Below are 57,610 nucleotides of genomic sequence, written 5' to 3' on the forward strand. Positions count from 1 at the left end.
AAAGGGGGGCACCCAGCCCACCTCCAGGTGGGGCAGCCGTTTTGTTGCGGGAGGGGGCGGCAGATCACTCTCAGAGACTGAGACTGTCTTTGCCAATAGTTTATTCAACACAGGTTCACGGCGGGAGTTACAATAACTGCTCAAGCCAGTAGCATACAGGATAATGTCTCTTTACAATAAGGCAATAAAGACATAACATAATCCAAACAAGCGACAGGTTAATTACACTGTTGTCCCACACAAGGGGAGATGACAGGAATAAAGTCCACATTTAGTCGAGGTGTACCTTTTCTGTGAGATTCTCGAGAGAGTCGGCTTAACCAGCCAGGAGCCGGCATCCAGTGCCCTGTTGCTAGGGAGTGACCCTGACACAGCTCACTTCATTCTTAAATCAAAACAACTTTTCTTCCAAAAAAAACTGTTTTTGGTCTTGGTCATAAAACAACTGGTGGATTAAAACAACTTCACTCAAGTCATAAAAAAGTGCATTTGAAATCGTATCAAACCAACACACAGCACTCTGGAGACTGGGAGAAAAGTGCAGAGGAAGGGGAATAAATGCTGAGCGGGCGGTCTCCACTGGGGCCGGAGGGATTCAGAGGGGCAGGTATCCAGGCCCTGCCCCCGGAACCCTGCTTCCATGGGTCTGGACTATGTCACAGCCCAGGGACAGCGCCTTTACACATCTCTCCAGGTGGCCCAGCAAGCAGCCAGAGGACCACTAAGTTAAAGAAGATGATGTGGGTCCATCAAAGCATAATCAGAGCAAGGCCTGTCCCACTGGCCAGAACCCCCTGGGCCTTTGGGGACGGGGAGGGGCTCAAACTTGCCGAAAGCAGTCTCACTCATGAAGCCACAGTGCTTTGTTACAGACGACCTCATTACGCGCTCTCTCTCCTACATTCTTGGAGTTGTGAGCAGAAGTAGGTTATGTCGCCCGTGGATTTCCTCTCACGTTAGCAAAGGGGACTACAGACTACTTGTTATAAACAGACACTCAGTGGATGAGAGGCTCTGAGTACTCAGAGGACACAGGACAAGGGTCTGTGGTCTGTGACAGACTCAGGGACAGCTGGGGGCAAGTGAGGGGCAGGGTGACAAGCAGAGGCAGGGTAACCAATCCGGACAAGGTTGATCTGGAGGTGTCAGTACTGAATGAGGAGCCCCTGGGGGCCAGGTAGGGCCTGAAACCCTGGATCCTCACAGGGGCCCTGTGGAGAGTGGGCCTGTCCTGCAGGATGCCATTGGCCACCAGGTGGCAGCATGGGACAGGAGAAGAGGGCCCACGGCGTAAAGGCCAGACTGCAGCACTGCTCTAGGGGCCGTCTAGTCATGGGCCCAGGTGTTGCAGCCCCCTTTCTCCATCATAGCACTGGACTGTCTCCCCCAGATCCTAGACTTCGCCAGGCTGGATGACCACAGAAGGAAGCTGAGTCAGACTGCAGCCCCTCCTCACTTCCTGCAAGTGACTGTAATCCCACCAGGTCCCAGAGACGGCCCAGCTCCTCGCCCCTCAGTCACTCTCAGGCCCACCCTCCATCCCCTGGAGGCTGCTGCCCACTTCGGGCCTCCTGTGGCCCTGGGCCCATCTCCTACCGCCCAGATCTGCAGACCCCAGGAAGTCCCCCACCCCTGCCCCAGTGGAGACCTCCAGGCTGTCTCAGGTATCAGAGCCCAGCGCTGGCCCACAAAGCATGCTGAGTGGAGGGGGGATTCCTACCCCAAAAGAAAGGCCTGGGCCTAGCCCAAGAGCCTGCCACTCTCAGCCGCAAGCCAAGCGAGGCCAGAGGCCCTCAGCATCCCCAGCCACACCACCCTTCCTTGCTGACCAGGCTCCCGTCGCCCCCTTACCTCTGTGCACTCACCCCAAACGTTTGCCAAGCACCCCTCACACAGCACCCCAGGCCCCTTGCTGCTCAGCAACCACTGCTGGGCAGGGGGAGAGGACACACCCTCGGCTGGCTGCCCCACCGCTGCTCGCACTGGCTGCGTCCTGACGGGCAGGTCGGACCCGCCCCCGGGACAGGTGCCTGTGAGGCGTAAAGCAGGCCCAGGCGGCTCCTGAGGAGCCTGCGCGTCCGCCATGAAGGGGGGCGGCGCCCTCCTTGCTCGGTACCCGTGCTGAGTCTGTGCGCTGACAGGTGCTTCCAGCACATTCGGGGGGCTGGTGTCGGGGGAAATGGGCGGGAACGTGGGAAGCTAGAAATCCAGGCACTGGGCCCCGCAGTGATTGGTGCCCACCTTCCCAGGCACCCCAACCCACCTCCATCACAGAACACAGATGTGGACAATGACCCTGTTGCCCTTGGCGACCCCAGTCCCCAGGCAACCCTACCCCAACCCCAGCCCAGCTCAACCTCTCTCCCAGCCCCTGTGTCACCACCAAGCCCAATGTCACCAACCCAGCCCAGCCCAGGCTGACCCTGACCCCGATCCAAGCTCCAGGTCAGCCAACCTCACACGGAGGGGAAATTCCACTGAGTCAGAGGCTTGGCTTTCCTTCCTCAGTGACGCTAGGGAACCCAGAGCGGAAAGAGGCCGCTGAGGTTAGGGTGACGGGAGGGGTCTGCGGGCAGGTGGAGCTGAGGGATGTTTTGGAGGAAGATCTGGGGCAGGTGAGGGGGACATTGATGGGGAAGGTCTGGAGACCGCTGAGGTTAGAGGTGGGAGGTCTGGGGGTGGAGCTGGAAGGAGTCCTGACCTGGCCTCATCTCATCCCAACACAGGACTGGCCACGGGGGAGGACAACAACGAGTTTTTCATCGACTTCCTGCAAATGCTGCTGGTGGGATCTGCAGAGGAGCTCTGTGAGAGGCCCCTGGGCAAGTACGACGTCAGTACAGATGCCAAGGCAGCGGTAACCAAGCTCAAGTCCTGCACAGATGGCCTGCAGCCCATGCACAAGGCGGAGCTGGTCAAGCTGCTGGTACCGTGGCCAGGGGGGCACCCCACTCCCTAAAGGCCTGCAGCCCTAGCAGGACCCACAGTCCTACTCCTCAGGCCCTCCACCAAATGCCATAGCCCCTCATCACCCACCCAGTGCAGCAACCCCGTACCCCAGCACCCCACAGACAGCCTGACCTGCCTCAGCCAGCAGGGGTGGACATCCCAGACCTCATTGCCTGCAGAGCAGCCCTCAGCCTCCCCCTACATGCACATACATGCATACGCACACGCTCACACCTGACACACACACAAATGCAAACACACATGAGCACACCCCGCTTCCCCAGCTGCTGGAAGGGGACCGGCTGCCATGTCCAGAGCCCACCGTCCCCCCAGAGGCTGGCCTGGGCCTGTTTGCCTGATGGAGCCGTGGCTCTCTAGTTACTCATCACCGGGCACGGGAACCCCAGGCCTCTTGGCCCACACGTGTCTGCCTCCCGGGTGCAAGTGCTGGGCAGTCAGGACGATGCCTAGTGGACCCCAGATGTGGCTCCAAGCAGCCGTAGGACCAGCCGCACAGGCAACCGTGACGACGACACCCCTTCCACGTCCCTGTGCATGAATGTATCCTCAAGCCAGCCAATCAACAAAGCCTCCTGCAGCTCAGCCTCCGCCTCCCATCTCTCCCCACCCTCAGGCACACAACTACAGGCTCACACATAGGATCATGTGAGCGGAGCACACACGTATAAGTAACCCCACACAGAGGGCAGACCCACCAACAGAAATCCAGGCAGACGCCCTTGTAGGCAGGTGGACAAAGCAAGACAGACAGATAGGCGAGACATGTAGACGCAGGGAGGCATCAGGACACAAGAAGGCCTGCGGAGGCAGAGGTCGGGGGCAGGGGCTCAGAGCGGGGAAGGGCAAAGAGCCCCCGAGAGAGGAAGTGGCCAGGGCTGAGGGAAGAGGCTGGGTGCTGGCGTCTGCACCTGAAGTTATCAGTTTGAGACAATAGATGCGCACAATACACACATGACACGGGCCCAGGGGATGAGAAGCCGCCCAAGGGAAGGGGCGGAGCCCCAGCCGGAGCTCCAAGAAGGGCATGCTAACGAGGACACGCAGGGTCCGACGGGCGGGCACAGCCAGCGTGATGCAGCAGGGAGAGCGGGGTCAGGGAAAGGGCCCTCAGCAGAGCAGCAGCTTCCGATGCCAACTCCTGCCCCCACCCCAAACCAGGGCAGCCCTACTGCACCCTGGATCCCAGCATCCCCAACAGCCAGAGCCTTCTTGTGCCTCAGTTTCCCCAGCTCAGTCCTTCCCGGGGGCAGGACTGAGGAGGTTCAGCTCTGCCCGAGGACCTTACTCCTCGGCCACTCGGACTCTGGGTCCCATGGCCTCACCGTCCTAGTCCAGGACCTAGTTGTCCCCTTCCTGCCCTCTGCGCCTCTGGCCTGCACCCTGCAACAAGGAGCAAAGACCCGGGTCCCAAGCCAGGCATGGGCGGGGGGGCGGGTTCCACGGGCTGAGGCCATTGTCTCCATCACACGGACAGTGATCTAGAACCCACCACCCCACAGAGCCACATTCTAGAGCTCAGGGGCCGGGCCCCTTCCCCAGTTCTCGAAGCCCCCAGGGGGAGAGGAGAGAGAGGGAGAGGCCTTCCTCGCCATGCTCCTTTTCTGGGACTCCCTGGCACCGAGGCCAGTGCGACGGGATTGCCTCTGAGAAGGCTCGGTCCATAGGTTGCTCTGAGCATTTCTCCTGGACTAAGGAGGTGAGGGCCCCTCCAGAGCAGACCCCTGCTCAGCCCACGGCACAGTCTCACCCCAGAAGTTCCCCACCTTTGCCCACTGCTCCTTGCCCAGTCACGTCCAGGGTCCTCTGAGCCGGAAGCACCTGCGCAGACCCCCTCAGAGCCACTGTGGGGTGGCCCGTGAGCGCTGAAAGAGACATGGGCTTGTCCACGAGGCTCTGAGGCTCCTCCCCTTGCCGGGGGACGGGTTGGTGCGGCAGAATCTCCCACTGCTCTGAAGTCTGGGCCTCAACTCAAGACCCCACTGAGGAGGCTGTGGCCTGCAGTTCTGCCCCTCAGTGGGGGCAGAGGCAGTGATGGGGGTGGAGGGCCCAGGCCTCCTAGCACCTTGTCACCCTTCCATCCGTGCACAGAGCCAGGCATGGCGGAGGAGGTATGGGTGGGCACCTGGAGGCCCCATCGCCCCCGGGGACCCATCATGGCCCTCTACAGCAGCCCCGGACCCAAGTACCTGATTCCACCCACCACAGGTAAGCGCTTGGGAGCCTGGGAGGGGGCAGGAGCCAGGTCTGCGGGGAGCCCGGGGATGGCCAGGGCTCATCCCTGACTCCCAGCCCATCAACCCCTCTGGGGTCAATGGGGGGTCTGGGGGAGAAGGGCAGGGTCTGGCTCCAAGCTGCTCAGAGCCCCTGCCCCACAGGCTTTGTGAAGCACACGCCTGACAAGCTGCGTGCACCGGCCTACAGCTTCCACGGGGCCCCCATGCTCCTGGCAGAGAACTGCTCCCCGGGGCCCCGCTACAGCGTGAACCCCAAGATACTGAGGACTGGCAAGGACATCGGCCCCGCCTACTCCATCCTGGGGCGCTACTGCACTAAGACCACGCTGACCCCCGGCCCTGGTGACGGACTCTGGCCCAGCCCCAGCCCCGCCCCGCCCAACCCTGCTGGTGGCCACTGCAGGCCTGGCAGGGCCAGGGTGTGAGGGGTACAGCCATCCTCACCCTCCTGACCCACCTTTCTCCGCATGAAGGGATACCATCAGGCCTGGAGGTGGAGCTGTGACACCACTGCAGCCTCTGAGACCCTAGTGCCCTACTCTGACCTGGGCCTTCCTTGGCCAAAGTCACCGCACCAGGCCCAAGTCAGACTCGCCCTCCTTCTCAAAGCAGCCCCTGCCTCCCCCCAGCCCCTGCAGCCAGCATTTCCATCGTGGACACCCGTGCACAATCCCGGTCGCCACTCACTGGGGCCCAGAGGCCCCAGGCCTGCGACGTCGCAGGTCTTCCTAGAACCACCCGAGCAGGGCCGGGCACCTGTTTGCATCTGCTGGATGGTCCTCCCCGTCCCAGCACCCACACCATTCCTCCCCCCACCCTCAGGCCACTACTTTCCAGAGAAATCTACCAAGCATGTGTTCGACTCGGCGCCCAGCCACTCCATTTCTGCCCGAACCAAGACCTTCCGAGTGGACAGCACCCCAGGTCCGCCACAGCCCCGATGGCCCATGGCTGACCGGGTCGAGGATCCCGGGCAGGGCGGGTGAAGGGGTCTGGCCTGATGGGGGTGGAGACTCCGGGCACAGGATTCCGTCCAGCCTGAGACTCGGCACTTGTGCCCCCGACAGGCCCCGCTGCCTACATGCTGCCCGTGGTGATGGGGCCCCACACTGTCGGCAAGGCCTCCCAGCCCGCCTTCTCCATCAAGGGCCGCAGCAAGCTGGGCAGCTTCAGCGACGACCTGCACAAGGCAAGGGTCACCCGGCTCGGGCAGAGCACTGCTTACCCCTAGAGAGACGGCCCTCGGGCCCCTTCCCCCAGAACCTAGGACCCACCAGCCTGACCCCCATCCTCCCGAAGCCCCTCAGCTCCTTCATCCTCTTGGAGCCTGCCACACGTCTGTCCCTACCCCCACGGGTTTACATCCCAGAGGTGAGGAGGGGCAGACAGTGAAGGAGGACGAAGAGGCCGAGGCTCGGCACGGAGACCGATGGTGCTGGGGAGAGACGAACACCTCAACACCCAGTGTGTGGGTGCTGCCTGAGTGGGGTGCCGCCTGAGGGGTGAGGAGCAGTGTGAGACACGGTGGCATGCAGGAAGAAGCTGAGAAGAGGAGAAAAATAAGCTGTGACATATTTGGGGGAGGAGGGTTCTGGCTGCAGAAACAGCCAGTGCAAAGGCCCTGAGGTGCTTGTGTACCCGGGAGCTTGGGGAGCCTGGGGAGACTGGCAAGGTGGCATCACAGCACCGCTGACCTCACCAGCCCAAGGCCCTTGAGTCCGCAACTAGGAAGAGTCCTCTCTCACACACACTCATGGAAGGGACAAGTCTGGGGCTGGCACAGACTGGGGTGTCATTGCCACGGCCAGGCTGAAGGGAAGGTGACATCCCACACAGAGAAGGGCCCCACAGCACTAGGGTACTGTCACATGGTGTGGCCATCGTTTGGAGACAGAAGAGTCCCCTGACACACAGTGACTTGGGGCCTGAAACCCAGTGTCTGATGCCAGCCCCTGCCCTCTGGGGTCACACGCCCTGGCAGGCCGAGCCTGTTTAAGCCTCTTTCACTTCCCAGACCCCAGGTCCCGCAGCCTACCGCCAGACCGATGTCCAGGTGACCAAGTTCAAGGCTCCACAGTACACCATGGCTGCCCGAGTGGAGCCCCCGGGGGACAAGACCCACAAGCCAGGACCAGGAGCCCACAGCCCTGAGAAGGTCTGGCAAGAGTACTGCCCCGAGGGGTGGGGTGGGGACGGGTCTGTAAGCCTACAAGGGTCACGGGGGCCAGGCACCATCAGAACACCGTGCGTTCCAGCACCAGCCTTCCCCAGCCGGCAGGCTCTGGGTCCCCAGTGTCCCCAAACACTGGTGACGGTGAGCGCTGCCGAGTGTCACCACACACCAGGCTCTGAGAGGGGCTTCCTGCTGGTCACCTTGGCCGGCGGTTTAGGGGGTACAGCAGCCCCAGCCCCAGTGAGGGCAGAGCCTGCAGGGTGGGGGCAGGGGTGCCGGCCCCTCACAGCCTCTCCTCTCCCAGGTGACAGTGACCAAGCCCCGCGCCCCGATCGTCACCTTTGGCATCAAGCATTCTGACTACATGACACCCCTGGTCGTGGACGTGGACTAGCCCTGGCCCCGCCCCACCCGTCACGCTAACTAAGCCTCTGCACATCATGTCCCCCCAACAACAGATTCCCTGAGCTGAGGGCTTTGGGCGGCTCCTCTACCAGCTGGGCTGCAGCCGGCCTGGCCCTGCAGGGCAGAGCATGCTTGCTCAGACAGTTGTGACCAGCTGTTTTTTCTATGCTTTCCCATTTGCTAAACGTGTTTCCTGCTGTGCCCAGATATACAATAAATCACGGATTCCGTTAGCGATGGTTTGCCTTGAGGGAGGATTAACATTTTCCAGAAAGGGGCCCCCACGGGCGATCATGCCAGCCCATGTCAGGTCCCACCCTAGCTTCCAGGGCCTGGGGTCTGAGCAGAGAGGAGGGCTCAGGAGCATCAGACGCTGCTATGCCTGCCCTTCTGATTCTGCCTTGAGCGCTGCCCTCCGCACCTTGCTGTATCCTCCAAAGACGGTCACACCTGCATTCGTCCCTTCCCGTGTGGTCCTCTCCCTGTGTGACTGCCTCTCCCCTGCTGAGATGGGGTCTGTGTCCCTCCCCTGGAATCTAGAGCCTGTGACCGTCCTGAATAAAGTGACGCTACGTGACTTCTGAAGCCAGGCCATGCAACATACAAAGAAAACAGCTTCTGCCTGGACGTCCCTCTTCTCTTTGCTCACTGTCACACCAGCCACCGTGTTGTAAGGAAGCTCAACACATGGCAACACAGTGAACCCAGCTGGGCCCCCAGCTCACACCAGCAATGACCTATAGATGTGTGTGAGCCTTCAGCAAGTGGCAGTGCCAGTCTCTTGTCTCCAAACGGAGACCTTAACATCACAGAGACAACTATCTCCGCTCTGCCTGTCTCAAACTCCAGCAGTAACCATGAGACATAAAGTATTACTGCAACTTTAAGTGACTACATTTGAAGGTGATCTGTTAAACATCAAAGATAATTCGGGAAGCATAAGATCTGTGCAGGGAAGGGGGTGTCTGAGCTGTGATGAAGAGGGGCATTTCCAGAGGATGCCCTGGAGTCCAAGGCCAGCCTTGAGGAATGAAGTCTAACCTTCACCCTAGCCCTGGGCAGGCAGCCCTGTCACCCCCGTGGGACTGTGGGCTGCAGCTGCACTAAGCATAGTACAGCTGCTGACCCTCACTCAGCTGTATCCGTGTCAGGCGACTTGTTCTAAACACCTCACCTGCATCCCTTTAATCCTGAAGAGGTAATGCTATCATCTGAGTCACAGAAACTTGCGCAAAGGAAGGTCCAGCAACAGGAAGTGGCAAGCTCACGTCTGCCCGCCTGAGGGGATGAGTGAGGAGGGGAGAAGGGACCCAGGAGAAGGAAAGCAGCAGAGTCCAGACCATTGGTGCCCACGGCCAGTTTATGGAGCAGAGTCAGTTCCAGACCAAGCTATCTGAAGCCCCCAAGGAAATGAAAACACCAAAGGCTTGGGGTTTACTCCATCACGAAGCTTTTTATTCCAAATTTTGATTGCTAATGTGTTGTCCGTGAATTATGGGACAGAACCTGGCAGTTCATCCTCACCTGGCACAGAGGGAGGCTCCAAGTCCTTCTGTCTTATGGTCTCCGGGATCAACCTCGGCAAACCCCACTTACCCACAGGATTAGGTGCTCAGTGTACAGGGCTGAGCAGGGAAGGCCCCACAGGAAACCCTGCCGACACAGCGGCAGCAGGGGTGCCCTGCTCCCTTCAGGAATTCACCTAACACAATGAGAGTAGGAAGCAAGAAAGTAAACCAGAAAGAAACTAGAACCCAGACCCCCAAATAGGTGGAAGGGCTGCAAAGAGCCGTGGAGGTGGAGAGGTGGGGAGGCACAGACGGAGACCTGAGGAGAGAACACAGCAGCCGGTGTGCCACCCTGAAGGCAAACCCTAAATTCCTGGTCTGCCTTGGCAAGACAAGGGGGCACACCACATAAAAGCATCTGCGGGGGGAAGGCTGCCATGGCTGAGCCACGTTCTCAGGAAGCAAGGTTAGCAGGCCCAGACAAGGTGGGGGCCACGGAGCTCAGGTCTCGGTGTATCTGCAGGGCCTGCGGCAACCAGATGGAGACACTGCACAGGCAGCAGCTGTTGAGCTTGGTGACCAGAGGACGAAGCCCCGCGACAAGGTTCAGTGTGAGATGAGAAGCAGGCGAAGCCAAAGCCGCAGCGCACAGGGCGCTGGGGGTCAAGGCAGGACCAGAGACCTGCGAAGGAACGTCCAGGAGGACAGGGCAACAGCCAAGCCCCAGAGACACGGAGACAAGCAAGGCAGTCTCACCGGGGGAGACACAAGCACACACTGGACGAGATGGCGCACTCAGGTCGCAGGTACAGCGGAAGAGAGGGCACCAAGGCAAGCGTGCGAGGTGAAGCCAGCCTGCTGGGCGGAGGACAAGGGGAGGCGCAGCAGCGGCACCAGAGGCGCGGTGCCCGGGGCCAGACACCAGCAACGTGGGGCAGCAGATGCGGCTGGCGCAGGTGACCGCGCGTGGCACGAGCGTGCGGGGAGGCGGACGGTGAGCCAGTAGCCCTCAGGGAGTAAGGGGGGCTGACTAGGAAACCAGAAGGTCGAACAAGGGCAGGGAAGGACACAGCCAGTGACTCGTTTCTTATAAGCGTTTTTTGTGAAGACAAGGATACTGAGGTCTCAGTGGGGTAAGAAGCCACTAGTCTGGCTCGGCCTGTGGTTCAGTTCGAGGTTCGAGTGAGCAGGGGACTGACTGAGTGGGCGCTGAGGGCCCAGGGAGAGATGGGCAAACACCGCAGTGGAAGGGCCAGGCTTGGTGGAAACTGCCCGCTGACCCTCAGAAACTAACCTCTAGGTCCTATGAAGAGTCCTTACTTGGAAGCCTCCTGTCTATACCCACGAGAGTCCCTCCTCACACCCTGCCTGACTCTGAAATGCCAGATAGACTTGTTTCCAGAGATCTGGTCTCCTGGAAATAGATCTCTGGTGCTCTGGGTAGATCTTGAATCGTGAGAAAGTATCACTTTCTGCACCTGGATACGTGGCCGGGAGATCACCAGAATGTGAGCCCCATGCTTTCAGCGAAGGCTGCAGTTCCCAACTCCATCCACAACCCCTGCCCTTCCCTGAGGGTCGGGCTTCAGCTGTGGGACTGGAAGGCAGGAAGAGGCCTCTCGGCAGGACCCTTGACTTCCACTGGTCCACGGATGCCCAGCAGCTCTGGGCAGGAGCAACTGCCATCTCTGGGTTGAGAACACTCGGCTGAAGGTGACAGCGATGATTTGAGGTTCACCGCCACACCCCCTTCCTATGTCAGCTCCAAGCATCTCAAATACCAGACGTGGCCTTATCCAGACAAGAACAGCGTAGAAGAGCCTGGAGATGTTCAGAAACTCGAGGGCCAGGGGAAGAGCTGCTGTTCACAGGTGACCGTGTCCAGGATTCCCAGCTGCTCTGCTTGGACCTGACTCTGCTGGGGCTTCTAGCACCCAAGGTGGCAGAGGAAGTGGGCCTTGGCTACCCCATGAAGATGGGCCCCTTGCACACATGGGACCAGCTAACACAAGCTCACTGGGTCAGAGCCTCCCAGCCACACAGGAACAAGATTCCTAAGCCACAATCATCGTTTCAAAGGAGTATTTTGTCGTTAAGTTCTCTGGCCCAGGACGCCAGGCAGAGGCGGACCATGCTTGCCCGAGGCACCCGCAGAAGCCAGCTCCCACTGGCTCACGTCCTTGGCCTCGACAGGAGGTAGGAGAGGATGAAGAAGACCACGATCAGGCCCACGGCCATACCACACAGAAGCTTCCGGTTGTCTCGCCCAGACCGTGCCATTGTGGAAAAGCGCTTCACGCTCCCCGTGAGGAGGCCCGTCACACTCGTGAAATCTGTGTCCTGAGGAAGGAATCCCATCATCATCACACAGGGGCGGTGACCCCACAACACACACACATGTGGGGGCTGCACAGCACGCGGTGGGGAGCAGAGGTGACCGTGACACTCGCAAAACACGGGCCTTACCATGCCGCCCAGGCTCTGGTTCTGGTCTTCCACGTCCCTATCAATGTCCAGGGCCAGCTGGTCGGAACACAGAAGAGGCAGGGTCAGACCAGGACAAACACAGTGGACAGCACCTGACCCCCAGCAAGACCAGCAGAGGTCAGGAGATCCAAATGCCACCTGGGCCGCACACAAGTGAGTGTGCCACAGACGGGACAAGGATGATGGAACTACCTGAAACCCTTCCAGGTTTTCACCCTCCCTCCGATACCCCCTCCAGGATGCTAGGTGGAGGCAAAAGGAGAGGACCACCACTGACCGATTTGAGCCTGGTGACCTTGGAGGCCAGGCTGTCAGCCATCCGCTTGTTCTCCCGGTCTAGAATCTCCTCCACAGCGCCGGGGCTCTGAGCTGCAAGTAAAGACAGAGGTTGAGGGCATGCATCCACCCACGAGCATCCCCTGCACCTCAGCCCTTTGTGGCCTCAGGGCTCTCACTCCAATCCCATCTGGCCCAGTCGGGTGTCCGGAGGTACTGGGCCCTCCTGAGTCTACTGAGCAGGTCCCGCCCTAACCCAGGATCCAACACGTGGACTCCACACACAAGACAGACTGTAAAAACAAGTGTGCGTGAGCACACGTCCTGTGTACTCATCCAGGCTGGGATGCGTAGGCACCTCCAAAGGGCTCAGTCCAACCAGCACTTTCTGACATTCTGTGACAGAACCTGTACCATCCCTCCATGGATATCACCAGCGACGTACACAGAACTTGTTCTCAGAGAAAACCAGTGAACTCTGGTAAAGCCTTAGGAAAGCCTTAGTAACAAAGGTTGAGACTGATCCCAAGAGCAGGGCCTAGGTCTGCTCACTTCTGCACCCCACACAGGGCCTTGTATGACACCCAGAGCATGGTGTTTGCTGAGACCTGGCCCACGACAGGGGCTGGGCTTGGTGATTTAAAATTACCATCCTATCGGGTGGGTGACAACTGCCTCCCCCAAAGTTCAGAGTGCATATCTGCCTTGGCCCAGAAACCTCAATGAGACTCATCTAATAGGAGCACAGCCCTAAGAACCACGAATGTGTACAGACCCCCAAATTAGAGGCGTTAGCGTTCTACCAACTCCTTGTATCCATTAATTCCTTAAAGGTCACAACAGCCCAGCGAAACAAGCACCAGCATTCCACTTGGCAAATGAGAAGAGGGGCTCCCAGGGGGCAAGTGGGGCACCCTGAGCCCGAGTCCGTACGCGGCCTGCTTGGGCCCTCTCATCACGCGCAGCCCCCACTCCGAGGGGGCTAGCCTCCGGGACCCGTCGACCAGGCGGCCCGGCCGAGGTCCCGGACAGAACCATCTCGCAGGGGTGGGGACTGCGGGCCTCCGGACCCAGCAGCTTCACGGAGCAGCTGGGCAGGAGCGCCCACAGGGCCCCAGGGACTCCTCCACCGTGCTGCTGGCTGCAGCCCGGCCGCCCTGCCCCGTCGCCGCCCGCCCCGAGGGTCTCCCGGACGAGGCCACCCAGCGGGATGGGGGGCAGGCAAAGGCGGCTCCTGCGGGCAGCGGCGTCGGTGCCGGCGGGCCCCGCCGCCATCCGCCTCGGCTCTCCCGCACTCACCACGAGCCCAGTCCGCCATCCCGTACAGCTCCAACCCGGGGATCCGTCACCGGCTCGGCCACAACCTCCTCTGACGTGGCACACTCGCGGGAAGTGGCTTCCGGTCCCGCCCCTTCCGCATCAGGGCCTCCGACTTCCGGCCGAGGTCCAGGCCGCGGGGGTGCGGCAGTGGGAAGGGAAGGATCTGACGTTTCTTCCACAGCTTGGCTTGGGGATGGGGCGAGCCCTTTGCTTTTGGGACCCCTGGGTGGTTAGTGTCTTTAATGTCAATTAGGGTGCCGACAAACACTCCCGCAGCCATTCCCGCCTAAGGCGGCTTCAGGTCCTAACTGTGAAGAGCTCACGGGCCCTTTCCCAGGCGAGAGAGGCTCCTCGCCGCGACCCCGCCCGGGTCCTGAGGCCCGACCCGGCCCGCCCGGCTGCGGTGCGGCTAAGAAGCGGACTCGGTGCGAAGGCCGGCTCCAGTTACTGCCGGCGGAACAAAGTGGAGATCAGTGCCTAGAAAGTGCCTGGAACCAGCGAGCAGTGCAGAAGTCGCAGGGGTGAAGCACTCCGAAGAAAACAAGAAACCAGGAAGAGGAGTGGGAGCGTAAGGGGAGTGGGGACGGTAGAAGTCAGTGCTTCTTGACTTTGCACCCGGGCACTGACAAGGGGCCTGACACAAAGTAGATACTCAACAAAGCCTTCTTGCCCAGTGGATGGACTATAAGTTACCACCCAACGTAATGGAGCATTTGCTGTGTGTCATTTAGTCCGCCTGACAATCCACTGAAATGGGAACTTTTATCATCTCTGCTTTTCAAGTAGTAAACTGAGTCCAGGCCAGACCAACAGGTGTGCCTGCTTAAACAGCAAGGAAGTCACCGCACATGACCAGGCTTTGCCTTCATCCTGACCTCCCCTCCCCACTCTCCCCTTTCTCTCAGCCACAACAATGACGTTTCTATCTCCCACCACGGCCATTCCCACCTTTGTACTGGTCACTCCTTCTACCTTCCATGACCTTCTTTCAGATCCTTTCCTGGTTCACTTCTTACCAACCGGTCTCAGCAAAAATGGCACTTCTTCAGGTCTCCCTGCAGTCCATCAAGCCCCTTTTCTTATTCGATCACAACACTATGCCTAAAGTCGTCTCGTTTGCCCGTTTTTCTTGGTCTTCACCTCTGGCACATAAGCTGCACGAAGGCAGGGACCTTTGGGTCCTGTTCACCCGCATCCCGGCTCCTCGCATGCAGTAGGCACTCAAACGCCTGGTTAGAAACCAAGTGGTCCCGGGGTTGCAAAATCCTTTCCACCTCGGCTTCCTCCTGGACATCTCATTCGTTCTGTGCATCAAGAGGAGTGTTGGTGTTCGTGTGATGGAAGGGTGGGGGGCTGAGGTCCTCTCCTACAGGGAATTCCGGCCCAAGAAGCGAGGCTCGCCGCTCGGTTCAGGGGCGATTCGGGCCCAGAGGTCGGACGATCACCGAGTCGGATCTTGAAGCCCAAGTTCACTTGGCGGCAAAGCCTTCGGGTCCTAGAGGGGGGCTGTTCCAGGGCTCGCCACTTTAAGGCGCGCGCAGCCCAGATTACGCCGCGCACACCCTGTCCCGGCCTTCCCCACGCGCCTCCCAGGCTCCGCCCCGCGGCGCCGCGCACGCCTCGTCCCGACCTCCCCCGCGCGCCTCCCAGGCCCCGCCCCGCGGCGCCGCGCACGCCTCGTCCCGACCTCCCCCGCGCGCCTCCCAGGCCCCGCCCCGCGGCGCCGCGCACACCCTGTCCCGGCCTCCCCCGCGCGCCTCCCAGGCCCCGCCCCGCGGCGCCGCGCAAGCCCGGTCGTGGCCACCCCAGTGCGCCGAGCCTGGGCGGGGCAGGCAGACAGAGGCCGGGAACCGTGAAGCGAGGTGCTTCCCGCTTTCCCGGCGCCGGGTCCCGGGCCCGCCATGGAGCCCCGGGCGGTTGCGGATGCCGTGGAGACGGGGGAGGAGGACGTAGTTATGGAGGCTCTTCGCGCATACAACCGGGAGGTGAGCGGGACGTTTAGGGAGGAGGTGAGGCCGGGTGGGGTCCGCACGCGTGGCCGGCGGCGGGGGCGTGAGTGGTGAGCGTGGCGAGGGGCTGAGGGTGGAAGGGAACGCGGCGGGGAGGAGCGCCAAGTCTCTGAGGAGTTGCTGTGGGGGCTGGTGTGTGGGGCTGGGGCGCCATCTGTTCCGAGCGGTGCCTGCGGCCTCAGGTCCCTATCCACGGAGCCCGGGTTCTGCCGCGGTGGGCCTGCGCGTTCTGAGCCTCTGGGTCTCTCTGCAGAACTGCCAGAGTTTCACGTTTGATGCTGCCCAACAGGAGGACAGGAAGGTGGGTGCTCAACGAAGGGTAGAGGGGCAGGGACGGGTGGCCCAGGTAGAGGAGCCTGGTGGAACCGCTCTTCTCCCTGCCCACAGAGACTGGCGGAGCTGCTGGTCTCGGTCCTGGAGCAGGGCCTGCCACCTTCCCGCCGCATCATCTGGCTGCAGAGCATCCGCATCTTGTCTAGGGACCGCAGCTGCCTGGACTCATTCACCAGCCGCCGGAGCCTGCAGGCACTTGCCTGCTATGCTGGCATCTCCGCCTCCCAGGGCTCGGTCCCCGAACCCCTGGACATGGATGTTGTGCTTGAGTCCCTTAAGTGCCTGTGCAACCTTGTGTTAAGCAGCCCCGTGGCACAGGTGCTGGCGGCAGAGGCGGGTCTAGTGGTGAGGCTCGCAGAGCGAGTGGGGCTGTACCGCCAGAGCAGCTTCCCGCACGACGTCCAGTTCTTTGACTTGCGCCTCCTCTTCTTGCTAACGGCACTTCGCGCCGATGTGCGCCAGCAGCTGTTTCAGGAGCTGCAGGGAGTGCACCTGCTGACCGAAGCGCTGGAGCTGACGCTGGGAATGACCCCTGGAGAGAGGCCCCCTGAGCTCCTGCCTCCCCAGGAGACTGAGCGAGCCATGGAGATCCTCAAAGTGCTCTTCAACATCACCTTCGACTCCATCAAGAGGGAAGTGGACGAGGTGAGGGCTGATCTTAGCCTGTGGGTGGGGTATGACAACTTGGACGTTTCTTGGACGTGCTGCTTTGCCAGGTACCTTCAAATTTCTCCATGTCAGACCAGGAGGAACTCTTAGCCTGTCAAGAGAAGGCAGGGAGATGCCCATCCGGGACAGGGCCCTCAAGGAAGTTTTCTCAGGGCGGTGGAGAGCATAACTGGCTCTTGCAGCTTGGCAGGAGGGCTGTTTGGTGGGGGGAGGCTGTGAGAGACTCATCACCACGCCTCTGTGAGCATGGACCTAAAGCGCAGAGCAGCTCCAAAGGGATCCGTCAACGTTCTTAGTCAGGAGGGTGCCCTTCAGGTCACGTGGGAGAGGACAGCATCCAGGTGTACAGTAGAGGTGTGTAATTAGCGCGCGTGGGCTTGCGGTGGGCCAGACGGTAGAACCTCAGCTGGCAGCGATGGGGGCGAGCGGGGCTCTCTCTCACAGGAATCTTTCTCTCTTTGGTCAGGAAGACACTGCCCTTTACCGGCACCTGGGGACCCTTCTGCGGCACTGCGTGATGGCTGCTGCTGCTGGAGACCGCACAGAGGAGTTCCACGGGTGAGGGTGGTGCCTGTCGTGCGGGGGGCGTTCTGCTCGCAGGTCTCCCTGGTGGTTCCTAGCTCTAGAGTCTTCTTTCACCTGGGTGAGACGGACGTCAGTGTGTTTCCGGGGAGCTCCGGCATTTACAGTACACAGCTAGGACAAGAGCTGTGAGTCCGGGGACAGGAACGTGCCAGTGGACTTTGGGTAGCGTCACGGACAGTATGGTATCTGTAAGGCAGCACGCTTGTTCACGTCCATTGTTGCTAACCTACGCATAGGCAGGTTCTGATTTTTGACTGCGTTGCTTCGACCCAGATGTGCACTAGATCGGCCGTTCGCAGGGAGTGTTCCCCTCAGCTCTGGTACCTCGTGCTGTTGCTCAGGCCCCCAACGCTGGTTCATATCGTGGCCCCAGCAGGTGGTGGCAAGCGTTGTACCTGGGCTCGGGGATTGGATTTACCAAATGCCCCTTTCATCTGTCCCCAGCCACACGGTGAACCTCCTGGGGAACTTGCCCCTCAAATGTCTGGACGTTCTTCTCACCCTGGAACCCCACGAAGGCTCTTTGGAGTTCCTGGGAGTGAACATGGATGTGATTCGTGTTCTCCTCAGCTTCTTGGAGAAGCGTCTGCACCAGGTGGGCAGGGGGAGCTGCTGTGGCTCTGGTCCAGGCTTTCCCGAGCAGCTGTGGTCGCTGCGTTTTTGTAGTCCACGCTGGGAGGTGGAGATCAGCCCCCCAGTGTGATTCAGGTGACGCTCCAGCTCCTCCACGGTCCGGCCACGCAGGAGGCTGGACCCTTCTCCCTGAGAAGTATACGGAAACAAGTTTTCAGAGTCTAGTAAAGGACTCATTTTCTTAGATCTCCTTGTGGGTCTTTGAGTGGCCCTGAGAAGCCCGCCCACCCGTAGTCCCTGCTTGTGACCCTAAACTCAAAGTGTCACTGAACACAAGCAGCCCTTGGTGACGAGCATCGGCCATGCCTTGGCGTCCCTAAGGGGACCCATAGGGCCTTCAAGCCAGAGGCTCTCTGATTCCTGCGGCTGCACCCCAGGGCATTGGCCAGCCAGTGCTCTAACCAGCCCCCCTGGCGTTCGCAGATGTATCACGCAAGCCAAAGAGATTCTGTAGGGCCCCGGGGAATCCATGTTGCCTGCGTGCCCTGGGAGCTGGTTTGTGTTCTGGCGGTGTGCTAACAGCTTGGGACACTCTGTTTTCCCCACCATTGTGGTGTAAAGGGAGGGAAGTGAGACTCAAAGCAGTTGAGTGATTTGCCTCAAGTTGCAGGGCATGCAAATGGCCCTGAGTTAGGGTCCACGCCTGTCCTTTTCGAAGCTCACACAGACACCCACTGCCCTCTCTTAGCCCCTCAGCTGGGGCCTCTGTGGCGGGGCCTCGTCCCGAACGCCTCCTGCCAGGACCATCTGGTGCATGTGCCTAGCTCCCCTGGCCTCGAGTCAGATGGGCGCAGTCCAGTGACAGAGGCTCCTCTGCAGACGCACAGGCTGAAGGAGAGTGTGGCTCCCGTGCTGAGCGTGCTGACGGAGTGTGCCCGCATGCACCGCCCCGCCAGGAAGTTCCTGAAGGCCCAGGTACGGGGCAGAGGGGCCGCGGTCAGGCCCTGGTCAGAGACCCTGGTTGTTCCAGGCCTGGGCTCAGGGACAACTACATCCCCAGGTGCTGCCCCCGTTGCGGGATGTGAGGACCCGGCCCGAGGTGGGGGAGCTGTTGCGGAACAAGCTGGTTCGCCTCATGACGCACCTGGACACCGACGTGAAGAGGGTGGCAGCCGAGTTCCTGTTTGTCCTGTGCTCTGAGAGCGGTGAGTCGGGGGGCCAGCCCCTCGCCTGCCCCTCCCCAGCCACGTTTGCACACTGACCTGTGCCCTGCCCTTCAGTGCCCCGATTCATCAAGTACACAGGCTACGGGAATGCTGCCGGCCTCCTGGCTGCTAGGGGCCTCATGGCAGGGGGCCGGCCTGAGGGCCAGTACTCGGAGGACGAGGACACGGACACAGACGAGTACAAGGAAGCCAAGGCCAGGTGTGTGCCCCCCACATCCTCGGGCTGCCCTCACTCGGCCCCCATTCCTATTCCCACACCCATTTGGGCCCGTAGGGTGGGCAGGACAGGGTGACCAGCAGGTAAAACCTTATAGAATCAGGCTGCTGTTCCCAAGTGACACGTATTCTGACATCAGGGTGTTTTGTTGAGAACACCGGCTGAAGGGGGCCGAGTAGTGCCGGGGACCAGGTGGTCCAGACGGCAGGAGCTGGTTACCTGCTGCTCCAGGAGGGAGGGCTTTTCTGCAGTTGCCTCGCCTTCCCCGCACCCAGGAAAATGGGTTTCTTGCCATTACAAGCCCAAGCAGGAAGATAAGGAACTCCACTCACCCCACACAGCCTTCTTTTGTCCTGCAAAGTCACTGATGCGTTCCCCATGCTCCCTCTCTTGTGAAACAGCATAAACCCAGTGACTGGAAGGGTAGAGGAAAAGCCTCCCAACCCCATGGAGGGCATGACAGAGGAGCAGAAAGAGCATGAGGCCATGAAGCTGGTGAACATGTTTGACAAGCTCTCCAGGTATGTGGCCTGGCAGGAGGGGCCCAGCGCTGGGACAAAGGAGAAGGACCCACGTCCTGTCTTGCGAGCCGCAGGAAGTGGGATCAGAGTGGGGGTTAGGTTCTGGCAGGGCTGCGTTACTAATGTTTGAAATCACCTGTCTTGGAGGAAATTCTTTAGCCAGGGGTTAGGGCTGAGATCAGTATTAGGTCCATCTTTACAGCTGATGAAAACTGAGGCCCAGAGAAATTAAGGTCTCAGAGCTTAGGTAGCAGTCAGGATTTAGGCCTGACTGAAACAGTTCCCACCCAGGCTTCCCCAGTAAACAGGAGCAGCTTGGTGGAACAGAAGGTCGCAGCCAGGGGTGAGCAGGACCCCTGCCCTTCCCTTCCACGCCTTTTCCCCTCAGGCACAGAGTCATCCAGCCCATGGGGATGAGTCCCCGGGGTCAGCTCACATCCCTGCAGGATGCCATGTGCGAGACCATGGAGGGACAGCTCTCCTCGGACCCTGACTCGGACCCTGACTGAGAACGGCTGCTCTTCCGCTGCCCTTCAGAACTGGTGCTGCTTCCAGAGGAGTCCTGGGGGCCAGGACCTGGGGAAGCCACATCCCTCCCTCCAACTCGGAGACCCTTTTCTCTTTACTCCCACACTTCTATTCGTGATTTGCCTTTGGTCCATTTTCTTCTCTTTAGGGCTGCGAGGGTCTTGTCCTATGAACTCTGGGAACTCAGCCTTGCTTTCCGCAAATGAAGTGGTTTCTTTTATGTGTGCCTGAGGGCAGGGCTTAACTGAAGGCAGAAATGTACATGGGTTCGGGAGGGCGGGGGCTGAGTGAGACACGGCACACCCACAGCTGGCATGCAGGCCCAGAGCTGGTGTTGGGCAAGCACCACATTTCACAGGGGAAAGAGCCTGCTGGGCCCTATATGCTAATGCCGGAAACACACAAGGTAGGATCTGCTGTTTTTGTCCCCACTGAGTGCACAGCTGGCAGCCTCTTGCATTCTCGGTCCTGGCTCAGTGCCCAAGTTCTCTGGTTGTGACAGTTGGGTCTCAATCCTTCCCACTGGTTTCAACCATAAATACATGAAGGAAAATGTCTCTCCTGAAACCATAAGTCTAGATTTCTGTCATGCACCACAGAGCTTCACAGAAACATTATTCTGGAATAAAGAGTTCCAGGCAGGGATGTTTGTGTGTGAATACATGTGCAAGATACCAAGTAAAGGCACGTTAAGCAGAAATAGAATCATGTTTTTCTTACAATTCAGCACTTTTCCCAGGTGCGTATGCGTGTCTTGTTCTTTTTTTTTTTTTTTTTGCTGTACGCAGGCCTCTCATTGTTGTGGCCTCTCCCGTTGCGGAGCACAGGCTCCGGACGCGCAGGCTCAGCAGCCACGGCTCACGGGCCCAGCCGCTGCGCGGCATGTGGGATCTTCCCGGACCGGGGCACGAACCCGTGTCCCCTGCATCGGCAGGCGGACTCTCGACCACTTTGCCACCAGGGAAGCCCGCATGTCTTGTTCTTGAAGAGTGAGGCCACCAGGTCTCCTGAGGAGTCTGTCGGTGAGATCTGCTCCAGCCCAGGGGCCCAGTGGGGAAGACAAGATGCCAGGAAGGAGAAAGCACTGGGGGCAGGGTTGGGGCAACCCCAGAAGAGGCCTGTACAGAAGCAGCGAGACCACAGTATGTTCTGCCCAAACAGCAGTGTGGCCTGAGCACAGGTCAGGGAGCTGGGCGAGGTTTCCAAATGAGTACTGCCTTCTGTCTTAGAGGTTAATTCTAGCAGCATTACTGGAAGAAGGCCTGATGGGGGCGAGGAGAAACAGGGAGACAGGAAGCTGCTGGAATGGTCTGGAACAGATGAGTTTCTGGGGGTTGATGTGAAAGGCATCAGGGTCGAGTGAACAGGATGGGATGACCTTCATGAGGGGTGCTGGGTGCTCTGAAAGTCCCGTGGACTTGAGCTGGAAGAGGGCACTATGCCCATCTCCGAGATGAATCAGGGACAAATGTTCTCAGTCCTCGGGTTGTTTCAGTAGAGGAGAGACACGCACACACCCCCAAGCTCCCCTTTCCACGTTCATCTTCCCTTTCAGGAGACAAAAATGAAGGGATGCCCAGTTTCTCTATTAGTTTACTTCATGCCAGAAATGAAGGACAATCTCTAAAAATAAACCTACTAAAGAGGCCACCGCGCTAGAAAACCCTAGTGCATTACCTGGGACCCAGGCCCACACTTGGGGTGTGACTGGGGCTGCTCGACCCAAGTGGACAGATGCTAAACCTGCCCTTCAGATGGAGTCCAGTCTGGGGTTCCAGGTTGTCTGAGTCCAAGAGGTTGACCATCAGAAGAACGCTTGTGGCATTAAGAGCTTCAGCAAAAAGTCAGGCCAGGCAGCTCCTGCACATCTGTGGCTGGGGTGGCCCCGAGTGCACAGACTCATGACCTGGGAAGACACTCCAGGGGCAGCCTCAGGTCACATGTTCTGGTTCAGCCAAAATTTGTAAGCGTGCCCGAGCTGTTCTTCAGGCAGAGGGCTCGTCAGAAGTGGGCAGTGGCTCCCGTGTAGCCCTTTCTGGCGTGAGGAGCAGCCCTCACTCTCCTAATTTGTCCCAACCATCAAGCTGGAGCACAAAGGAGAGAGGAAACTGGTTATCTGAAAACATACCTGGGCACATCTCAGGGCCTGGAATTGAATTATTTCCTAAAACGGAAGCTTTTCTGTCCGCAAATGCTGCTGTTCAACCAAGTTAAGACGATGCCAGCAGGGCTGGGCAAAACTGGGCGGCTAAGTGGAGGGCTTCGCTTAAGTAACCAGGCGAGACGTACTCACGTACGCTCACTGTTTGGAAAAGTAATCCAGCTTAGACTTCAGCTCATCCCTTAGTGTTTATTCTTGGACAGCAACTCTTTTAAAATAAGTAAACCCCTAAAATCGTAACTTTACACAAATTTCTGTGGAACTAGAAAATAGCACAGGTCAAATCCTATAGGACTCTAATTCTAAACGTCTATAGAGGCTACTTGACTTTGTCTTGCTGTTATATGGAAGTAGGAAGTCAGCCACCCAAGGCTCCTGTGTAAGCTGCCAGGCGGATCTGACCAAGATCTCTACTCCCCTGTGAGCAAGGCATCTGCTACGGTTCCTCTCGAGGTGTAAAGTGTAAGCATCCGTATTAGCCGGACTCTGCTTCCATTAAGCGACCCAGCAACGTGACTTTAACATTTGATGGTCTTTATTTCCTCCATATAATGAGATGAGAAATGGCACCGTCCTACATCTTATCCCTAAGAGCCAAACTCTGGATTGAAAGGCACTGATGTCTAATATCATGAAAACAATATAACTGCAAAGTCTTATATCTTTAAAAAGCCTCATATTCTTCTTGCTTTGGTTCAAATTGGTAAGAAATCAGGCTGTAGCCAGAGGCTGGGGGCTTTTGCCAGTGGAGGTGAGAGGAAAGGGCTGACTCATGGCCCTGAGTCCTGAAGCAGCCACAGCCAGAAGGTGAGAGGTTTCCCGAGATGGCAAGAATATAACTTACAGCATTCTAGTGAAGTCCACTTCCAGCAGTGTTAAACCTGGCTGTCATCATAAATAATCCTCTTTGAGACAACTGGACTTAAAATGCTTAATGCTGCCCCCTGTAGAAAAGAACCCCTCACATCAAAGCTACACGTGCTAACTGATTCTCATGGGAAACTGCATCTTCTGTAACCTCACTTGTTTATAGGAGGTTTGACATCTAGAGAGATCAAGGCTCTCTGACTTTCTACGCTCAGCAGATGATACGTCAACTCCTCTCACTCTGATTATCTCCTAAAAGCATCATCCCACACAGGTTCAGAGAACTTCAGAATCACATCTTATCCTGGAGTGCTCCTTCAGTTCAGGGTACAAAGACAGCTGAAGTGTGACGACTGCAGAACGACAGCCCTGTCTGCCTAGACCCTCATCTCCACTCTGCCACTCAGCAGGAACGAAGCATCAGTTTCTTCATCTCTAAACAGAGGTGTTAAGAATCACAGCACCCGATTCCTAAGCACATAGATGGCGCCAAACAGCGCCTGGTGCAGGGCTAACAGCAATATTACCTATTACTGCTACTGTTTTAGCCAGAGGGCGCCACTCCCGGTTGGCCAGACCCCAGAGTAGAAGAGATGGCCCCTCCCGTGACTCTCAGCAGTCCCTACCTTTCCAGTTTCCCGCTGGATGAGGTCCCGCATCTCCTCCGTCCAGCCCAGAAGCTCCACCAGCCTTTTCACACCGTGAACCACGTCCCCCAGCTGGACCACATCCCTGCCCCGAGGATGCCTAGCCAAGGACCCCACCAAGTCCCGGTTGATGAGCAGTCGGGGCACCGAGCTCCTCACGGCCTCAGACAAGCTGGCGAAAGGTTCCACCTGAAAAATTGCCCAAACGTGAGGAGCACAGTGCCCGCCCTCCCAAGCCCTTGGGACCTTTCTGCCACAGCCCCTGCAGCCTCGGAGGGACAGCACAGACTGACAGTGAGACCTTGGATATGGAGAAAACCCAGCATCCGTTTCATTTCTTCAGTAGCACTCCCACCGCTGGGTCTCGATGCCCTTGTTCCCCCACCCCAGCCTGCCTCTCATCCACGCCCCCTTTCTCTTCCGACATCTCCTGGGTCCTGTGGGTCTCCCTGCTAAAGTTCATGCACACCACCTTACCTGCCCTCCTCATCCACACTCACCAGTGACATGACAGCTCGTCTATCTGGTCTCGCTCCCTGAGAGCAAGCGCCCGGCCCCTCACAGAGGGGCCACCACTGAGGGGGTCCTGACACACACACTGCAACAGGGCCTGGCACACAGCAGGCAGGTTCACTAAGAAACACACTGCTCTGGGCCTCTGACTGGCTGGGGCCCCAGGCACAGGTCTTTCTGGCCCCTCTGCCCCTTGGTGCCTGCATCCAATCAGGCGCAGCCCATTTCAGGGTCTCATCACGTCCTTTAGAAGTCTCCTGAGCTTCAAATCCGGAGGCATCTCCCAGGCCCCTCAAACACACGTGTGCAGGACTGCACTCAGCATCCCTGATCCAGATTCCCCCTCCCCAGCAAAGGCCCTGACCCCCACGAAGAGACAGACACCTCTCTCTTCGGTCCTCAAAGTGACGCCAGGCTCCGAGTCCAGCCGTTCCCTCTCTGCCGTCTCTCATAGCCCCGCAGTCTGACTGTGCTCAGCCTCCTGGACATCTGCTCACTTCAGTCCCTGTCCCCAAGTCTCTCTGATCCCGAGGATGACCAGCTACATCCCTGGTTTCACTGCCTCTACACAAGGTCGGTCTCTGTGATACGACCTGGGAGACCTGCTCCCGCCTCACGTCTCCCACACCCCTTCCCCTTGCGCACTGTGCCCACCTGCACTCTGGATACCTCCAACGCTGAGCATCCTCCCTGCTCCCCATTCTAGGCCTGGAACACCTCTGCCTCCTCGCATGTTGAATCCACTCATCTTCCAGAGGTGTGGCCCCAGAGCGTCTGTCCCACCAGCCCCACCTCCTCTGCCTCGTCCCGCCAGCCTCCTCCCCACATGTCTGTGCACCGCAAGGCCTGCTGACAAACCTCCAGAGAGGTCCCAAGGATGAGCAGCAGGTCTGCCATGGGGAAGTCAGCCAGATGCAGCAGGAACCTGTGGGGCAGCATCTCCCCAAAGAATACGATGTCGGGCTTCACAACGCCAGTGCAGACCGGGCAGCGTGGGACCGTGTCCACCATCACGTCGGCCTGGGGTGACACAGAGAGAAAGGGGGCCCAAGGAAGCTGTCACAACACACTTTAAACGGAAAAGGCAAAACCAGCTTCTTATTGAGAAACTGTCAAGCGTTCCACAGCTGAGACAGTAGTACAGTGAAGCCCCCTGTCTATAATGAACCCAGCTTCAGCAATTACTGACACTCTGCCAGTTTCATATAGCACCCCAGAGTTTGGGGAGTATTTGAAAGCAGATCATGGACACCACACGATATCCAACGCACTGAACACTACGCTCTGCACCTGGGGTGCTTATCAGAGATATGCAGGTGCTGAGGAGACACAGCTGAACTTGGAACAATACAGGGGTCAGGGGCACCAACCCTCCGCACAAATGAAAATCTATACAGAACTTAGAGTTAGTTAACCCCCTGTACAGATGGTTCCTCTGTATCTGTGGTTCAACCAACCATGGATCAAGTAGTCCTGGAGTACACATTTATTGAAAAAAATCCACATATGAGTGGACCCACACAGTTCAAACCCGTGTTCAAAGGTCAACTGTACTGATTATATAGTCCTCAGAAGTACTCTGTAGGCATTTGGCCAACAACAGGCATTATTCAATTTGTCCCTGATTTTAGCTGAAGTGATCCTGACATCATCACCTTAGCCCTGAAGACATTCAGGTCGGCTTCAACTCACTGGCTGGAGTTATGAGTCACAACATTTTCCACAGACTTCCTCCTTGCAGGCCAAGGTGAAGCAGATGTAAGCTATTATTATATCCTGCTACACTTGGATTCATGCTTGGGCTAGACATTAGAGGAGGAAACTAAGGAAAAAGACACCTGGCTTCTAAGATAAACCTTTACAGCTAATGGGATTTGTTTTTGCAGGCAGAACCCAGTAAGGAGCAGCAGAAACAACAGACAAAAGAGGTGGGCTGGTCAACGACTTCAGATATTCGCAGATACAGATTAGAAACTATATTATGGGTAAATTTTTAAAAAGACAGGCTTGAAATATCTATTGGAGATAGAAAGCTTACAAAATAATGTCGTGGATTTGAAAAAGAACCAGATAGAACTTCCAGTAATAAAAAGTAGAGTATCGAAAATTAAAGCTCAGTGGAAGGGCTTTATCCTCTATGACAGAACAGAATATTGATAAACTGGAAAGTAGATCAGGAGAACTCAGAATGCAGCACAAAGAGGAGCAGGATGGGTGTAGAAAAGAGCCGCCAAGGGCTGCGGACAGTGTGAACCAGTCTCAGAGGTGTTTCACCCAAGGTCCACACAGAGAGGACACGACATGGTGGGGCAGTCACTGTCTGAAGGGATCATGACTGAAGATTTTTCAGCAAAAATGAAAGATATCAAACCTCAGATTCAGAAAGCTCTACAATTTTTAAGCAGAATAAACAAAAGGAAATCCATACGGAGACAAACCATAGTAAAGTGCAAAACTCCAAAGAGAAAAGTTTTTTAAAATATGCAGAGAATAGATAGCAACAGACTGATTCTAAAGTTGATATGGAAAGCAAAAGACTCAGAATAGCCAACACAATCTGGAAGAAGATGATCGATGAAAGAAAAATATGGTAAGTCAGGCTTCATTAAAATTAAAGACTTCTCCTCTGTGAAAAGACAATAAGAGGATGAGACGACAAGTCACAGACGGGGAGAAAATATGCAAAAGACACATCTGATAAAGAACAATAAGAAAATGGGCAACCCAGTTAAAAACTGAGCCCAAGACCTCACCAAAGAAGATATACAGATGGTAAATGAGCATATGAAGCAAGTTCAACATCATATGCCACTAGGAAATTGCAAATTAAACAATGATATTCCACTACACACCCATTAAGAACGGCCAGAATCAGAACACTGACAACACCAAGTGCTTATGAGGATGTGGAGCAACAGGAACTCACATTCACTGCCGCTGGGAATGCAAAATGGGGCAGCCCCTTGGGAAGACACAAACTAAACACAGTCTTACCATAGCATTCAGCAATCACGCTCCTTGGTATTTACCCAGAGGAACTTATGTCCACATAAAAACCTGCACATGGATGTTTATAGCAACTTTATTCATAATTGCCAAAGCAATCAAGATGTCCTTTAGTAGGTGAATGGATAAACAAACTGTGTTACATCCAGCAAATGGAATATTAGCCTAAAAAAAAAAAAGTGCTTATCAGGCCATGAAAAGACATGGAGGAACCTTAAATACATAATGCTAAGTGAAAGAAGCCAGTGAGAAAAGGCTGCATATTGTATGATTCCAACTCTATGACATTTTGGAAAGGGCAAAACTATGGAGACAACAAAAAGATCCGTGATTGCCAACCTAAATGTCCATCAACAGAGGAATGGATAAAGAAGATGTAGTACATATACACAATGGAATATTACTCAGCCATAAAAAATAACAAAATAATGCCATTTGCAGCAACATGGATGGACCTAGAGATTACCATACTAAGTGAAGGAAGTCAGACGGAGAAAGACATATATATGATATCACTCATATGTGGAATCTAATTTTTTTTAATGATACAAATGAACTTATTTACAAAACAGAAACAGACCTCACAGATTTCAAAAACAAACTTATGGTTACCAAAGGGGAAACGTGGTAGGGAGGGATAAATTAGGAGCCTGGGATTAACATATATACACTACTATAGACCAACAAGGACCTACTGTATAACACAGGAAACTCTACTCAATATTCTGTAATAACCTATACGGGAAAAGAATCTGAAAAAGAATGAATATATGTATATGTATAACTGAATCACTTTGCTGTACACCTGAAACTAACACAACACTGTAAATCAACTACACTCCAATAGAATTTTTTTAAAAATCAGTGGTTGCTAGGGGTTGGGGGCAGGAAGGGAATAGGGTTGACTGATTAGTGGATACAGGGTTTTCCTTTGGGGTGATGAAAATATTTTGGAATTAGATAGAGGTGGCGGTTGCACAACACAGTGAATGTACTAAATACCAATAGACGGTACACTTTAAAATGGTTAATTTTATGCTATGTGAATTTCACCTCAATAAAAAATAAAAGACAGGATCCTGTGCCATGTTGATATTTCAGAATTTCATCTTTATTTAAGATTTTCCACCCTATCTTACTCTACTTTAAAAAACCCATTCTAGGGACTTCCCCAGTGGTCCAGTGGTTAAGAATCCACCTTCCGCAAGGATATACAACGGAGAAAAGACAGTCTCTTCAATAAGCGGTGCTGGGAAAACTGGACAGCTACATGTAAAAGAATGAAATTAGAACACTCCCTAACACCATACACAAAGATAAACTCATGGGGCTTCCCTGGTGGCGCAGTGGTTGAGAATCTGCCTGCCAATGCAGGGGACACGGGTTCGAGCCCTGGTCTGGGAGGATCCCATATGCCACGGAGCAACTAGGCCCGTGAGCCACAACTACTGAGCCTGCGTGTCTGGAGCCTGTGCTCCGCAACAAGAGAGGCCGCTGTAGTGAGAGGCCCGCGCACCGCGATGAAGAGTGACCCCCACTTGCCACAACTAGAGAAAGCCTTCACACAGAAACAAGACCCAACGCAGCAAAAATAAATAATTAATAAACTCCTACCCCAACATCTAAAAAAAAAAAAAAACTATTAAAAAAAACCAACTGTATATAAATAAATAAATAAACTCAAAATGGATTAAAGACCTAAATGTAAGACCGGACACTATAAAACTCTTAGAGGAAAACACAGGAAGAGCACTCTTTGACATAAATCACAGCAAGATCCTTTCTGACCCACCTCCTAGAGTAATGGAAACAAAAACAAAAATAAACAAATGGGACCTAATGAAACTTAAAAGCTTTTGCACAGCAAAGGAAACCATAAACAAGATGAAAAAACAACCCTCAGAATTGAAGAGAATATTTGCAAATGAATCAACGGACAAAGGATTAATCTCCAAAATATACAAAGAGCTCATGCAACTCAATATCAAAAAAACAAACAACCCAATCCAAAAATGGGCGGAAGACCTAACCTAAATATACATTTCTCCAAAGAAGACATACAGATGGCCAAGAGGCACGTGAAAAGATGCTCAACATCACTAATTATGAGAGAAGTGCAAATCAAAACTACAAGGAGGTATCACCTCACACTAGTCAGAATGGCCATCATGAAAAAATCTACAAACAGGGCTTCCCTGGTGGCGCAGTGGTTGAGAGTCCGCCTGCCGATGCAGGGGACACGGGTTCGTGGCCCGGTCCGGGAAGATCCCACATGCCGCGGAGCGGCTGGGCCTGTAAGCCATGGCTGCTGAGCCTGCGCGTCCGGAGCCTGTGCTCCGCAACGGGAGAGGCCACAGCAGTGAGAGGCCCGCGTACCGCAAAAAAAAAAAAAAAAAAAGAAACAAAAAAAACCCATTCTAGGATAAAGATGTGGTATATATAGATATATACAATGGAATATTACTCAGCCATTTAAAAGACTGAAATAATGCCATTTGCAGCCACATGGATGGACCTAGAGATTATCATACTAAGCAAAGTAAGTCAGAAAGAGAAAGACAAATATCATAGGATATCACTTATACGTGGAATCTAAAATACCACACAAATGAACATATCTACGAAACAGAAACAGACTCACAGAGAAAGAGAACAGACTTGTGGTTGCCAAGGGGTAGGGAGGTGTGGGAGGGATGGATTGGGAGTGTGGGATTAGCAAATGCAAACTATTATATATAGGATGGATAAACTACAAGGGCCTACAGTATAGCACAGGGAACTATATTCAATATCCTGTGATAAACCATAATGGAAAAGAATGTGAAAAAGAATATATATATGTATAACTGGTCACTCTGCTGTACAGCAGAAATTAAACACAACATTGTGAATCAACTATACTTCAATAAAATTAAAAAAAAAAAAATTCTATTCCCAAATATTCCCAGAAGTACACAGAGGTGTAAACATGGGTATCATTACTGTATTATTTTTAATAGTAAAAATCACAAACATCATAATATATCCCACAACAGGTGAATTGCTAAATGGAATGCTCTATAGTTACTAAAAACAGTAAGTAGAGCTGTAGTTATTAACACAAAATATCCATGAAATTTTGCTCAGTGACAAAGCATGTTGCACATTAATCTTAATGACCCCATTAATGAAAAAAAATTGTAACTGTGTGTGGGTGTAAGTACCCAGAAGTGTGCATGTATGTTTGTATATACATATCTTTCTTTTTTTAAGGCCTGGAACATTATACACCAAACTGTTAAAAGTGGGCTACAGGAACTGGATGAAGGCAGATTCATTTTTCCCTATATATTTCTCTATTGCCTTATTTTTTTTTTAATCTGAAAAGATCCTATGGCCCAATAAGTTTATATTTACAGGTACTGGGAGTTAGGACTTGCACATTTTTAAAAAACTGAAGTACAGCTGGTTTACGATATTGTGTTAGTTTCAGGTGTACAGCAAAGGGATTCAGTTATACATGTGTATATATATGTATGTATACATATTCTTTTTTTATTCTTTTCCCTTATAGGTTATTAAAGCTATTGAATGTATAGTTCCCTATGCTATACCGTAAATCTTTGTTGTTTGTATTGCCTTAATTTTTTACAAGTACATATTAAAAATATTTTCCTAGTATTACTGTTCTGTTGTCCTTCCGACATGATGCTTATGCAACACCGCTTCTCCAGCTTACTCCCAGTGAGAAAGGCAGAAGGGAGAGAACTGTCAGTGTGACAACTCACCCAAAAGTCCTCCCCTGGGAAGGGTCTTCGGCAGACGGTGCAGGTGGCAGAGGCAAAGGATCCATGAGCTTCAACGAGCTTTGAGGCAGGGATGCCAGACGCTGAAATTCAAACCAAAGCTAAGTGCTGCTGCCCCCAGCTTGGGCGGAAGCCCCTTAGTGTAACCTCTGGGCTGAGCAGGCCCTCCAGGAGTCACCGCCCTTGGTGGAAGCCCGACGGCCCCGCCTCTGTCACCTACAAACGACACCCACTGATCAGAATAACCTCAGGGGTGAAGCTCCAACATGGAGCCGAATCACAGTTAAAACAAAGCCTGTGAAAACACAGTAGAAAAAACATTTAAGTCCAGATAAAAGTACACCCAATACTAAGAAAAACATTTTCTATGCTACAGACACCTAGTAAAAGTGAGAAAATATTATAAATACATTTCCAAAAACCTGTAGAAAAACAGACAAAAGGTAACTTATCATGAAGTTTTTGTTATCACCGTCAGCTCTGGAAGACTGTAGGTACACAGACCTGGTCCTAGCTGCAGTGGTTTCCCACTGTCCTCACTGTACATACGCCGAAGCTCACAGCCACACACTCCCGCCTTCCCACAAGGCCTGCCCTGCTGCAACTCCAGGAGAGAGACTGTCCCCATGGGGTATTCACTGCTGCCTATGTGGTTCCAAGCTGTAGAGTCCTTCTAGCAAAGCAACATTTTCCTGGAGTCGAGATAACTCCATTTTTCGAATCACAACACACCCACAGCCTGGCTGAGCTGCCGCTGGCTTGCTGAGAGTTGCCTGTCAGCACCTGTCAGCGTCACTGCACGTAAGAAGAGGCCCTGGCAACTGCTTCTCTAGGGTGCACGGCCAGCGGTCTGTATGACAGTATGACCCATGAATCACTGGTTGTGGCCGCCACCTAGACAGTCAAGAAATCACCACACACTGAGTTTGATGAACTTAAGGAATTATGAGTGATTTCTCTGTGTGACAATATCATGGTTGTGTTTTAAAAGTCTTTATCTTCTAAAGATATCCATTGCTAGATTTATGTATTAAATTTATGATGAGAGGGATCTGCTTCAAAATAGTTGGGGGTGAGAGAGAGGTGGGGTAGGACACAGATTAAACAGGACTAGCCATGATGAGGTGATGAGGACATGAGGATTCATTACATTCTTCTCTTCATTTTTGTGTGCTCGGAAAATCCCATAATGAAAACTTTAAAAAAGAAATCATTAGGGGACTTCACTTGTGGTCCAGTGGTTAAGAATCCGCCTTCCAATGCAGAGGACATGGGTTTGATCCCCGGTCGGGGACCGAATATCCCACATGCCGCAGGGCAACTAAGCCCACGTGCCACGACTAGAGAGCCTGTGTACCGCAACTACTGAGGCCACGTGCTCTGGAGCCCGTGCGCCACAACTAGAGAGAAGCCCACGCACCGCAACAAAGATCCTGTGTGCCACAACTAAGACCTGATGCAGCCAAATAAATAAATAAATAAATATTTTAAAATATATACATATAAAAAGAAAAGAAATCAACGGATCAGAAGCTCCCAATGTCAACTTTAGTTCTATCCCAAACTCACAGCCCAGAAAATGGGTCCACCAATGAGGTCCCAACAGTGATACTTAAACACACAGAGGACATTTTTTTGGGGGACAAAGGCAAAACTTTTTGGCTCAAAATCAGTCACAAGGATGGGGAATAAGCACTGGGCCTCAGCCCCACCCAGAAACAGGCACCTGAGCCTTCCCTGCAGGAGTGAGAAGATGTGAGACAGGACAGAGGTCTCACCTCTCTCAAGCCCATCGATGTTCTGTGTGTAGAGCCGCAGAAGCAGCCCCTTGTCATGGAGCAGGCGCAGGAAGTAGTGAGTGGCATTAGGCCTATAGTTCCCAGGGTACAGCTCCTTGGCAAAAGTGAAAAACGGCTTGGGATCGCGAAAGAAAAATGAGAGCTCAAAAATGGCCTCGGGGTAGGGGATCTTGTACTGCTGGAGGTTGCTGTAGTATCCGGTCCCTGGAGATCTGCAGAGAGAAGCAAGAGGCTCTGAGCCCTTCAGGAGAGAGCCCCAGGCAGCCAGGGAGGTGCATGGGGACTGCACGGCACCTGAAGTCTGGGACGCCGCTGGGTGTGCTGATGCCGGCCCCCACCATGACCACCACCCTCTGGCAGGCTCTGGTTTTAATCAGCTCAGCAATGTCCTGCAGGAGAAACTTCTGACTGTGGCCTCCACTTCCAGAGACACTTGAGGCACCGGCAGAAAAAGATATGGGCCTTCCTCCACCTGCAACACTGACAGGAAAAGGAGAGCAGTCACGTAACCGATGATAATCCAGTTCATGCTAGCAAGAATGAGCCATGTCTCCCCTCCCCAACCCCACCACTGAGAATGACCGCACACTTCCTTCCTGCCCCCCAAACGACCACCTTTCTCACCATGGATAAAATACAAACTCAGAAATCAAGACGTATTTCAGGTTAATAGCAACTGTGCAAATAAGGAAAGTATCATTTCACAATTCCTGTTATCAAAGGCTAGTGCTGAAGGCTCAAGCTAGAGCCAAGGGCATCCCTTTGTGGGGTCTCTGGGGATACTCTCTGCAGAGCCATACACCCTAACATACCTGGGACGTGACAAATACTCAGTGACATTTAAAGAAAGTTAAACATCTCAGACTTTACACCAAATATTACCAGGATGATAAGTGGGTTCAAGAGACCATTCCAAAAACAAACATTCATATCCTAACAGTGAGCGATTCAAACTGCTGCAGAAACTTCAACGTCCGCAACTACTCAGGAGGCTGCTCATGTTACATGGCAGCCAAACAAGTCACAGAACCCAGGCAAGGCAGTGGGCAGACTGGACCTCGGGGTCTCCCCGCAAAACTCCAGAGACCAGGAGCTGAGACGCTCTCAACAAGTTTAACGGTCAGGGGTGAGGTGCTCTTCCACACACAAAAAGAGCAAGACACACAATAAACAAGTCACAGGCTTCGGAGAGGCATCAGGACTCAGTAAGTGACTCCAAACCCAGGAAAGCACCCGGAAGAAGACGAGGGCAACACAGACAGCACAGAGCCTGGAGCGACACCTGAAAAACGTTCCACTGAAGCGAGTCTGCAGCCACTGGGGGCGCGCAGGCTAGAGACGAGTGCGGGCCTGAAGGCCTTCTGGGTTTACTGATCTGCTCTCGGGGCCCTCATCTGGCAGCTGCCTGAGCTGCACAACTTCATCACCGCCTGGCATCACTCTGGCAGCTCACCCAGAGTTCAAGACGGCCAGCCCCACCACACAGGGCACCTTCCTCACACGCCAAGGGCTGGCAGCTACCACACCCATCCTCCAGGAGAAGGGCCTGATGACCCGCCTCCAGGACATCGCCCTCCACCCTGACAGGAAAAGAGATTAAACCAACTGAAAGGACAGCCCTCCCCAAATGACTGATAACTCTAAAGTGAATACAGACATAAAAACAGGAAACAGTATTTATTTTACTCATTTGTGATACAAGCAAGAAATAGGCACGCTAGAGCACATCTTTACACACAGGTCAGGACAACCCAGAGCTCATCTTCCAGGAGTGCGACCCTAACTCACTCCCTTGTTTGCTCTGTCTTTGGTTTTTCTCTTGTTCCTGAAAAATCTGCACAGACCCACCTGCTTACACACGGCTGGTGAGGTTTGCCCAGACGCCCTCTGCCAGCCAGAGCACCCTAACATCTTAGCACAACACACCCCGCCCCAGTGATGGCTTCAACCCCGCTACTCCCTCTCACAGACCCCTCCTCTCCTGGTTCTCGTATACACCCCAAACCCAGCTCCTTTGCCTGAAAAGCCCTTTTTCCACCTCAGCGTGTCCAGAGTCTCCCAGAGTCAAGGCCACCTCCTTCATGAAGCCACTGATGAACCCGGTGAGAAGTCACTTCGCCCTCCTCTGAAAGGTGACAGTGCTGGCTCCCCCTCCTCCCTTTAGGGTGCCTGTCACCCCTTCCCTTCCTGCACTCTCACACTCCACTCTGGGGTAAATGACAGTGCAACTCAGGGGCTTGCTGGCCACTCAGTCCATTTGTGATGCCTCTCCTGACACACAAAGCATCATCTTGGTTTTCCAAAGAAAGACCTCAGAAAGGTGTGTGATGAGAAAGAGGAACGTGGCAAGGAGAGGCAGGGCCGAGGGCACCAAAAGGAGAGGCACAGCCCTAGCTCACTGCCTGTCTCACCAAGTCGCTCAAGCACCCTGAGCCTCAGCTGCCGAAGCTAAAAGCAAGGGAGCCAGAGACGATTCCTACAGTCTTTTGAAAAAAATCCATAGCTGTAAACCTCCCAGCAGAAAGTACAGGAAATAGATGCAGCAGGGAAAACAATGCTTCCCCACTCCTCCCCAGGCTCTTGCAGAGAGGCCCCTAGATTCTGAAGAGAGTTCTGCTGCATCAAAGACTTGCATAAAATCACCTGTGAAGGCAGCTCTTCTGAGTGCAAAAGTCAATGAAATCTCCAAAGAGGGTTTTCCGATGAAAACCAGTCAGATGGTTAGGAAGGAAAGAGAAGGTTCTGGTTCCAACCACAGCTATTAAATGCCCCCCTGCACACAGCATCAACAACATCTATTCACCTAAGGTCCTCACCCAAACATTTACTGAGCTCCTCCTAAATGCAAATTATTATGAGAAATGCAAAAGGAATGAGAGGGAAGTTGTGATACTGTGATTTATAATAAATATATATTTTGGTCTCTGTCCCAGAACTCTCTGAATTTCCTAAGAGCAACGGGAGCATCTTTCGTTACAATATTTGGCCTTTTGGCCTCAGTTCCTAAAATCCCTTTAGAGCCGTGAAGGTGAAATGGGTGTCTTGTTATTCATAACAAGCCTCTCACAACTACACTGAGTTTATGTTAATGAGGTGACTATTGGAAATCCCCTAAGGATGGGGATATAGTTGCCAGGGGGACCGACCACAATTAGAGGGTTGGAGCCTCCATGAAAACCCAAAAGGAGGGGGTTCAGAGAGCTGCCAGGTTGGTGAACCAGAAAGCTTCCACGTGCCAGGCCCTAAACTCCACAGGGACAGAAGCTCCTGTATTGAGAACCCTTCCAAACCTCGCCCTATATACATATCTCTCCATCTGGCTGTTCATTCATATCCTTTAATATCCCTTATAATAAACCCGCGATCTAGTAAGTAAACTGGTTTCCTGAATTCTGTGAGCCGCTCTAGCAAGTGAATCCAACCAGAGGAGGGGGTCGTGGGAACCTCCGATTTGCAGTCAGTTCGTCAGAAGGACAGGTGAACCTGGACTGGCGGCTGAAGTGGTGTCAGTCTTGTGGGACTGAGCCCTTAACCTGTGGAAGCTGGTGCTATCTCCAGGCTGACAGAGGCAGAATTCAGTTAAATTTGACACCCCGTCGGTGTCTGTGGAAAAGCGGAGAGTTGCTTGCTGGTGTTGAAAAAATACCCATGTTGTAGAAGTCATTACCATTGCTGAGTGCCTACTTGCATGCAAGGTATTACTCAGGGTACTTGATGTGTATTTCTCATCTACATCAGTGAAACGTCTGTTGCTGAAAAACACCCGGCAGAATTTTGCCGAATGTCTAGAACATACTGAATGACTTAAAGTATATGCTACATGGAATGAGAGTTACTGGGAGTAGGGGTGCTCTGAGGGGCAAGCATGGGTGCTGCCTGGGAAACGGCAACAAAGGACAATTTCTTATAAGAGCCCTAAAAAGGCACAGCTTCCAACTTGCAGACAGCCTGTGCAAACGGACTGCTCCTCGCAGGCACCCTCCAGCCTTCTGCTTGATGGTGGGAGCAGCGGGTGGGGAGAGTGGGAGCAGGGTTTACTGAATGATGGCGGTCTCCTGATCAGCACCTGGTGGCCCGGGTCACTGTTTAGCCATGCCCCACCCACACAACTGCCTGCAGATTCTGAAACTGGAATAAGCTCCATGGAGGCAACAGTTTGTCTGACCCCGGCTCCATCCTAGCATCTAGAACAGTCTGGTAGATAATGAGTCCAATTAAAAGTTTCTTGGATGAAAGAAAGACTCCTCCTTGGTATTTCTTTATGAAACTTCGATATTTTTGGTAGTTGTGTAAGAAGGCATTAAATGAACGTACCATTATTTACGTAAACACTTGCCCATTAGTGGGCATTTAAGTTAGTTTCCTAACTACTCCGATTAGCAACTATGGGCCTTAAGATTTTTCCACTTGTAGGTTCAGTTCCTAGACAAGAACTCAAAATGTGCAATTATTGTGTATGAACCTGTGAAGGGGTATGAACATACGCTGGTGGGAGTATTAACTGCACCACCTTTATGTGGGGCAATAAAATGTAGACGCAGGAGTTCCACTATTAGAAATTTATCCAAAAAGTGAGGTACAAACAAGGTTATTCAACACAGCATTATCTGTAATAACTAAAGATTAGAACCCATTTCAACAAGAGACTCGTTAAAGTATGAAACATCCATATAATGGAATTCTACAGATTAGTATAAAAGGCTCAGAAAACATTTGTTTAGAATGGAAGTAACTCCAAGACATGTTAAGTAAAAAAGAACAGGTACAGAATAGAATCTAACTAAAAAGGGGGCGGGATGTCAAGAATAAACAAGTAATGTTGCTTATACACGCCCAAAATACCCCGGGAAGAAACGAGAAACCAATGCCATGGGTGTCTCCGGAACACCCTTCAGGGCCGCGTGAGCAGGGACTTGCCATTTTCAGGTCCTCCAATCGTCCCGCCGACCACGCAGGGGGAAGCCTGACACCCCCGCTCCCCGGAGCGGGTCAGTCTCCGCCCTGGGCCCCGCCCGCCACCCCCGCCGCCGCCGTCACCCGGAACAAACCAAGGCCGGCGGGTCCAGGGCCGCGCACCTCCCAGGCCCCAAAGCCTGAGGGCGGGAACAACCGAACAAGCCCACAGCGCCATGTTCCTCCAGAGCCCGCAGCGTCAGGCGCCCAGGGGTCACGTGCGCGCTCCGCCCCCGAGCACGCCCCACCCCCGAAAGTCCCTCCCCTGCAAGGCCTTATCACACCCTCGCGCTCTCTTTCCCCACCTCCAGCGCGCCCCGCCCCTCTCGGTTCACCCTCGCCGCGCCCCAGCGCGTCCTTACCGCACCCTCGCGCTCTCTTTCCCCACCTCCAGCGCGCCCCGCCCCTCTCGGTTCACCCTCGCCCCGCCCCAGCGCGTCCTTACCACACCCTCGCGCTCTCTTTCCCCGTCCCCCAGCGCCCCGCTCCCGCAAGCCCTTGCCACAGCCTCGCGCTCTCTTTCCCGGCCCCGGCAGCCCAGGTGGAGGTGGACGGAAGGTGGGGCCGGTTTCCTAGTCTGATGATCTCCCTCCTCTGGTACCCGAGACCAAACCAGGAACCTGCATTTCTCTACCCTCGCTCCCAGCTTTTTTCAATTGAGATGGCGATGATAACTAACACTTTGGGAGTGCTTTCTATGGACAGGCATCATATTTATACTTAGTCCTCGAAAGCCACTACTAAGAAGGTAGTATTGTTATCATCCCACTTGAATCGGGAACACTGGGTCACAAAGGCCGAGGCCACACAGCCAGTCGATGGCTGGTTCGACCCAGGCGCCCGTACTCTTCAACGCCAGAGTAGCACGGCCAGCTGCCAGGGGATTCCGGTACAAATCTTGAGGAGAACTCTGCCCGAAGGAAATAGGCACGGTTACCATGACAACCAGGAGCGCCCCACGTCGCGTATGGCGTTCCCGGCCTGCCCCGCGCGACGCGGCGCCGGAAGTGAGTGAGCATTTCTGGCAGCCCTACCCCGCGGCCTGGCCGTCCCCGCAGTACCGCTGTGCAGGCGTCTTCCTCCCGTCATGAAGGACGTACCCGGCTTCTTACAGCAGAGCCAGAGCTCCGGTCCCGGCCAGGCCGCCGTGTGGCACCGTCTGGAGGAGCTCTACACTAAGAAGTGAGCCCCGAGCCAAGGGGACCCGGGCGTTCTGGGATGGGAGAGCGACACGGAGTGGGTACGGGGGAGGCCCGGGACCTTGATGGACTGAGGGCGCTCAGACCCGTGTGGAGAGAGTGGGGACAGGCTAGACCGAGGAGGTGCGCTGAGGACCCCGGAAGGCAGGGCCGACGAGGGAGGGGGTGACATCCCACAAGGACCGAGGAGGAGAGCCATAGGCTGGGTTTTGGGATCTAGGGTTCACTGCCTTCCAGACCGAGGGGCTGTGACTGAGGCTTCGAAACTCCCCTTCCTTCTGGTCTTACGAAAACGGTTCAGGGCTCTGATTTTACCTCTTGATTCCAGTCAAACAAGCAAAACGCCCTTTCGGGGTCAGGCTGCCATACATTTTGTATAACAGATACCGGTGTCTTGTACTTAGCTTTGTCATAGTGGCACTGTAGCTACAGTTATGTTTCTCGGCAGTCTGGAGCAGATAAACCAGAGGCCAGTGCAGTTTATTTTTTTTCCCCCTGTTGATTCTGCCTCAGGTTACACGGTGGGGTGCAACCACTTCTCCCCTCTCCCATGGCCCATACTTTTTATTGCATTTCATGTTGGGCTTTGTGCCCCTAGAGAGGTCTCAGTTTTGCTTAGAAACGGTGAATTTCAGAACAATTAAATTATCAGTTGCTGAGCAATAACCTCTTTTTAAATGAATCGAATGAGTTGCTGGCATTGGTTTAGTGATGTTCCATAGAAAAATACACCTCTTGTAATACCTCCCTGTTAACAACCCTGGCTTTTAGCATAGTGCCTCTCACTTGGATATTCAGTATGTGTTGGTTTTTTTGTTTTTGTTTTTGTTTTTGTGGTACGCGGGCTTATCACTGTTGTGGCCTCTCCTGTTGCGGAGCACAGGCTCCGGACGCACAGGCTCAGCGGCCACGGCTCACGGGCCCAGCCGCTCCGCGGCACGTGGGATCTTCCCGGACCGGGGCACGAACCCGTGTCCCCTGCATCGTCAGGCGGACTCCCAACCACTGCACCACCGGGGAAGCCCTCAGTATGTGTTTTGATGATGTTCAGCAGCCTTCTGCTATTAGCAATTTTTGAGAGAAAATTCTTAGTTTTTGGCAAATAGTTGCATGTGTAGCACTTTGTATTTTTCAGAGCATTTTATCTGCACTCTTAGAAATTAGCCTTTGGTTTCAAGTGTGCTATGTCATTGTTCTAGAGGCTTTCTGTATTAGCTCATTCAGTCCTTCATCCCGTTTAAAGATGAGGAAGCTGAAGCTCAGTTTAAGCTCCTTCCCTGAGATACTCAGCTAATAGGTAGAAGAGCCAGGAGTTCAAATTAGGTATGTGTGATTCCAGAGTTCTTGTTTCCAGTCAAGCCTCTCAACGCTTTGAGGTAGTCTGGAAAGGTGTTCTCCATTCATAGCTGAGGAAACTGAGTCTTAGAGAGGTTAAGTGATCTCAGGGTGACATAACCACTGAGTGGCAGAGCCAGGGAAAGAACTCAGCTTTAAAACACATCCGCTTTAGCGTTCTTGTATTACACAGTAGAGACTGGTTAGTATTTGTTATTTGATAGGACCATCAAGGGTGAAGATGTCTGTGACTGACGCTAGGTTATAGGTCTTAAGAGCCCTGTGTTTTTCAGGTTGTGGCATCAGCTGACACTTCAGGTGCTTGACTTTGTGCAGGACCCGTGCTTTGCCCAAGGAGATGGTCTCATTAAGGTAAATGATTGCCATGCTAGGTCAGAGTATAGAAATGTGTTCCAGTACTTTCTAAAATACTAGGTGGGCTTGACAGTACTGATATCTATAACAGTGAGCCTGTTCAGCCACCACTTTGTGTCAGGTGCCGTTTGTTCTGAGTGCTTTACACATTTACTCATTCACCTGTAACAGCATTGGGAGATAAGTACTACTGCTGTCCTATTTCTGTCCTGTTTTTTTTTTTTATGTAGAGGCTTGCCATAGATCACAGCTAATAAGTGACAGAAGAGGATTCAAACACAGACATTCTGGCTCCTTCTAAAATCCCGACCTAAAATGCTCTCTCTTAGCATGCTCCTGAATCTTATTGTTTATAGATTTTTTTATTTTAATTTATTTGGCTGTGCTGGGTTTTAGTTGGGGCATGAGGGATCTTCGTTGCCACGTGTGAGATCTAGTTGCAGCATGCGGGCTCTTAGTTGTGGCATTCGGGATCTAGCTCCCTGACCAGTGTTCAAACCCGGGCCCCCTGCACTGGGGACGCGGAGTCTCAGCCACTGGACCACCAGGGAAGGTGGACAACTGTTATAACTGCCGTCACTCCTCTTCCCTCTCCCCCACTGACGCTGCTTGTTTGCCCGAACGCTTTGTCCTGGGCAGTGTGGAGGATGTGCTTCACTGGGGGACAGGAGGCTTGGAGGGGGAATGCTGCTTAGTATCATGCTGCCTCTGTAATAGAGCACTTCTAGAATTTTGTCAACAGAAAAATACACTCTCTGCCCCAGCCTTTCCCAGATCCCCTGACAAACCCACCCCACCCCAGATTTGTTCACTGGTAGCCTACTCTTTGAAGTCTTTCCTGACATCTCTCCTTGTTGTCTTTCTCTTGGATTCTGGATGAATCAGAGGAACTGATTCATGCATTGGAACTGCAAGCTAGTTCATAATGGTAGTTTGAATTATTTGCCCTGAATACATTACTTTAAATGTGCTCACAGTGAAGCTTACCACTTTGTTATTCCACCGTCTGGGCTTCTAAGATTTTCTTGTGGTTTATATCTACCAGTTTGACATTTTACAAGTTCAAAGGAACTTGTAACCGTCTGTAAGTCTGGAGATTTTGCTGGGCATGCTGTCTTCTGGAATATGTGGGAAAATGATAAATTAGAGCTGTCTTAATATTTGTTCCCTAAGGTTCTGTATCATCGTTATGGATAATTCATAATTGTTCGTCTCTCTTCTTTGGCTTCTTGTCTTTAAATCACTTTCTACTCATAGCAGAATATTTGCAACCTCTCTCATTGGCTGCTCCAGCTATGTGCTTTCTTCTTTGCTTTTTAACTCACAGTGTTGTCACTTATTTGTTTGCAAGTCTCTCTTCTCTACTAGGCCAGAAGCTCCTTAAAAGCTTAGTTTTTGTCTTGTACATTCTCTGTCTGTAGTGCCTAGCAAAGGGTCTGAGTAAGTGCTCAAATGTTTGCTGAATGGCTAAGCTATTTGATAATGGGGCGTAATTAGCCTGCCACCTTCTGACCTCTGTCAGGTTAGTGAACCTTTCAGACTGATAGTCTGTTTACTCAGCATACTTTGGAGGACGAATAGAGAAGTTGGTCTTCGGGAGATTCTCACGGGGTAGGGTTCTAATTCCCAAAGCCAGAAAAAAAAAAACAACAACATAGCTTTCTTCAGTAATTGATTGGTGATCATTTATGTGAACTTAATAAGCCCCAATATGGGTCTGCTGTCATTCAGCAAACATTTACGCAATGCCTGCTGCGTGCGGGCATCATGGTAGTGTCTGGAGTTTCGCTTTTGCCGAGTGAAAGACGTCCTGTAATTCCTCTCCATGTTTTGGCTCCACAGCTTTATGAAAACTTCATCAGTGAATTTGAGCACAGGTAAAACTCTTTTGTCAGTTTTTGTTTTTGAAAATGGATACGTTGATATTTGTTGACACTCAAAGATGTGGTTTTTATTTCAGGGTGAATCCTTTGTCCCTGGTAGAAATCATTCTTCATGTAGTTAGACAGATGACTGGTGAGTCTCACTTTGTTTCATAAAGGAATAGATCCTAATGGTAATTTAAATGATCTTGAAGTATAAGTTATTTGAACTTTTGCATTTCAGTAGAAAATGTAAAATTCTAAGTTTTGTATTTTACGGTCTAAACCTAAAGATTATCCCACCTAAAAATGTCCTGGTTGGTCGAAACTAATCTGTAAAGATACTCTGTTGGTGGTTCTTCTGACTTTGTTCTCTCTTTTCTAGATCCTAATGTGGCTCTTACTTTTCTGGAAAAGACTCGTGAGAAGGTAAATGTGAAGTTTGAGCCAGATCTTTTAAAATATGTTTGACTTATAGTTTGTGTCTGTGCTTACTGTTCACAACTCTAGAGACCAGTGTGTCTCTAGTCCTGCAGGTTAAATCAGTGTACAGATACCTTCCTTGTTAGTCTGCTGCCCACAGTTCTGAGGCTCCCTTGTTTCTGATTCTTTAGGTGAAAAGTAGCGATGAGGCAGTGATCCTGTGTAAAACCGCAATTGGAGCTCTAAAATTAAATATCGGGGACCTACAAGTTACAAAGGTGAGATTGCCGCAGTACAGATTATCGTTGTTTAAAGTTGTAGGGGGCAAAAATCCTATTTTTCTTCTTTATTTATTTTTAAATAATTTTAAATTACAAGAAAGTTGCAAAAATAGCAAAAGAACTCTCCTCTACCCTTACCTCAGACTCCCATTGTTGACATTTCACCACTTTGCCTTGTTGTTCTGTGTGTATGTGGTTTTTTTTTTTTTCTTTTCAAAACCACTTAAGAATAAGTTGTTGATATGATGCCTGTTGCCCTTAAACAGAGTTCTCCCCTGTGTGACCACAGCACGCCCATCCAGCAGGAGCCCACACAGCCTCCAGTGGTCCACAGCACATGGGTTCTCGCCATTCACCATTGACCCAGCCCTTTCTGCTTCCTAATTATCATTGTTGAAGATTCCTGTCTGTGTTTGTGCCTTTCTTACTTTCATTTTAGTGTAATTTTGGGGATAGGTGTGAATATGGATAGCAGACCAACTTCTGTGGTCAGTGCATCATACAGACACTCCCGACGCGCCATCCCTTCAACACGTGGCATTTTCAGCTGCTCAGCTCTTGCTGATCTGTGGAGATGAGATGGTGTCTCACTGAAAGTTTACTTTACATTTCTTGATTACTGATTACCACTCTGCTCACGTCTCCACTTCTATAAATGGCCCGTTTTATCTTTTCTTTTGCCCATTTTTTTGTGTTGCTTATCTTCTCTTGATTTTTAAGAGTTTTTTACTTAGCCTTGGTCATATTCCCCTATGGGTTGCATGTGCTTTAAATATCTTTTCATAGTCTATAGCTTGTCTTTGTTCTTTTTTCTGTGTTTTGGATGAACTGAAGTTTTCCATTTTAACGTAGTCAAATTAGTCATTTGTGGCTTTTGCTTTTCATCTTGTCATATGTTACTTGAAAAATGTTTCAAGTTACAAAGAAAGGCAATTTCACTTCCTGTGTGTAGGAAACAATTGAAGATGTTGAAGAAATGCTCAATAACCTCCCTGGGGTGACATCCGTTCACAGTCGTTTCTACGACCTCTCCAGTAAATACTATCAAACAATCGGAAACCATGCATCCTACTACAAAGATGCGCTGCGGTTTCTGGGCTGTGTTGACATCAAGGATCTGCCAGGTAACGTGGCCAGAAAGTCCATGTCACACGAGGAACTCACTCACACGTCATAGCAGCTGTGACATGCCTGAGGCAGCCAATCTCAGGAATTATTCAGATGTGTTCATTCCTTTTAGAAGAAAGTCCATGTGGTGGGAAGAGTTGTTTAAGCTTCGTTTCTGCATTGTATTTGTCTTCAGCGTTTAATTCAGGTGAAAATGAGGCTCGCACCTCGTAGCCCCTTTACTGCCCCTTCTCCAGGTCTCTGTGTTCTCTGAGTCAGAGGCCTCTGTGAGAAGGACAGTGATGCGGGTGCCTTAACCCCTCGCAGGATGGAGGGCACGGTGAGATCCCTGAACCTGGGACTCTTGTCGTAAAAACTGAAATGCTGGACCCAGGGGAATAAATTATGGAATTTTCAAGGGTTTGGGGGTGGAAAGAAAAGTGGCCAGTGACTTTTGGGAAAAGTGCAAAAGGAATATGTGTTTAGAAAAGAAATGTAGCCTATTTCAGCATATTTTAGATGTTTTCCACAATATACTGTTGAAGCTAAGGGGACCAGCAACTCCTAAAATTGTTAGTACAGTTTCAATTGCTGCATCTCAAGAAAAATATATTGGAAAAAGCAACTAATGTGTCAAGAGAATAAGGGAACAGAGTTCTAGTCAAAAGAAGCTAAATGTGATGGCTTGAAGGTAAATAAGAAGTGGTGCTGCTTCCCACGCAGGCGAGGGGATGAGGGGCACACCCGCCAGGCAGCAGACAGGCTGAAAACGTATAGTTCGGTGAAGATAAGCAATGAGTGCCTTTCCCACAAAAGCCATTTATGTGGTTCCAGGTATGATCTAAGTCAATCCAATACTTTACAAGAGATGGCTAATCATAGGGCTTTGTAATATAACCATTGCACAGAACAGTGTCTTTACATTTTATGTGAGACTCCTAAAGCCAAATGGGACTGATTCTCGTGCCTGGCGTGTAACCGGAGCTGTGTTGTTGCCGTAGTGTCTGAGCAGCAAGAGAGAGCTTTCACGCTGGGACTAGCAGGACTTCTTGGCGAGGGAGTTTTCAACTTTGGAGAGCTGGTAAGTGGGCCTGGGGTGCAGATCCCTGAACACAGGGGACACTGTGACTTTTTGTCAGCTGACCGTCTCCGTCCTCACAGCTCATGCACCCCGTGCTAGAGTCACTGAGGAACACTGACCGGCAGTGGCTGATTGACACCCTCTATGCCTTTAACAGCGGCAATGTAGAGCGATTCCAGACTCTGAAGACCGCCTGGGGCCAGCAGGTCAGTCACAGGCGGGGCTGGCGGAGTTCATCCGTGTGTCCGCTGTCTGTTGAGCGCCTTCCCTCTACACGCCACTTTGCTCTCATTGAGCAGGTGGTTCGGTCGCTGATTAGTTGCTGTGGTAACTCGGTTACTGTGGCAGTGCTCAGGGCCACAAGCAGAGAGAGCTTCCCCTGTGTTGGGTGGAGGGGGTGTGACCGAAAGCTTCCCCAAAGAAGGACTGCTCTGTGTGTGACCTTAGGAATGAGTAGGAATTAGCTAGTGACGAGTATGGAAGAGCATATGCCCAGCAGAGGGAGAGGAAGCTTTCCGCATGTTGGCAAAGTGAGACAGGGCGCGTGGGGCTAGAGCCCGTGAGTGACTAGAGAGTGGGGAGATCATGGGGTGGGGAGGGGACAGGAGCAGAGGTGCGGGGAGTGGGGGGAGAGGGGTCTGCATGGGGGAGGGGCCGGGGAGAGGGAAGGAGCCTGTGTTGAGTGGGAGTCAGTGAGGAGAGCACTTAACAAGGATTTGAAGTTTAACAGTAAGGTTATTCTTTTTAAATGAAATTATTAGAAGCAAATAATTACTAAAATGTTAATGGTGATAGGAATTATGGTTGTGTTATAGTCTTTGTACTTTTCTGGAACTTTCCATCTTCTCAAAGTTCAAGGTGAACTTGTAGGACTCACACATAAGGGCACAGAATAGATAACAATGGGCTGTGAAGAAAGCAGATGCAGCCAGCCTAACGAGGCCTGTGTGTTGGCGTCTCAGGAAGGTGTGCCACTCAGAAAGAAAGACGGCTGGCACGGAGATGTCAGGAAGAGTCGGAACTTGAGAGGTGCTTGCCAGCAGTATCTGTCCAGGCAGCAAGAGCTCGTTCAGGGGGAGGGGCCCTTTCTGAAGAGCTTGACTTGTCCATGGCTGTAGCAGAAGTGTCACTGTCAGGGCTGCCCGTGTCGGGGTCTGAGCTACTAAACGTCTGAGTCAAGGAAGCCGCTCTCCACGGTTTGGCTCTGTGCTCAGCAAATAGCCTTTAGACACAACTGCAAGGAGATTGTACAGGTTGTGCAGAAGGTGCATTCTGGTTCTCATGACAGTGCCACTTTTCGTGACAAATTAGTAACTTGCTCTTTCAGTTTAGAATAAGTCTCCAGAACTCCAGCGGTGTGTCCCTCAGAGGCCCCATTGACACCCAGCTGACTGAGCAGGCAGTGCACCCAGACCCGCTCAGGCGTCGGCTGTGCCCTCCCCGCCTTTCCTCGCGAGGAGCCCTCCTGCAGCACCTGCATACACCCTGTGGCCCTGCCCCCTGGTGTTGGTGACAGCAGCACAAATCCTACCTTGTAAACTCCTTGTCTTGGAAAATCCTTAGGCCTTCAACTAAGCACTCTTCTAATGATTTCCTGAGAAAAGTGAAGTTCAGATCCCTTGAAGCAAATGATGAGCCTCAGTGATCTAAAGTGTTTGGACCTGCCCAGTTTCTTTTTGTTCAGTTGACGGCTGTAGAAAGAATCTCAAAGCCAGGTCAGGTAACTGGTACCCTTTCGCTTTGCAGCCTGATTTAGCAGCCAGCGAGGCCCAGCTTCTGAGGAAAATCCAGTTGCTGTGTCTCATGGAGGTAAGCGAGGCCCCGCCCACTTCCAGGCCCTCGGGGCGCAGCCTGAGCTGGGCTGCTAGCTCTCCTGTCCCGCACCCTCTCCAGCACCTTTCCTCTTCCTCTGCCACCACTTGCTTTTTTAGTTTGTGTTTGGCTCTCAGCTTAGATGACGCCGCCTCCGAGAGGTATTCCCCGACCACCTGCGCTACGGGAGCTGCCACCTCATTGCACTTGCCGTTCTTTGCATGCTCATCCGGTTTCCCACACTAGAATTTAAGCTTCTTGAGAAAAGGGACTTTGTGTTTCTAGTTCCCCATGGAATCCCCAGCTCCAGGTACAGCCCTGGCACATGGCAGCCTCAAGTACTTGTTCAGGAAACGAATAGTGACTCTTGTAGAAAACTACCATAAAGCGTGCTTCACCTTCTTATCTAGGAATTGAAAGCTTAGTGAGATAAGATATATGACTAATATTAAGAAAGTTTTAGTATGTGTGGTACTGATAAGATCTGTATTTTCAGAGCAAGTATTGACAGACATATCCCTTATCAATCAGTTCTCTGACAATCTTTTTTTGGAAAAATAGTTAATAAACAAAAATTTTTTTCAGATGACTTTCACACGACCTGCCAATCACAGACAACTCACCTTTGAAGAAATTGCCGAAAGTGCTAAAGTCACCGTGAACGAGGTACAGAGTTCTTAGACTCGGGATGTGCAGCAGCAAAGCTGCTCCTCGGGGGCGGTCAGGACTCCTGTGTGAGATCACAGAAAGAAACTGCTCCTCGTTCCCCTCGTGTTTCACAGCTGGCGGGGTCCGCAGGTACGTGCGTGTTGGCACCAGGGTGTCTTACACGACCCCCTCTCTGCACAGGTGGAGTTGCTGGTGATGAAGGCCCTCTCGGTGGGGCTGGTGAAAGGCAGTATTGACGAGGTGGATAAGCGGGTTCACATGACCTGGGTGCAGCCCCGCGTGTTGGATTTGCAACAGGTGATGTGCTTGAAATACATAGTTCAGCTTTGCGGGTGTTTTGGGTTGTATCTGTGCTGCCTTTGTTTCATTTGGATGGAAGCCATTTAGGAAGAAAGCATTATTAGACAGGAGATTTCGGAGAATGAATTACTGCTCTAGGGACTAAGGGCTTTTCAAAGAACCTAACTGAATGCAAGCTTGAGATTTGAGCCCTGCATTTAAAGCGTATTGTGACAGCAGTGCTGGTTGTGCTGATGATGTCTTTTAATCTTTAATTTGGTGCTCCGATCAAATACTTTCCTGGTTCCGTGATTTGAGCTCATATCCATCTTATTTATATTTGCTGGAAATTTAATCCTGTGGCTTTCCTCTATTCTTGCCTGTTTTCTTTCATGCAAGTTTTTCCTCATGTCCTTCTGATAAGAATTGGCTGGGATAATCCCATCTCACACACCCCGCTTTCCCAGCTCTGATGTCCTTTTTATTAATGCTGCCCGAAAGGATTAGCTGGAAATTTAGGACTGCCCCGTCAGGTGCTGTGATTCCCAAGGGCCTTAACACACGTGTGTCCTGGTTTGCCCTCAGATCAAGGGGATGAAGGACCGCCTGGAGTTCTGGTGCACCGACGTGAAGAGCATGGAGATGCTGGTGGAACACCAGGCCCACGACATCCTCACCTAGTCTCCCCTGCCCTGACCTGTCTGGAGAGGTGTTTCACGGCTGATAAAACTGGCAGCTGAGAAGACCTGCCTTTAACTGGGGGTGGGGGTGGGATTCAGTTTGGAGTAGGGACTGTTGTTCTTGCTGTGAAGACTGTCACAGAGCACTGTCATCGATGGGGGTGCCCAGCCACAGGCAGACGCCTCCTTTGTGGCTGTCACCATAACCTGCAGTGGGGAGGAGCCGCCAGGCTGAGTGATGAGGTAGCAGGAGTGTGGGCCCCCCGCCCCCGGAGTCACAGGGGGTAGCCCTAGTGTGCAGGGGGCCCACTCCAGGGTTGGCCTCCATTACATCACCTGTGTGAACATGTTTTCCAGCGTGGTTTGAGAATGTTTCTATAACTAATGCCTTGCTCTGTCCTTTCCGTGGTTCTGTTTCCTTAGGCTTAGCGTCCAGGTCAAGCCTATGCCTAAAGTGATTAAAAAGCAGGAGATGGAACCTAGGGAGGGCTTGGTGGGGATTTGGCCTTGGTTTTCCTCACCCTCTGCTCTGAGGAAAGGGCATCCCTGCCCACACAGGGCACAGGGCAGAGCCAGAGCAGAGGGCGGTGGGCACAGCAGCCAAGGAAGCGAGTCCTGCCTTTATTGTTGCTCAGAGAGACGTGGTGTCTATTCCTTCTGACAGGTGTCTACCCCATTGCCACCTAGTTGGCAGCTTCTGTGGCCTCAGTGCCCGGGTGCTGACAGGAACCAGCCCGCAGACAGCCGGGTGCTGGGCGTCGGGGCGGGCGGTGCGGGGTGGAGATGCACATACACAAAGAATCACTAAGGAAACGTTAGGAGGAAGGATGGTTTAATCCGATCTTCCAGTCTGTGCCTGGAGCGGTGACCGTGAAGGCTTCATGCTATGGAGCTCTTCTTGTAGCTCTCCAGGTGGTACATGACCCAGCCCGCGGGGATCAGGAAGCCGAGGAACATCACAGAGAGCCCGATGGCCTGCTCCTGCGTTGAGAAAACGCATGAGTCCACTAGGCCCAGGCTGACTGCCTCTGAACCTGGGGCCTAACCAGAGCAGGGTGGAGAGCTAGACAGGCTGCCCTGGACCCTCGGCCCAGCCGTGTTCACGCCGTCTGCCCCAGACAGACTTACCGGGTGTCAGGTGGAGAGACCTGCGAGGTGTGAGCAGTGACCCCTGCGGTCATGAGGGAGGACAGCCTACTGGGCTCCAGTCTGTAGGGGGGGACCTCTCATCACAGCCCCAGCCCCTGCCCAAGAGCCTGGCCTGGGCCTGGGCCTTGAACTCCTTCCCACCAGGCATTACGTGCACCCTTCCGGTCACCTGCGGACTGCGTGTCAGGCATGTGTTAAGTTGCTGAGTGGCGATCCCGTTTGAAAGCCTGGGTGGGATTCCCTGTGTGTGTGTGTGCGTGTGCGCGCGTACACATGCATGCATGTGTTCAGAGGCCGTCCCACCCGCCACCCTGTGTTCTTTCTCAGTGACTGCACCCTCAGAGCCAGGCTCTGAAGCACTAGCTATATTTCACCTTCATTGTTTCTTCCTGAAACAGCCTGGACCAGTCGCCCCACCCCTCCCCCAAGTGAATCAGACACCAGGTTGGAGACCAATCCTTCCTTTAGACTTTCACTCCCAGAGGTTTCAGAGCGACGTTTCCAGAACAGGAAACGTGTTCAGTCCTAGTCCTATGACCTTGGGCAGATGACCTTCTAGACCTTGGTTTGTTTATGCTTAAAATAGAGATAGTTGTTGACTCTCCTGGAGCTCCAGGGTCACAGGTTTGCATTTTCACCTGTACTCTCACAGACCCTCAAACCAGCCCACTCTTCCCCTTTAACGGGTTGTAAACGAGATGCACTGAGCGCCCTCCAAGCCCAGCCGTCAGCACCACTGTTTGCCAGACGGCAAGTAGGGGCCTGAGAACAGAGAGCCTCCCACCCCCCAACTGACTCAGCAGGCTGCCTTGGGAGTCTGGCCTGCAGGTGATGGCTGCAGGGACCCCTTTCTTGGACTTGGGACACTGTTCCAGCCAAGGGAATGAGACCTAGCACCAGGATCCCCTCTACATGCAGGCCTGAGAGGACACCCCTCTCCCCTCTGTGTCCTGCCCCAAACCCACCTCATCCTGAGAACATCTCAGGACTGCCCACTCCCCCTGCCCAGGTCAGGCCACCCCCCCCCACCCCCGCCCCCCATGCCCCACTGCCTTGGCGGGACCTACCGTTGGAGAAGTGGGTGTTCTGGCCGGCTTGTCAGAGATGTGTGCCTTGGGGACCACCCAGCCCCCCAGGGGTGCTTTCAGCAGCCTGACGGCGGGAGCCAACCTCAGCATGCTTGCGGGGCCGAGCTCCTCCCTAGCCTAGTGAAGTCCCGGTGTGTGCTTGGCGTGGCCTCTGCTCACTTGCTTGTTGGGGCTTTTTATAGCTCAGGGAGGCAGCCTCAGCTGTCCACTCCTGTCACAGGGCTTGGCAGAAGGAGACCTGCTTGGAACTGGGAGAGAAGGGGCCTCAGACCAGCAGCCTCCAGGCCCAATCCCTGCTGTGGCCCCTCTCCACCCGATGCTGGTGCCTGAGCCTGGGAGCCCTTCCCTCATGTTTTCATGTGTTTTCAGGTCATGCAGGCCCTGATCAAACGATGTCTCCTCAGACGTGTCTTGTTTTAGCTGCCGTGTCAGCCCCACAAGGTCGGGGACTGGTGTGTTCACCACGGAGTCTTTGGGGCCTAGATCCGGTTTTCAATGTTGGATGGATGGATGGATGGACGGATGGACAGGTGGGCAGCTAGGAGGCTGAGTGAGCCGGGGCTCTATGCCAGGCATTGGGTTAGACTGGAGGAATGCAGAGTTGAATCAGACATGACAGGGGACTGCGGGATCACACTCCACCGTCAGAATGACTAAGAGGTTATCGGTGAGAGTGATAAAGGCCACATCCCAGAGCGTGCTCCTCGGCTGTCTCCAGACCAGATCAGCGTCGGGGCGAGCCCAGGAGCCAAGCAGCAGCAGGACATAATGACCACGTCAGTCCTAAGCCCCCAGGCTCAGCCACAGTCTCCATCCTCACGAAGGATGATCACACCCGAGTCAGCCTGCTGGCGAATCGGTGATGTGACTACATTCCGCAAGGAACACCATCTTACCTTGCCCTTCCCTAGAAACCACGCTTGTTCTAAATGCGGGACTCGCTTCTGGGCTCCCAGCCCCGCCTTCCAGGGCCCCAGCCTGACCGTCTTCCTGTGACTTGGTTTCCCAGGAAGGAGCCAAGTCCTGGGAGGCCAGAGGTGGGAGTGTGTCCTGAATGTTAATTCAGCCACGCTGGGCCTCGGTGCCAGCCTCAGGCTGTGGGGGGCTCTCCCGCTCCTCTCGAATAATCCCTTCCGCCTGAACCTTTAATTATAGCTTTGGGGTCCAGTTGGGGATAAGGCTGTGGATCAGAGGGTCAGTCACCCGGCCTGCGGTGTTTCTTCTTTCACAGATAAGACCTCCCGCCCCCCTCACGCAGGCCTGGTTCTGAGGCAGGCCTCCTTCTCCACCCATCCCGGCTTGAGTGGGGTGGGCGTGTAGGCGGGGGTTGGGCAGCAGAGTGCCCACTGTGCTCCGGGGTGTCAGCCCCAGTCTAGCAAGCAAGGCCCTGGCCAGCCCAGCGCTGATGGGTGAGGCCTGGGTGAGCACCAGGACCGGGGAGCTGGGGGCCGCCCTCCAGGGGAGAGAGACTTCGCAGGCCTGTGCTCAACCTAGCCACACCAGCTCCAGCCCCTTCACGTCCACCTCCCTCCCACCAACCTTTCCAAGCGCAAACCTGCCCTGCTCGCCTCCCGTTCATGCAGCTTCTGGGGCTCCTACCACCCATGGCAGTCCGCTTCAGGCCACACCCCAACCAGGTTTTTAGTCCCCAGAACCAAACTCTCTGCAGATCCCTGCTGCCCGCACCCACACCCAGGCTGCCAGGGGTGGGAAGCCTGGCCCAGCCTCTCCCTCATGCCCACAGCCGTGCTGACCACCCCCACAACCAGAGTGCAGCCCTGTGTACTGGACCAGCCTTCTCCACTGGGGTCTGCCTTTTCCTGGAAAGAAAACGATGTGCCCCATGGAGAAAGCAGTGGTGGCCAAGTGGCGGTCACATTGAATAAGGTAGTGAAAGGCCCTGGGGGTGCAGGGTGGGGACGAGGGCCCCCTGTAACAGCTGGACAAACTGAGCCATGGAGAGGGAACAGGGCTTGGGGCCAGCCAGGCCTATTCTGGCCTGTCCTGGACAGGTTAGGGTTAGCAAGAGCTCTCCAGGGCTCTGGTGGACAGAAGTGTCCCTCCTTCATCCTCAGCACGTATCTATGGATCCAGCTCTGATCTAGATCTAGACCCTAGACCTGTCCCTGCTGCCCATGGGTGGGGAGAGGCGGGGATGGGGGGTAGACCAGCCACCGTGCACACCCTCCCCTGCAAAGCTGCAAGGCCACCTGGAAGGTCTGGGGTGGACACTGTGGACACATGGCACCGCCCTGTGTCCACACTCGGAACCACAGAAGCTCTTGAAGAAAGGCACTGACCGTGTGGCGCCGCCCTCTGCAGCAGGCATCTTTAGCGTCAAGGACCCAGAAAAAATGCACACAAATGCAAACATTCGCATCTTACTTTTATCGCGTTGGAAACCTACTTTCACCACATAAAACGCAGGTTCTCAAAGTGTGGTCTCTAGACCAGCAGCAGCAGCATCACCTGGGAACTTGTTAGAAATCAGTTAGAAACTCCAGGGTGGTCCCAGTCATCTGTTATAAGACGTTCCCCCACCCGGGGAATTCTGATGCACAGTCAAGTTTGAGAACCATTTTCATGTCATATAAAAACTTTATGCTTCATAACTTCATTCAAAACTAAATGAGCACTTTCCGAAAAATTAAAATCTCATCCAGGTTGCAAAACTCAGCCCCCTCCTTTAATCTAGAAAAACACACTTCCACTAAGTACTTCTTAGGTTTTGCAGAATTTACCGAAACTGAAGCTCATGGGTAGAGACTGTGCGAGGGGCGGGCTGCCCCCTTCCTCCCCCCTCCCTGCTTTGCATGCCCCTCCTCTGAAACTCAGCTTCTACCCTCTTCATACGGGACGGGACGGGACGTGCCCACAGAGAAACATGGAGCCAGTCGGTAGGGCATTTTCACAGTTCTCTCAGTGTGATGGTTAATTTTATGTGTCAGCCTGGCTAGGCCATGATGCCCAGTATTTGATCAAACATTGTTCTGGGTGTATCTGTGACGGTGTTTCTGGGGGAGATTAACATTTGGTGGACTGGGTAAAGCAGGTTGCCCTCCAAAATGAGGGTGAGCCTTGCCCAATCGGAGGACTGAATAGAACAAAAAGTTGACCCTCCCATGAGTGAGAGGGACTGCTGCCCAACTGCTTAGTCTGGGACATTGGTCTTTTCTTAGCTTCAGACTCAACGGAAACATCAGCTCATGTAGGGTTTCAAGCCTGCCGGCTCTCAGGATGGAGCTAATGGTCGGGTGTCCTGAGTCCAGCTCTCCAGCTGCAGCTCTCAGGACTTCTCAGCCTCCATAACCATGTGAGCCGATCCCTTATAATCAATCTCTACCCATATCTATATCCTGTTAGTTCTGTTTCTCTGGAGAACCCTGACTAATACAACTGTATGCTACACTTGTCACGATCAATGAACCAATATTGATACATCGTTATTAAGTAAATAAAGTCCATACTTTATTCATATTTCCTCAGTTTCCCTCTGATGTCCTTTTCCTATTCCAGGACCCTATCCAGGGCCCCACATGACAGTCACTCGTCACATCTCCTTAGGCTCCTCTGGGCTATGATAGTTTCGCAGGCTTTCCTTGTCTTTGGTGACCTGGACGGTTTTGAAGAGAACTGTTCAGGTATGTCATAGGGTACCCCTCTATTGGAACTTGTCTCCTGTTTTTCTCAGGATTCTCTGGGGTTATGGGGTTGGGGAGGACGACCACAGAGGTAAAGCACCCTTCTCATCACATCATGTCAAGGGCACAGACACATCAGTATGGACTCATGGGTATTTGTCTTATGCCTTGGATTATAATCAGTAGTACTTCATTTTGTTGCTCAAATGTTTCCAGACTTGGTGTTGGGAGTTCTTTCTTTTGGCTTCTGTGTCCCTTTGGCATACCCTTTTCATTACTGAGTTTTTGGGTTTTTTTAATTTGTTTTGAACACTTTCTTACTTACTGGCACTGTAAATGCCCCAGACCCGCCTTGTATATTTTCTGCCCCAGTGCTAGAATAAGCCGAGGAGCCCTGGTCCCTTTTATTGGTGAATGGCACTAGAAACCAGGATCCGGGCACCACGCAGATATACAACACTATGCACCTGTCAGAATTCATAGAACTTTACAGCACAAAGAGTGACCATTAATGTCTGCAAACTAAAAATACCACTTGGGATGTCAGGGGATCCAAGGGCTAACACAGTGTATGTCATGAAAGAATCTAACCATATTACATATGTACGAATGAATCTCAGGGAAGGGAGTGGGGGAAAGGTGGTGACTTAAGTAACTTCAGAAATGAGTGGAGTCTGGGACTTCCCTGGTGGTCCAGTGGTTAAGAATCCACCTTCCAATGCAGGTGATGTGGATTCGATCCCTGGTTGGGGAACTAAGATCCCACATGGCGCGTGGCAACTAAGCCCACGTGCCGTAACTGCTGAGCCTGGGTGCCACAACTAGAGAGAAGCTGGCGCGCCGCAGTGAGGAGCCCTCACGCCGCAACCAAGACCAGACACAGCAAACAATAAATAAATACATAATATTTTTTAAAAATGAGTGGAGTCTGTAAGAATAAAGGCAAAAGAAACTGCAAATAAGCACTGTACTCCAGGTTATAAAGTAGTTTCCCATGGGGGAGTGTGTGTGTGTTTATATATAGTTTTATATAAAATAAGTATACAGGGCTTCCCTGGTGGCGCAGGGGCTGAGAGTCCGCCTGCCGGTGCAGGGGGCGCGGGTTCGTGCCCCGGTCCGGGAGGATCCCACATGCCACGGAGCGGCTGTGCCCGTGAGCCATGGCCGCTGAGCCTGCGCGTCCGGAGCCTGTGCTCCGCAACGGGAGAGGCCACGGCGGTGAGAGGCCCGCGCACCGCAAAAAAAAAAAAAAAAAAAGAGAACTCACACTGTGGAGAGAGAAAAGTGAATGTGCATTTAGGAGAGACAGCCGCGGCCTGTGTGCGAAATCCGTCTGCGCAGCATCTCAGGCTCAACGAGGGGATCAGTGAGGGCCGCCCTGGGTCTTCAGGATGGGGCTGTGGCCAGGGGCCCCGTGATGGCCCAGCGCTGTGCAGGGCCAGATCCTGTCCACAGCTGAGCTCTAAAACATCTGCTTTCGCGGTCTAGGCTGCTGCTTTCCCTGGCAAAGCCCCCTCTGCAGAATCCCAGCGTGTCAGAGGAGCTAAGTCAGGGGCAAGTCGAAGCATCTGGGACCCCACACAGGGCTCACAGGGCTCTGGCAACTGAGGCCAGACGTTGCTCAGGGCTTGTCTCCAGGATCCTAACTCTTCGGAGACCCTGCCCCCTCCTCTGCTTTGCTGGGCGCTGCCCACACTGTGGTCTGGAGGGAGGGTCTCATCCCTGCTCTGGGCCTGGCCCAGGTGGGGCTGCTCCAACACACCAGGCAGGCACACGGCTCCGTCCTCTCAGGCCTCTGTGGGAACAAGAGAGACCTGTTCACGTTCTTTAAAAAGCACAGAGTGCCCCTCCCACCAGGAAGTGTGCTGGCGGTGTGTCCTTCAGGCTCTCCCGTCACCCATCCTGCTCTGTGCCCGGGAGGCTGCCCATGTGGAGGGCAGCAGCAGGAGTTTAGGAGCAGGAAAGAGCGAGGAGGGCGCCCTGGGGGAGGTGTGAGTGCGTATGAACAGAGCCTGCCTCACCTTCTCCCTGCGCCTTCCTCGGGGAGAGGTGGGGACTGTCTGTCTTAAATAGAAACAAAACTCGTAGGTAGAATGGGAACCTCTGTGGACCCTTTCCTCCTGGGGAAGGGGCAGCAGAACAGAGGCTCCCAGGACTCTGGGTTCCCTCCCCAAGGGCAGCTCTCAAGGCTCCTGAAGGAAGCAGGACTGAACACAGGGATGACCTGTGGAGCCTGAAAGGCAGTGATGATGCCGCAGCCCCTGTTCTTGCAGACACACTCTCACAGAAATGCACACTCAGAGACATACTGTGTTCGTTTCCTGTGGCTGCTTAGCCATTACTACAAACTCGGCGGCTGAAAACAACACACATGTATTCTCTTACAGTCGTGGAGGGCAGAAGTCCAAAGTCAGCTTCACTGGGCTGAGGCCCAGGTGATGGCTCAGCCGCTCTCCCTCTGGGGGCCCCAGGGGAGAATGTCTTCCTTCCCAGCTGAATCTCCAGCTTCTAGGGCTGTGTTCCTTGTGCTCCTTGCCTCGTGGCCCCTTCCTCTATCCTCAAAGCCTGCAGCCTGGCCTCTTGCCTCAGTGTCACACTGCCTTCTGCCTGTGTGCCAAAGCGCCCTCTGTCTCCATCCTATGACACTTGTGATGACATTCAATAATAACTATGCAGGATAATCTCCCCATCTCAAGATCCTGAATTTAACCACACCTGCAAAGCCCCTTTTGACATTTCAGGGAACATTCACAGGTTCCAGGAACTAGGAGCTGATATCTTTGGGGACTATCGTATAGCCTACCATAGATACATTTACGCAAACACAGTGTTAGGGTGGCCACACCAGCAGACACAGACATACA

The 57,610-nt window shown here is 53.2% G+C and overlaps 5 protein-coding genes across 15 annotated transcripts; 3 read left to right on the forward strand and 2 right to left on the reverse strand.

Moving 5' to 3' along the window:
* Positions 1-5,066: 5,066 nt before the first annotated feature.
* CIMAP1A (ciliary microtubule associated protein 1A) lies at positions 5,067-7,771 on the forward strand. Of its 2 annotated transcripts, XM_067751707.1 has the most exons (6): positions 5,067-5,175; positions 5,346-5,546; positions 6,027-6,128; positions 6,272-6,393; positions 7,219-7,359; positions 7,682-7,771. In XM_067751707.1, the coding sequence occupies exons 1-6, from the start codon at positions 5,067-5,069 to the stop codon at positions 7,769-7,771; spliced, it is 765 nt and encodes a 254-aa protein (XP_067607808.1). The 2 variants fall into 2 exon arrangements, with proteins under 2 accessions (XP_067607808.1, XP_067607810.1); XM_067751709.1 differs by lacking the exon at positions 7,219-7,359.
* Positions 7,772-9,215: 1,444 nt separating this feature from the next.
* BET1L (Bet1 golgi vesicular membrane trafficking protein like) lies at positions 9,216-14,966 on the reverse strand. Of its 2 annotated transcripts, none has more exons than XM_067747712.1 (4): positions 14,322-14,966; positions 12,055-12,146; positions 11,757-11,813; positions 9,216-11,630 (listed from the first exon to the last, which is right to left on the reverse strand). In XM_067747712.1, the coding sequence occupies exons 1-4, from the start codon at positions 14,350-14,352 to the stop codon at positions 11,463-11,465; spliced, it is 348 nt and encodes a 115-aa protein (XP_067603813.1). In that variant the 5' UTR covers positions 14,353-14,966; the 3' UTR covers positions 9,216-11,462. The 2 variants fall into 2 exon arrangements, with proteins under 2 accessions (XP_067603813.1, XP_067603814.1); XM_067747713.1 differs by lacking the exon at positions 14,322-14,966 and adding an exon at positions 13,353-14,305.
* A 192-nt stretch (positions 14,967-15,158) lies between these two features.
* Positions 15,159-20,739, forward strand: RIC8A (RIC8 guanine nucleotide exchange factor A). Of its 3 annotated transcripts, none has more exons than XM_067747700.1 (10): positions 15,159-15,358; positions 15,565-15,683; positions 15,770-16,360; positions 16,851-16,942; positions 17,414-17,564; positions 18,422-18,517; positions 18,603-18,747; positions 18,823-18,967; positions 19,387-19,506; positions 19,895-20,739. In XM_067747700.1, the coding sequence occupies exons 3-10, from the start codon at positions 15,968-15,970 to the stop codon at positions 20,013-20,015; spliced, it is 1,263 nt and encodes a 420-aa protein (XP_067603801.1). In that variant the 5' UTR covers positions 15,159-15,358; positions 15,565-15,683; positions 15,770-15,967; the 3' UTR covers positions 20,016-20,739. The 3 variants fall into 3 exon arrangements, with proteins under 3 accessions (XP_067603801.1, XP_067603800.1, XP_067603802.1); XM_067747699.1 differs by having other exon boundaries at positions 15,163-15,358; positions 15,636-15,683; XM_067747701.1 differs by having other exon boundaries at positions 15,164-15,358; positions 15,636-15,683; positions 16,181-16,360.
* Positions 20,740-21,609: 870 nt separating this feature from the next.
* SIRT3 (sirtuin 3) lies at positions 21,610-38,653 on the reverse strand. 7 transcript variants are annotated; one of them, XM_067747708.1, is made up of 7 exons: positions 38,268-38,653; positions 33,107-33,292; positions 32,792-33,024; positions 30,996-31,096; positions 25,081-25,242; positions 23,689-23,898; positions 21,610-22,118 (listed from the first exon to the last, which is right to left on the reverse strand). In XM_067747708.1, exons 2-7 carry the CDS (start codon positions 33,151-33,153, stop codon positions 22,089-22,091), a joined length of 783 nt encoding a protein of 260 aa, XP_067603809.1. In that variant the 5' UTR covers positions 33,154-33,292; positions 38,268-38,653; the 3' UTR covers positions 21,610-22,088. The 7 variants fall into 7 exon arrangements, with proteins under 7 accessions (XP_067603809.1, XP_067603806.1, XP_067603810.1 ...); XM_067747705.1 differs by lacking the exon at positions 38,268-38,653 and adding an exon at positions 37,861-37,994; XM_067747709.1 differs by lacking the exon at positions 38,268-38,653 and adding an exon at positions 37,861-37,985 and having other exon boundaries at positions 33,107-33,284.
* Positions 38,654-38,756: 103 nt separating this feature from the next.
* PSMD13 (proteasome 26S subunit, non-ATPase 13) lies at positions 38,757-49,217 on the forward strand. Its single transcript, XM_067747703.1, has 13 exons — positions 38,757-38,947; positions 40,593-40,671; positions 42,517-42,551; positions 42,635-42,690; positions 42,922-42,965; positions 43,151-43,237; positions 44,193-44,364; positions 45,349-45,428; positions 45,509-45,634; positions 47,175-47,237; positions 47,826-47,906; positions 48,090-48,206; positions 48,774-49,217. Exons 1-13 carry the CDS (start codon positions 38,853-38,855, stop codon positions 48,867-48,869), a joined length of 1,131 nt encoding a protein of 376 aa, XP_067603804.1. The 5' UTR covers positions 38,757-38,852; the 3' UTR covers positions 48,870-49,217.
* The last annotated feature ends 8,393 nt before the right edge of the window (positions 49,218-57,610 follow it).

The sequence above is a fragment of the Pseudorca crassidens genome, chromosome 9 (genome assembly GCF_039906515.1).
Source record: "Pseudorca crassidens isolate mPseCra1 chromosome 9, mPseCra1.hap1, whole genome shotgun sequence".
In the NCBI taxonomy this organism is placed as follows: Eukaryota; Metazoa; Chordata; class Mammalia; order Artiodactyla; family Delphinidae; genus Pseudorca; species Pseudorca crassidens.

What these genes read in the sequence shown, in the direction of transcription:
- CIMAP1A (XM_067751707.1), top strand. Translation starts at nt 5,067, where the DNA reads ATGGCGGAGGAGGTATGGGTGGGCACCTGGAGGCCCCATCGCCCCCGG. An exon ending in CCGAGTGGACAGCACCCCAG is followed by an intron (nt 6,129 to 6,271) that starts GTCCGCCACAGC and finishes TGCCCCCGACAG; the next exon opens with GCCCCGCTGCCTACATGCTG. An exon ending in GAGCCCACAGCCCTGAGAAG is followed by an intron (nt 7,360 to 7,681) that starts GTCTGGCAAGAG and finishes CTCCTCTCCCAG; the next exon opens with GTGACAGTGACCAAGCCCCG.
- SIRT3 (XM_067747704.1), bottom strand. Translation starts at nt 35,607, where the DNA reads ATGTTGTTGATGCTGTGTGCAGGGGGGCATTTAATAGCTGTGGTTGGA. An exon ending in CAGAAGAGCTGCCTTCACAG is followed by an intron (nt 33,293 to 35,455) that starts GTGATTTTATGC and finishes TTTTCCTGTCAG; the next exon opens with TGTTGCAGGTGGAGGAAGGC. An exon ending in AGCGGCGTCCCAGACTTCAG is followed by an intron (nt 33,025 to 33,106) that starts GTGCCGTGCAGT and finishes TTCTCTCTGCAG; the next exon opens with ATCTCCAGGGACCGGATACT.
- PSMD13 (XM_067747703.1), top strand. Translation starts at nt 38,853, where the DNA reads ATGAAGGACGTACCCGGCTTCTTACAGCAGAGCCAGAGCTCCGGTCCC. An exon ending in AAGGAGATGGTCTCATTAAG is followed by an intron (nt 40,672 to 42,516) that starts GTAAATGATTGC and finishes TTGGCTCCACAG; the next exon opens with CTTTATGAAAACTTCATCAG. An exon ending in GGGACCTACAAGTTACAAAG is followed by an intron (nt 43,238 to 44,192) that starts GTGAGATTGCCG and finishes TCCTGTGTGTAG; the next exon opens with GAAACAATTGAAGATGTTGA.
- RIC8A (XM_067747699.1), top strand. Translation starts at nt 15,275, where the DNA reads ATGGAGCCCCGGGCGGTTGCGGATGCCGTGGAGACGGGGGAGGAGGAC. An exon ending in TGGAGAAGCGTCTGCACCAG is followed by an intron (nt 17,565 to 18,421) that starts GTGGGCAGGGGG and finishes GCTCCTCTGCAG; the next exon opens with ACGCACAGGCTGAAGGAGAG. An exon ending in GGAAGTTCCTGAAGGCCCAG is followed by an intron (nt 18,518 to 18,602) that starts GTACGGGGCAGA and finishes CTACATCCCCAG; the next exon opens with GTGCTGCCCCCGTTGCGGGA.
- BET1L (XM_067747712.1), bottom strand. Translation starts at nt 14,352, where the DNA reads ATGGAAGGTAGAAGGAGTGACCAGTACAAAG. An exon ending in AGGTCACCAGGCTCAAATCG is followed by an intron (nt 11,814 to 12,054) that starts GTCAGTGGTGGT and finishes TGTTCCGACCAG; the next exon opens with CTGGCCCTGGACATTGATAG. An exon ending in ACCAGAGCCTGGGCGGCATG is followed by an intron (nt 11,631 to 11,756) that starts GTAAGGCCCGTG and finishes TTCCTTCCTCAG; the next exon opens with GACACAGATTTCACGAGTGT.